This window comes from Abramis brama, assembly GCF_963993115.1.
Source record: "Abramis brama genome assembly, chromosome: 15".
NCBI lineage: Eukaryota > Metazoa > Chordata > Actinopteri > Cypriniformes > Leuciscidae > Abramis > Abramis brama.
In genome coordinates, this window is record NC_139977.1 from 23,867,157 (window position 1) to 23,939,245 (window position 72,089).

At 36.5% G+C, this 72,089-nt stretch overlaps 3 protein-coding genes across 7 annotated transcripts in view; 2 read left to right on the plus strand and 1 right to left on the minus strand.

Moving 5' to 3' along the window:
• Nucleotides 1-3,260, plus strand: part of unc5da (unc-5 netrin receptor Da) — a 235,298-nt gene extending 232,038 nt beyond the window's left edge. For all 5 annotated transcript variants that reach the window (XM_084137696.1, XM_084137701.1, XM_084137697.1 and 2 more), the window contains exon 17: nt 393-3,260. In XM_084137696.1, coding sequence (XP_083993822.1) covers nt 393-633 — 241 coding nt within the window. In that variant the 3' untranslated portion in view covers nt 634-3,260. The remainder of the gene's footprint in view (nt 1-392) is intronic.
• Nucleotides 3,261-24,406: 21,146 nt separating this feature from the next.
• tnfrsfa (tumor necrosis factor receptor superfamily, member a) lies at nt 24,407-48,932 on the plus strand. Its single transcript, XM_084136953.1, has 10 exons — nt 24,407-24,691; nt 40,206-40,359; nt 41,379-41,507; nt 43,384-43,495; nt 43,800-43,930; nt 44,068-44,157; nt 45,238-45,275; nt 45,534-45,833; nt 46,010-46,046; nt 48,501-48,932. Exons 1-10 carry the CDS (start codon nt 24,665-24,667, stop codon nt 48,788-48,790), a joined length of 1,308 nt encoding a protein of 435 aa, XP_083993079.1. The 5' UTR covers nt 24,407-24,664; the 3' UTR covers nt 48,791-48,932.
• Nucleotides 48,933-58,651: 9,719 nt separating this feature from the next.
• LOC311097984 (pyroglutamylated RF-amide peptide receptor) lies at nt 58,652-69,190 on the minus strand (the record flags this gene model as incomplete). The annotated part of the gene is made up of 6 exons (XM_084137989.1): nt 58,652-60,164; nt 60,948-61,045; nt 61,740-61,972; nt 62,843-62,904; nt 64,995-65,153; nt 68,860-69,190. The coding sequence occupies 6 exons, from the start codon at nt 69,188-69,190 to the stop codon at nt 59,680-59,682; spliced, it is 1,368 nt and encodes a 455-aa protein (XP_083994115.1). The 3' UTR covers nt 58,652-59,679.
• Between the last annotated feature and the right edge of the window lie 2,899 nt (nt 69,191-72,089).

A 72,089-nucleotide genomic window follows, 5' to 3' on the forward strand; every position in this document is an offset into this window, starting at 1 on the left:
TAATAAATGCTGTAAAAATATTGCCTATAATTGGTTCATGAGACCTACATAAACTAATGTTAATAAATTGAACCTTATATTAATGTGTTACCAGTATTTTCTGATTTGAGATTCATATTCACTTTTTTGGTTTTTATGAACCAGTTATGAACTTAAAATGATATAAAATATCAATGAAAGTATATGTTTTGCAAATACAATTTCATTAGCATTTTACTTCTCCTCACCATGCACTTAAATAGTCTTAAAAAATTAAGAGTTATCATTTCATATTTGTTCCTGCTTTCTCTTAGAGGGACCTTGTTAAGTCATTGAAATTGTATTTTTGTACTTTTCAGTGTTCAGATTGTGCTGTTAATCCAAGTTTGTCCTGAATTTCTTTCCCCATACAGAAACCTGGGTTATTTTGCGTGCCAGACGAGCCCGTCCGCTGTCATTCTGAGTTTGTGGGAAGCTCAGCACCAGGAGCGGGGGGATCTGGACTCTTTGGCTAGCGCTTTGGAGGAAATCGGCAAAGTTCAATCTAAACACTCCACCAGCGTTGACACTCTGGACCGCATCAGCAAAACCATCCCCTCTGGCGACACTACCATAAACTGCAGCAGTGAGGAGCTAGACGCGAACCACACCTAAAAACACTTTCCTTGGAAATGAAGACTAAAACTGTCCTTATCGGAGATAAGAGGGTTCAACAAAGGGAGAGAGGAGGCAGCACTTGAGTTTGCCCCAGCCCTGCAAAAAAGTTGCTCCTCCCTCTCCTTGACTAATAAAAACAGGGTGTTAAAGATGGGTTGTGACCAAATAAACAAGCTTCAGTGATTCACAGAAACTCTCTCACACACACACACACATGCACACACTATTCCTATCAAGTACCCTTAAATGCATCAGAACAAACTGTCTTACACACTGAACCTGTCTGATGAAAATTTGCAGCTAAGGATTGTGGGTATGCTTTCATGATCATTTGTTTCCGTAATGGCGAACTGAGAAAGTTCGACAGCACTAAATGTTGATTTGCGACCACAAGACTGGGCTGCCTCGATGCTTCAGAGTGTTGAAGAATGTGTCGTCGTTTTTGTGGGACACTTTTGTTTCGCGTCTTTTCACAATGGTTGTCTGCATTTCTGAGTAACTTTCTGATTGCAAATAGATTAAAAAAAAAAAAAAATTACTATTGAATACTATTAAAGCCTGTTGGATAGCAACCAGTGTAAACTGAGAGATGTACTCAAAGATAACCAAATCAAAATGTTGTTATACACCATTTACTTTTGCAGCTTATCAAAATATATAATTATTATTATTGTTATTTTTTTGTCTAAAGGAAGAAATATAAAAGAAGAAAGCAGAAAATGACTAATGCTTAATGAGAAAGTGTGATTTGAGGTTTGGAATATGATAATAAATTTAAAGGGACAGTTCACCTAAAAAAAAAAAAATTCTTTCAAATGAAAAAGAAGTCATAAAAGTAGTGTATGTAACCTGTGCACTGTATCCTAAATTCTTCTAAAGCCATATGATAGCTTTACATGAGAAACAGACTGAAATCACCAGTCCCCATTCTCTTTTATTATGTTAAAAAAAGCGACAAGTGTATTATTCAACATTTTTGTCATTTTTGGGTGAACTATCCCTTTAAATGTGTCCAAGCTGACTGCTGATTGGTCTGAATATCAGCTGTTTCTCAAAATGACGAATGATGGACAGCTCTGTGTAAATTCATCAGATAATCCAGTAAAAATCCATCAAAGATATTTTGACAGGAACCTCTGATGGTTTGATCTGAATGTAGAGAACACGTACTCGTATCAACCGAGTGATTTCCATATGTGATTTTTTTCCCCCTGTTGTTTTATCTTTCCTCATACATCTAGTACCAGATTGTGACCTCATATTGGCCCGATGGAGTCAATGATGACAATTGAAAAAGCATTTTTAACACATCTCGCCTGCTGGAAACCTGTGCTGACAGGTGCAGATGCATACATGAATAATGATGCATATAATCAAGCTCACATGGGAACATAAAGCGTACAGTATATCTCATCCCAGGTATCGCACATCACTTCATCTGAGCGAAAGATGAGCTGATAATGCTAGATTATCATAAAACTGTGAATATGTGATGAAATCGTCTGTTGCATCAGACTATAAAAAGAGATTGTGCTTTTTGATATGTGAAATTGTTAAAACCTTATATGTGCTGTGTCTGAGGTACATTAGGGAGGGAATGAGAAAAAAAATAAGGAAGGGAGACGGGAAGGAAAGAAGAGATTTAAAATAAGTAAAGAGAGAGGAACTGAGAAATGAAAAAGACTGGAAGAGGAAAGACCAAGAGAGAAAAGTGAGGAGATAGAAAGTAGAAGGGGTAGAAGAGAAAATGGGAAAAGTAACAAGAGGAAATGGGGAAAGGGAAGATGATCAAGAAGAGGGAAAGGAAAGAGAAGAGCAAACATGAAGGAAAAGAAGGGGAAATGGGAAGAGGAAGGAAAAAGGGGGAACAAGAGGAAATAGGGAAATGAAAGAGAAGAGCAAATGGGAAGGGAAAAAAGGAAATGGGAAAGGAAAATGAAGAAAAAATGGAAATGAAAAAAGAGGGACAAGATAAAAGGGAAGAGGGGGGAAAGGAAGAAGTTTAAAAAGAAGGGTAAATGGGATCGAAAAAAAAGAGAAACAGGAGGAAATGGGAGAGGGGAAAGGGAAGAAGATGAACAGGAAATGGAAAGAGAAGAGCAAATGAGAATGAAAAGGAAAAAAAGGGACCAGAGGAAATGGAAAATGGGAAGAGAGGCGAAATGGTAAAAAGGGAAAAGAGGAACTGGATGAAATGGGGAAGAGAGGCGAAATGGGAAAGGGAAGAAGATGAATAAGAAGAGTGAAAGAGAAAGGCGTAAATGAGAAGGGGAAGGGAGAAGAAAGGAAGGGAAGGAAAAGGAAATGCTATGATGGCAGTTTTAATGACATAGGTTTATGTCCCTGTCTGAACGTATACATTAAAAGTACAGTAACAGAAAAGACCCTGTTATAAATGTTGCTTGTCGAGCAGAGAGCACACAGGCATATGGGATGTAGCGCGTGAGAGAGAGAGAAACAAAAACGTTCTGATAGATTTATTTTATTGGGATACAGTTCTATTCGTGATGGTATATGTTGGCTTCTGAAAGATTATCAGTCTGTTCTTCTTCTTCTTTTTTTCGAAAGAGAAAGGGTGCTAGTGCCAGTGTCATTTGAATAAATATTTATTTATTTATTGGCAATGGGAAAAATGTCTTCAATAGCCTACTCCTCTGTAAATGCATTTGCACTGATCTGCATGGGAGCAGCGCAGAATCACAAGAAAAAGTATTATTTTTAATGTTGAGATAAAATCAGTGAATGAAACATCCGAATGCGTACCATATGGTATCTAAAAGGGGCATGGCAAATATGGAGGATGTAAGAATATGCAGTATTCATGAAACAGGCGATGTTGAACTGTAAGCTGGATGAATCCTTTAAAAAAAAAGAAAAAAAAAGGTGATATTAGTAGTAAGAAAATTGTTCCTTGTGGTAAACTATCCCTGAATCCGATTAAAAACGTAAATTCTGTAATTTTTTATTTTTATAAATAGCGTGTGAAAATGTCATGTGACAAAGATGAAGTTGCATGATTTTATTGTTACATAATGTGTTTTGTTTTTCAAACCATTATAAATGATGGACTGTATGGCAGTACTGCGGTGTGCAGAACGCTATACTCCATTCATGGCCTGTGTGATGTGTGGCGATGCAGTAACAGATTATCAGCAGCAGAGGGCGGCAGATAACTTGATATTTCCTCGATTTCTCTACTGCCGTTTACAGCCGGTTCTCAACCCTTTTTAATCCAAGGCCCTCCATTGTCCACAACAATATTCGAAGGCCACGTGAATTTTCCAGCTGTTCGTGATTTACTGGAATTAAACAATTAAAGATAAGGATATATATATATTTTTAAATAATATAAATGTATACAAGATAAAATATTCTAGAAAAATGTATAGACCATGTGGGTGTTTGCAAACATCGATGACGTGTTTTGAGGGCGGAGCCTACCTGGTGGCAGAAAATGACAGCTCTGCAGAAGCACCCCATGGAAGCCACGTAATAAAAACAATAAAAAGATAGTTTTCAAGTTCAAAATATAAAAAGTCAGTTCTGATTCAAAAAATGATTTATTTGTTTATGTAAACAGCATTTATTTTACACAGCATTTTACACTTTAAATGCTCTCACTTTAGATCAGTGTTGTGAAGCAGGCATTGCTTGACACAATGATGTTTACATTAAGGAAGGATGCCATTCCAGATGTTACAGGCCTCAGCCAGTGCCGACATCTCCAGCCTGGGCCTCTGACACTCACCAAAAGTACGCACTTCCCTGGAGCTTCACACTCCCACTCAAAGTCTTAACCTAAACAATCCAGGTCTCCGGATAACACAGGGTTTGTGTGTGTGTGTGTGTGTGTGGCAATGACTGCTTTACACAAGCATCTCAGTCACCAGTCCCTGATAATTCCAAAACTGTTGCCAGTCCCCTAGAGTCTCCTCCACACTTCAGTTTCAACTGTGTTATTGGACAAACTGATGGTTCCTGTGAAGTTTATGGCCTCCCAGTAGAGGGAACCGCATATGTCCTGATGAAAAACTTCCCTTTTCCTTTGTGCTTCGAGGGGCCCGAATCAGATATGGATCTAGTCACAAGACGTGACGGGGGAATAATTTACTCAAGGCCTCAGGCGCTTTCAGGAGGTTCTAGTTCGCTAAACCGCAAACATATCCACCGCACGGCACAAGTCAGTAATTACAAAACTAGCAGCTCGCTTTTAAAGAGCCGGTTCTATCCCTTTAAGCCAGGCCCGAGGTTGGACGTACTAGAGTTTAAAGGCTTCTTTGAGGTGTCCTCATTGGTTTTTGTTCATTAAATGAAGGTTTTACTGTATTCACGGTGTTGTGTGAGTGGGACGCTTTGTCCCCTACTGTTCACAGGGGCAAATGAGCCTGTGACTCAAATGAACACAGCATGTCCGCCAGATGTCAAACTCTACAGGGCAACCTCCACCCTGCTTTTTCTCACCGACTAACTGCTGGGACAACTGTTCTCACTCAAATGGATAAAAGATGACTGTCTCTTTTCCTTTTTTCTTTTCTCTTCTCTCTCTTACTCACTCTCTCAGGGCCGGATGAAAGGCCTCCCAAACACCCACTCCATTTGCATGCCATTCAGTCCAGAACACACAGGGAGCCTGTGTGCCGGAGAGAAGAAGGAGAGAGAGGGAAAAAAAAGAGATAGATGAAGAAAGAGAGGGAGGGAGCAATGCACAGAGCAGGAAAGGTCACAGCTAACTGTATAACTACAGCAATTTCAAGCAAGAGAGATAACTAGATAACGCTCAAGTACGCGGCTTTGTGCAGTGAAAGAAAGCGAGAGACAAAAAGAGGAGCAGGGGAAAGTGGAGTCATGTGAAGCTCATGAGGGCAGACCTTTCGAAAAAGGTCTGAATTGTTGTTCACTGCCTTGTTTTGCCGTTTACTTCCTTTGTAGCCTGGATACAGGCGCGCACTCGCTCTTAATCTCCGTTTTATCACTTTTGTTTTCATGGGGAAGCGATCAGGGATCAGTTGTTTGTTAGATGCACTCAAGGAAAGTAGAAAATATTGACGGAAAAAACATGTAAAAATGCTGCAGTAGCCTAAACAATGTTTATTGGTGACCCTAATTAAAAATGTATTATAGATTTAATAGGACAATGTATGTGGTTTTACTGCAAAATACTGTTAAAAAAGCATAGTTTATATTATATTATATTATATTATATTAATATATGTTTAAAAAACACCTTATAATTTATTAATTTTCCCAAAAGTCCCTTATAGGGTGCATCACATTTGATTTTTGTTATAATTTATGCACAATGGTGTTTTGTTGCATATAAATTTAGGGTAACACTTTAGTTTAGGGTCCAATTCTCATGCATATTACTATAGGATACTGTTTATTAGTACTTATAAAGCACATATTAAAGGCGTATTCTGCATGACCGCATTCTACATCCCTTAATACTACCTAATTCCTTCTAAATATTAATAAGCAGTGATTATTGAGGCAAAAGTCATATGGTTAATGGTTAGTTAATAGTGAAAATTTAACCCTAATCTAAAGTGTGACTAAATTTGGTAGGATTTTCTATTGTTTTATGGTTTTGCAATCCTACAATAAATATATTGTAAAATACAGAGTGCAGCTGCAATGCAGGAAATGTTTACTGTAATTTTCGTGATATCTAGATCCCCCTACCCCCTCCCTCCCCTCTCCCCTCTCCCCTCTCCCCTCTCCCCTCTCCCCTCCATCTCTTCATGGCTGGCTTTTCCATTTCAGCCCTGCTGTGCACTCTTCCATGAGTTCATAGCTGAAGATGTGGAATATTGTCTGCAGCAGACTTCATGCTGAAATATAACCCGGAGGAATGTCTTTATGAATCCTATACTCCATCATGATCAAATGTTATGAAAATGTGTGAACTCGGAACAATGAAATAATGGAACCTAAAATTGACAACCGATAGCTTTGCTTAAACTGAATGTGACAGTCTAAGCAGGCATAGGGTTGTTTTTCTCTCTTTTGGGATTAATCTTACTTACAAAAAAGGACCATGATGTTGCCTTGGTTTTTAATGCAATGATATTTGTTCACGTACTTTGGAGTAACATGCAAGCAGTGATGTCCAAAAGCCTGAAACCACTATAGTTGTAGTTCTTATATGTCTTTATTCAAATGTAAACAATTCTTCCTCCAAAGTATATTTATTCAATCTACTGTATAATGTTTTTTTATATAACGGGATATATAATATTTTATTATATAATAAATGTATATATATATATATATATATATATATATATATATATCAAAAATATTAGAAAATGAATATGATTTATTTAAAAATACTTTTCTGATAATGTTGAATAATATAAAAACATAAATAATAAAATTATGCTGAAAAATTCTAATAAAAATATATACACATAATTATATGTTTATATGAAATGATATACAGTATCTAATGTAAAATTATATTTATATATATATATATGATCATAACTTTTTACTTTATACATTAAAAAATTATGTTATGTTGCTGTACGCATTAATACATATCTGTATTACATTCATTATTGAGACTCTAATGAGAATCAACATTGTGCATAATGAGAAACAAACAAAAATAAATAAATAAAGTAAAAAATCTAGAAAATATTCTCGGTCATGCAATTTTGGGTTAATATGTGACCTGGACATGTTTTTGTTAGATTCATAATTGTGATATAGATACAGTATAGCCATATTAATATACAGTAGAATGTGTAGTCACAACAACAGCATTAAATTTGCATGCAGTCAGATTTGAGTCAGAACTAACCATTTTGTATTCCCATTTTTGCTTTGACTAAGATGTATTGACTATACATCTATGAGGGGGATGTGCCACATTTACTGTAATGGGCATCAGTACTTCTGAGGGTGAAGCTTCAGGCACAGAGGTGGGACACATACTGTCTTATACGGACAGTAACTATAGCAACCATAGAGTCGGCATGAACACTACTAGTAATTTCATCACCTGTGTTGATGAGTGAGTCTTACAAGGGACCTTGTTTGTTTGAGTGCATTTGTGTGTTTCTGGAGGTGACAGATGCATACTCTTTGTGTTTGACCACAGCACACACACACACACACACACACACATTCCCTCCAGCCGACGTCAAGTCGCATGCTTTGAATTACTGTACATTTACGCCTGGTAAGAAGCCAAGGGCCAACTGCCTTAGACCGGATCAGACAACAGTCTGGATCAACTGTCTCTCTCCGTCTCATTTTCCTTTCTTCTATGTATCTGTCAGAGCTTTTTTTCATCTTTATTTGCTCACTGTCTCCTTCTGTCCTTCCCTCATTTATTACTTTCCTTTTCCCCTCTTTCTTCAACTCGTCAGGCCTGTTCACTCTTTACATTGGCATTTAGTCCCCAGTCTGTTTTTCTTTATTCTTTTCTGTGCCGCTCTTTCATTTTTCCTCCCTTTATTTTCTCTGTGTCTATTTCACTGAGTCATCTGTGTCAAACTGTGCTGATATCTTTTTCCAGAATCGTTGCCTCTGTGGAATGTGAGCATGTGAAATCGGCTTCTTTTAGGATAGTTAAACTAACTTTGATATGTCATAATTTACTCACCCTCATGTTGTTCCAAACCTGTGACTTTCTTTGTCACAAATATGATATTGCACTACTGGCCCCTTTTTTCAAGGCAATTACAATGAATGGGAACTGGAGCTTTCAAGCCCAAATCAGATACATACAGTATACATATATATTAGAAAAGTGTTTCATAATAAATTATATTATTTAATTATTTTATAATAATAATAATTATATATATATATATATATATATATATATATATATATATATATATATACACTGCATGCTGTCCAAACATTTTGGATCAGTAAGATTTTTAATGTTTTTAAAAAAAAGTCTCTTCTGCTCACCAATGCTGCATTTATGTGATTAAAAATACAAAAACAAAACAAAAAACAGTAATATTGTTAAATATTATGACAATTTAAATGAACTGTTTTCTATTTTAATATATTTTAAAATGTAATTTATTCCTATGATCAAAGCTGAATTTTCAGCATCATTACTCCAGTCTTCAGTGTCACATGATCCTTCAGAAATCATTCTAAATGTGGATTTGATGCTCAAAAAAACTTTAATTATTATTATTATCAATGTTGATAACAGTTGTGTACAGTTGTGTTTTTCAGGATTCTTTATATCTGAATAGAAAGTTCACAAGAACAGCATTTATTTGAAATATAATCTTTTATAACATTATAAATGTCTTTACTGTAACTTTTGATCAATTTAATTCATCCTTGATGAATAAAAATATTGATTTATTTTATTTACCCCCCCCCCAAATTGTTACTGACCCCAAACTTTTGGACTGTGTTTAATGTTAGTTATTTTAAACTTTCTATTCATCAAAGAATCCTGAAATATAAATGTAAATAACTGTTTTCAACATTGATAATAATGAGAAATGTTTCTTGAGCATCAAATCATCATATTAGAATGATTTCTGGAGGATCATATGACACTGAAGACTGGAGTAATGATGCTGAAAATTCAGCTTCGATCACAGGAATAAATTACACTTTACTATATATTCACATAGAAAACAGCTGTTTTAAATTGTAATAATATTTCACAATATTACTGTTGTTTTGTATTTTTAATCAAATAAATGCAGCCTTGGTGAGCAGAAGAGACTTTTTCTTTTCTTTTTTTTTAACCTTAAAAATCTTACCAATCCAAAATTTCATATCAAAATTAACAAAGCACAAAGCATATTGCGAATTTTTTTTTTTTTGGACTAACATTCATGATGCAACCTGAAAAGTGACGCACTGTCTCTGTTCAACTTTTTCTGCATAAATAAATAAATAAATGTGTAATTTAGCCTATATTGTCCTAAGTTGGTGAATAAAAATGAAAATGTGAACAAAAACAATTAAAGCATATTAAATGGCTTATTATCATTAAAAAAAAAATAAATGACAATAATAATATATTATGACGGAATTGTATGACCCTGTCCTTTAAAATGACGGACCATGCGGTGTATGTAGGCCTAGGCTATATGATTTAGGCTATACATATACACTCACCCAAATGATTATTAGGAACACCATACTGATACTGTGTTTGACCCCCTTTCGCCTTTTAGAACTGCCTTAATTCTACGTGGCATTGATTCAACAAGGTGCTGAAAGCATTCTTTAGAAATGTTGGCCCATATTGATAGGATAGCATCTTGCAGTTGATGGAGATTTGTGGGATGCACATCCAGGGCACGAAGCTCCCGTTCCACCACATCCCAAAGATGCTCTATTGGGTTGAGATCTGGTGACTGTGGGGGCCATTTTAGTACAGTGAACTCATTGTCATGTTCAAGAAACCAATTTGAAATGATTCGAGCTTTGTGACATGGTGCATTATCCTGCTGGAAGTAGCCATCAGAGGATGGGTATGGTGGTCATAAAGGGATGGACATGGTCAGAAACAATGCTCAGGTAGGCCGTGGCATTTAAACGATGCCCAATTGGCACTAAGGGGCCTAAAGTGTGCCAAGAAAATATCCCCCACACCATTACACCACCAGCCTGCACAGTGGTAACAAGGTATGATGGATCCATGTTCTCATTCTGTTTACGCCAAATTCTGACTCTACCATCTGAATGTCTCAACAGAAATCGAGACTCATCAGACCAGGCAACATTTTTCCAGTCTTCAACTGTCCAATTTTGGTGAGCTTGTGCAAATTGTAGCCTCTTTTTCCTATTTGTAGTGGAGATGAGTGGTACCCGGTGGGGTCTTCTGCTGTTGTAGCCCATCCGCCTCAAGGTTGTGCGTGTTGTGGCTTCACAAATGCTTTGCTGCATACCTCGGTTGTAACGAGTGGTTATTTCAGTCAAAGTTGCTCTTCTATCAGCTTGAATCAGTCGGCCCATTCTCCTCTGACCTCTAGCATCAACAAGGCATTTTCGCCCACAGGACTGCCGCATACTGGATGTTTTTCCCTTTTCACACCATTCTTTGTAAACCCTAGAAATGGTTGTGCGTGAAAATCCCAGTAACTGAGCAGATTGTGAAATACTCAGACCGGCCCGTCTGGCACCAACAACCATGCCACGCTCAAAATTGCTTAAATCACCTTTCTTTCCCATTCTGACATTCAGTTTGGAGTTCAGGAGATTGTCTTGACCAGGACCACACCCCTAAATGCATTGAAGCAACTGCCATGTGATTGGTTGATTAGATAATTGCATTAATGAGAAATTGAACAGGTGTTCCTAATAATCCTTTAGGTGAGTGTATAATTCTCATTTCTGGGTAAACTATCCCTTTAAGTGTCTGTCTTTCTTTGTGATAGAGAAAGAGTGGTAAATCTTTAATCGCTGTGTGTAATCAGTGTCAGGTGACTGATCAGACCACATTCTAGCTACTGTATATTTGTGAGTTGATAGTGCGTCTCCACCCATAGCCTACATGTATTCATGCCCAAATAAACAGCCAAACCGGTGATGTCACACACACAAACATCCTCTCTCCTGCTGTTTACTCCTCTTGTTTGAGGCCCTCCACCCCAATTCTTGACATCATTCTGTTTTCTCTTTTCCTGTTACTCACCGTAAACCCACCCACCTGTTCTTCTGTCTTACTAACCAACACTATACAGCAGCATGTTTTTGCCATATAAATTCTATGGTTCAAGAAAATGGACTATTCTCCATCATTGTATTTATCAAAGCTTTGAGTTACCGTGTAAATATCATTATAAAGGAATATGATCATCAGTTAGTACCATGGCATATCAACATACCATGTTTTTTGTCCTTTTACCATGGCAACTTTGCCAAAAAAAATTTGCAGCAAGATTTGTCTTTCTATTTAGTCTACAGTAAGAAAAATAATAGTAATATTGTGAAATATTATTAATTGTATCCTCCCTTTATTTTTTTATATATTTTAAAATGTAAATTAAAATCATTCCTGTGATGGCGAAACATTATTAGCATTATTACAGTACTTCAGTCTTCAGTGTCACATGGTCCTTCAGAAATTATTTTATTAATATACTGATTTGGTGCTCATCAAACATTTATTATTATTATCAATGTTGTGCTGCATAATATTTTGGTGGAAACTGTGCTTACATTTATCCATGATTATTTGATGAATAGAAAGTAAAAAACAACAACAACAGCATTTTAATTTAAAATCCTTTGTAACATTATAAATATCTTTACTGTTGACTGTTGATCAATTGTGTCCTTGCAAATTAAATATATTAATAATAATAATAAATAAAAAAAACACTGCCCCCAAACTTTTGAACATTAATGCATGCATTGTTAATTAATATGGATGCTTCTGAAGTAACTCTGATACCATTGTGCAAAGGCCTATGATACCATACCATATCTGATACTATATCTGTACCACACTGCTTCAGTTTTTTAAGCGTATCTCTCATTCACCTCTCATCTTCCACGCTTCTCCTTTCCTATCATTTTCACCCACCCACATAAGCAACCCAAGTGTTGTGTGTGTGTGTGTGTGTGTGTGTGTGTGTGTGTGTGTGTGTGTGTGTGTGTGTGTGTGTGTGTGTGTGTGTGTGTGTGTGTGTGTGTGTGTGTGTGTGTGTGTGTGACTGGGCATAGTGACCCATGTCTCATTAAAGACCTGGTCTCAGTCTTGAGCCCTCGGGGAGGGCAGACATTCAATAGCACACAAACACAAAAGGGAGAGAGAACAGAGGGAGGGAGAGTGCACAGGGGTCAAGGCCAATGAGGAGGGCTTCAGCAGTGTTTATCAATCTGTTCACTGATTCAGACACACCACTGTTGCTTAAACACAATGTAAACACACCACCTGCTTCAGTCTTGCACAATGCATAATGGGCCAATACTCTTTATGGTAATTCATTTAGAAAGGACAACTTCAAAATAGTTTACTGACTTTTAGAAATCAGTGTGTGTGTGTGTGTGTGTGTGCGCTCTACGTTGTGATTACTGAAAGATTATTGGAGCTGAAATACTATTTCAGTTTTTCTACTTCAAAATTTCATGTTTAATTCAATGTGTTACTTGCAATTGTTTGTTCTGACTGAAATTATTTCTACATCATATTATGTATAAATCACATCCTATGTTGTGAATAGTGAGCATACTTTCTGAGGTAACATCAGTCCATTATGTAGCTTTTCTGAGGCTTTAGAAAACATTTAATCATGTCTACTAAATTAAAACTCTGACAAGCCATCCTTTATAGGCCGGGGTCTTGCTGAAAGCTAAATCACAGGCTGATTTTCGACATCTGGAACTGCTAAAGATTCCTCGCATATCTGAAGAAATATTACTCAGTCTTTTGCTGAAAGAATAGCTATTCTCAACACTAGCAACTGTATTAAATTGGATGCTTAAGCCACACCCGGTAATGTATGGACATCATTGCATTAACAAAATAATAAGCTTTCAGCACAAGCACTTTTCTTCAAATGCGGGCATTTTTGGCCCTGTAACCTTTAATAACAAAACCCATTTTCAAACTTTATTTACTAAATTTGTATTAATTAAATTGCCCATTAACAATATATTATACTGTAGGATGCAGCACAAAAGAGTTTTCTCGTAATTTTCATCACATCTTAAATCACCATTGATTCTCTGGTTGAAATGACAAAAAAATGTCTCCTTGGTCTATCTACAACTATAACTAGCATTCTACAGTATGTATCCCAAATACACACTATTAAAACATTGCATAATTTCATGCACAAAATAACCTGTTTACATATTTAACTTGATATTTACGGTTTTCTTTAGACGTCACTTGTACATATATATTGAAAAGGTTATTTATTTGACTTTAGATTTTTGAGTATTATTTGTTTGTAGATCTTTGTTAGCTAGTTATGGCAATAAAATCAATGCAGTTTTAAGTCTGACTTAACTGTCCAAATCCTTTCCGGATCCATAGTATTTAGATAATGACTGCAAGAATTAAATACTTGGAAAAAGAAAAACTAAATTGAGGACGACATCCAGAATACTTGAAGGCAAGCAGAATATTCAAACTAAAGTTAACACTTTATTTCGATGGTCCGCTTTAGACATTCTAGCTATACTGTATAAGTAAGTTTGCAACTCCTTGTTAGCTATTAGAGTATTAGTAGATTGTCTGCTTAATATCTGCTAACTCTTTATTTTTATGGTCCCCCAACAGACATTGTCTACTAATACTCTAATGAGAGTTAAATGTAGTGTAGTTACATGACATGAAGTTGCAAAGTGACTTATAGTAGAGTGTCTAAAGTGGACCATCGAACCAAACTGAATAATGGATCCTTTTCATATTCCTTGGCTCTGTATACAGACAAAGTAGGAATTGTAGACAGCGAGCGATTGATATACTCTGCTCTTTTGCTGGAGACTGTAGAGAGAGAGAGAGAGTGGAAGTGCATTTGTATTTGTAAAGACAAAACACAAAGACACGGATCATAAAAGAAAGAGACAGGGAGAAAGTGATACGGGGAGCAGACTAGTGCTGGGGTCAGGAGAGCATTATCCTCCAGTGATCTGAATAGACAACGTGACACAGGAAAAATACACGCCCTTATCACCGGCAGCCATACTAAATTACCGGATTTGCTCTTAGATAATACTTACCTTGTGAATATACATGGACCTGGCTTCTCAGGTCTTCTTTGCTTAGAATTGTGGTACTAGACCAAAAAGGAGTGTCGAGGAATCACATTCAGATGGTTTAACTATCCCTGGGAAAGCCCTTGAATTCTTTGTTTGTGTTTTGCGATTGTTTTCCAGGGCTGTGGAGTTAGCATGACCTATTTTGAACCGTTTCAGGGGTTGCAAATTCCACTTCTGCAACCACAGAGCTCCGGAAAAATGAAAGGAACATTCTGTCTGCCGAGATCATTTTCACGGTGAAAGTTTCAAGTGAACTATTCTGCGAATAACAGAATCAAATTCAGACTTTTTACTTGTTTCTGGAAAGTTCATTTACTTTTAAGAGCACATAAACGGACACTGAGAGCTTGTATAATGCAGATGACTCAATGAAATCCTCAGGGAGCCGTTGAGGTTTATTTTTAGGCCTGTGGCCGCGTCCGGCTTGTTTCTCAGTGAATTGTCGGTGTTGATGATTGTAAGAAGGGGGTAAATGAGGGGATGTGTGGACGTGAAGACTTGCTGGAACATTCTGTAGCAAAATGGAGAGGTGTTTCAGAGATATTCGACATGATGAATACATTGAGCACGTGACCGTGTGTCTATATGGTTCTAAACTGAACCGTGGAGTGTCAGTCACGCTTGTAGACAAACATGGTCACATGTTACATCTGTCACATGGTTCCATTTTGCAACAGGAACTCATCCGACTGCGAGTTCACAGACGCGACACTATAAACATATCAGCAGCTTTCACAGCAGCAAGTTCAAGTCTGTGTCTCTTTCTGTTTTAAACACTTGAGAAACAATGAGAAGGCGTCACTAGAACAGCCTGTGACGCTCAGGAAGTTTTCCTTCCCTTTATTTTCACTCCTTTTTCCTCTTCGGCTCTAACTTCGGGTTCAGAGCCCCCGTTTCCCCCTCCTTGTGTCATTTCCCATCTGTTCTGAGAGAAAACGCAGCCGTGTAGTTTATCAACAGGTCATATGACCTCATCTGATTAAAATGAACAGGATCATACAAATTAGAGACCTAATAATAGTAGGCTGTATGTGTTGTGGTTGGTAGCTGGCAAAATGTAGGAAATGATAAGTGAGTTTTGTGCTTTCATGCTGTTTCATTTCCACTCACGGTGGCGTATTATGGATCTGTTGTTCCTCACACAATACGCTTTTGGTTGTGGATGTCTGGACACACACATGATTATGCAATAAACTTTGACTATGTGGTTTGACTGTGTGGGTGTATCCGGTCTAGTAAAAGTAAAGGTGTGCCCAGGTGTTCGTGGGTTGTTCATTAGTCAGGTTTGTTATTGTCAGGCAAGTTTAATATGAAGTCATTTCCGGCTTTTGAGAATATCCCATGAACCCGCACACATATATGTGAAAGCAAACACAGGAAGGAATGTGAAAAGACAAACACTCATAATCTTCTTTGAGCGTTGAAGAGGCAAACAATGACCGCGGCCTTCATACTGTCAGGTTTTACATTAACATGATGACTATTTATTTGTCCATTTTAAAAATCTATTATTTTATTGTTATATTTGACTACATGTGAAAACATGAATTAAATAAAAAAGTTTCACATTTCTTTTTATTTGTAAATTTTTGTCAAACAATTTACCAATTTTTTATTTATTTCAAATTTCAAACAGTTATATTAATATATCTATTCATTTGTCAATTTGTTATTTTTTTGTTTGAATTATTACATTGATAATTTATTTCTTCAATTTATTTTTCAAATTATTTTTAGTAAATACTCATGAACGTATATTTGTCCAAATTAAATGTTATCATTTAAATATTAAATTAAAATTGCTATAATAATGTAGTTGCAATTTTATTATTCTGCTGTATTTATTTATTTATTTATTTTTATTTTGAATATGTTATTTTTGTTGTTGTTATGGAACAGTGACACATAGGGGCTGTTTACACCTGGCCACTTCATGCGTTTTCTCATCCGATCGTAAAAAGACCAGGTGTAAATGCCCTCCGAAACGCATTCGAGACGGATTTGAATTCGATCGCTCAAACCACTTCAGGAGGAGGTCTGGGCCGCATTCCAGACGAAACTGGACAAGTGTAAATGCATCTGGTTGTTGAAACCACATATGTAAATTGTACTCCTCCCAAAAATGCTATAAATAAACGTGTGAGAGCGTGTTATAGGCTATATGTAGCCTAATGTTATAGCCAGATATGACGACGCTACTGGAACACGTATCACCGCAGATGATTCATTAAGCCAACGTTGCAAACTATCGCAAATCAAAGTGAAAGTAAGTCGCAGACGTCATCATTAAAAGTAAAGAAACGAAATGATCTTACCAGGGCTGTTGCCGCTCTCTCTAACTGCGGTCTCTGATTTTGAAATTTTAGCTGATGATCAATAAAATGCATCTCATATCTGTTGCTTTCGGTGACGTGCACTCCATTAAATCTGCATATAGCGCGGGAATTGAAGATCGGATTTAAATCCGTTTCGCAAAAACACATTTAGCCTATGTGACCAGGTGTAAATGGAATCGTTTTGATAAATCAGATAGCTATCCGATCTGAGAAAACGCATGAAGTGGCCAGGTTTAAACAGCCCCATAGACAGAAACATGGAGATAGAGATTCCCATGGAATCAGATTCAAGAACTCTCAAGTGTTGCAAACATTTGGGACCACCAATAGAGCTTTTTTTTTGTTTTGTTTTTGTTCTGCAGACACACTTATGAGGAAATTTGTGTGTATTCTCATTCTAAAACATAGTGAACAGTTTTTTTTAATAAGTAGTTTCTGTTACTATTTTTATCCCAAGTCTGTTTCTAGAAATCTGTATTATGTCCTACCGATGTTGCAAGACTTTCAGGTTGTTTTGCCAAAATCCCTGTTCAAACATGTTGAGGATCCACTCTATGAAGTGGCATGAAACTGATTATGCCAAATAGATTAAATGAACACTCCCAGGCAAAAAAAAGAAAAAGAGCCCAAAATGGCTAAGCATTAAGCTTTTAATTGTCTTAACCACAAATTATTGGTCAAGAAATTAGCCACATTTAAGAAAATGCAATACTTAAAAAGCCATTGCTGTCTCAGAAAACCATCAAAGACAGAAAGTTTTTGGCAGAATATGGAAAGTTAGTGTGTGGAGTGATGAATAACAATGAAACATGAGTTGTATGGTGAACCTCCAGAGCTGTGTCTTCGAAAATCTGGTGAGAAATATAATAATAAATGCAAGAGGAAGAGTGTCCTTGTGAGAGGAGCCTTTTTAGCTGTTGGTATTGGTGAGCTACTTCACTGTGAAAAGTCATTTAATGCTTTGGAGTAAAGGAGAATATTGGGATAAAGGGATAGTTCACCCAAAAATGAAAATTCTGTCATCATTTACTCATATTGTTTCAAACCTGCATGAGTTTATTTATTCTTTTGAACATAAAAGAAGATATTTTAAAGAATGTTGGTAACCAGACCCATTGACTTCCATAGTATTTTTTTTCCCTACTATGGAAGGCAATGGCTATACCGTCAACTGTTTGGTTATCAGCATTCTTTAAAATATCTGCTTTTGTGTTCAACTGAAGAAAGAATCTCATAGGTTTGGAATAACGTGAGGGTGAGTAAATGATGACAGTGTTCATTTTTTGGGGTGAACGATCCCTTTAAATTCCAACAAACTGGGAGACATTTTTCAACTACTCATGAACTGTTAGAGGCCATTAACATTGAGTGGAACGACACTCACTCTTCTTCCTGTAAAAAGCTGTCTGCAAGTTGGGGAAGGCTATTCTATGCTAAGTTACTTTATCTACAGTATTTGTGCAATTCTTGCTAATTTCCTGACCAGTGATTTGTCATTAAAATGGTGAAGACCATTAAAAAACTATTAAATATTTGGCCATTTTTGTCTTGGCCCATTTTTTGCCAAGGTAGGTATAACAATAAATCCACATCAAATAAATTCATATTCAATTCAAATTCATATTCAGTTATTTCATTATCATCCAGCTCATATTGCCATTATTTTTTCAGAAGTCGTCACTATAAACATATTGAATGGAAAAAATCTAAAGAATGTGAAAATTCTTTAAAGAAAATTAACTTTTTATGTGTTCCACAAAACAATAAACAGCATGTGTGTGTCCATATGTGTTGTGACATAAATAGACAAAAATCTTCTCAAAGAGTCTGTACTAAATCAAAACTGTGTCCATGCATTTGTCAGTGCCATGTGCTGAACATCCTGTTCACTTGTTCTCAAAAATGTATACACCGATATGATTAATAGAACACAAAAACATGATTCTGCTTCACATTTACCCGAGCATGAGGCCACACAGATCATTGCTCTGAATTATGGGACACATCCTGCATCCCAGACGAGAGTATCCTGGTGTCAACCGCCACCATCCTGTATTTTGTCAAACATAATCTGCTCGTTCCTCTGACTGCATACTTCTGCTCCCTCTTTACCAAAAAAAAACTAAAAACTAAAACCCTTTAGCATGTTTGTGCAACATCTTCCAGCATTCCAAACAGTGTCCTTGGACTCACCCAAAACCCTTCCCCTTAAAAATAATTAAATAGAGAGGAGGAGGCATGGAAAGAATTTCTTCTTAATTTAGTGATGGCAAAAATATGTGATAATTAGGCCTGTCCAGCGGTAAATCCACCATCAGGCATGAGTTCACTGTCTGGCCCTTCCATGTACACTTTGAGCTCCAAAAACAGTAGGAATAATGACTCTTTGCTTTGTTTGTTTATGCATGTGGGAGTGAAAGAGAGTTTTTGAGAGGAATAGCGCAGACTTGGTTAATTAAGCTAGTGTGAAAAGTAACAGTCAGATGCCTGAAAGCAACACTGCCATGCAAAGTTGACCTTAATTCATTGGAGTGTGTGAGAGTGGCATTCTCTGCGGCCGGCCACAGGCATTACTCATAGCGATGTGCTGAGGGAGCCCTTCCCACAATGTGAACAATAATGCATCTGCTGTGTTTTCCAATAAATTTCAACTCAAAACAGCAGAAGGCATTCCCAACTTGTCATCACAGGCTCACCACAGCGCTCGTATATGCCTTTTTTTTTCCCCGCGCAAGAATTTATTTGTCGGATATAAAGAATTTGCTATGGTGCCTGCCACTATAAATTGATTTATTATTGTGTTTAATATAGATTTTAAATTCGTAAAAAACAATGGTTTCCGGGTCATTCCTACAGTTTGGTGGATTGTGTGGATTGAGCAGGTTTGTTGAAAACAGTTTTGAAGTTCAATTATTTTTTAGTCTTGTCAGAGGGAGAAAATGTCTGTCTATCATAAAAACACTCTGGTCAAGCTCAGGCTGGTGTAACCTAATAATCCTGACCAAATATTTCAAATTTCAAATTCACATTCAATGGCAGTTGTCCACACTGTTACATTTACAATGCATTAAGTAACAGGGTGGACCATAACAGGGTGGATGTTTTAATCTAATAAAGCCCATTACTCGCTAGATGTAAATTTGAGTTTAGTTTTTCATGGACTCTTAGGGGCCGTTTACACGACACCATTTTCAACTAAAAATGGCCTTTCATTTACATGAAAATGGTAATTTGGGGGCCTGAAAACAAGCTTTTGAAAACGGGTTTCAAAGTGCAAGTTTTTTTAAACGATACTGTTATCGCCTCCATGTAAACTGCAAAATCGTGCATTTGTGAAAACTGTGATGTCATACACATGCGTATTACATGTTCAGTCTATAGGCGTGTAGTGTTTCTTTACAAAGGGACATCGCCAACTACTGGCCTGGCATGAATAATACAGCATTTTTAGTCGTTTAGCGGATCCGTGTGATCGTTTTGACAATGTTGTCGTCTGTACATGAAAAACTTACTACATCGTTGTCATGTAAACGTACCCTAAGTTGGTTATCATTGATTCCTGTTTTTTTTCCTTTCTGTTTCCTTGGTTTTCATGGTTTGCAAAGTACTTATGTATTTATTTTATTTTATTCTTAGGTACTAGTCATTTTGAATTTGTATTGGGGAAGATCTATGCATAAAAAACCATGTGGCATGAAAGTTAATTGTTAAAAAAAAAAAGTTAAAGTTAAAGATTAATATTTGATGTAAAATATGCATTGTTTCATGGAAACATAAAATCTACCAAACTGAATGACCCTTCCACCAAAGCAGCTGCACAGATGTGTGGATTATTGTATGACACTGAGAAGATTATTGGAGCTTTTAGACATCTATTCACATATTTTAAAATCTCTCTCTCTCTCTCTCTCTCTCTCTCTCTCTCTCTCTCTCTCTCTCTCTCTCTCTCTCTCTCTCTCTCTCTCTCTCTCTTTCTTTAGACTAGACTAAGCTCTCAGCATTGCATGCATACCAGGTTGTCAATGTGTCTTCTGACACCTTTTCTACTGATGTTTAGAAAGACTACTGAGGTAAGGCAGCATGCATGAATATATCCATATGTCTTAAAAAGATAGCGTGTTTCCTTGTGATTTTGCTTTTGTATTTACAGTTTTTCTCAATTGCTAAAACACAATTTCTGAAACCTTGCTCCTTTTTCTGAAAACATTAAACACAAAGCCTCATCTTCAAGCACTATTCACAAAACCTCTGACTCCTCTTGTAAAATGAAACTTTCGCCTCAAAACAGTTTTACCTGTGTTCAAAATCAAACACTGCTCTCAAATCTTAAACAAAGTGATCAAAATGATATACACTATCAAGCAGTCAGTAAACAATACACCAAAAAATAGAAAACACATTGTTCAAAACATATAGTTCTCGAAAGATATCTATGGACTGCTATTCTGTTTGTAGACTTACCCGTGACACCTTATACTGTACCATCAAAAAGTTACAGTTTTTCTCGATTTTTTACACACATTTTCTGAAAGCATGCCTCATATTCTCAGAACTCTACACACAAATCAAAAAACACACACACAATGGGCAAAACCTCTCAATTCTCCTGCAAAATGAAACTTTACATTCAAAACAATGTTATTTCTTCTCAAAATGGTATTTTGTTTTCAAATGACACACACAAACCATCATATGAATAGACATTTATAAGAACCAGTTGAACACTGATGTGCTCAATGTAAAACACTATGATGAATGGAAAACACTTCTTCTCCATTCATCATAATGACTTAGGCCTTTTTTTTGTTCAGTGTTACACTTTCTACAGACAGTACATACATAAGTGTGTTGTAAAATATTTGAGAATATTGTTTTAATACTCAGAACACACAAATACACGGTAACAAATATATTTTATTTTTCCAACAATGTACACAGTGTACATCCCAACCAACACAAAGTTGTACATACAGTGGTCTACATACAAAACAACAGAAGAATTGACTGTATACACAGTTACAGTAAAAAAAAAAAAAAAAATCCAATGTTGGCATCCACTGCTCCATTGAAGAGCTCACCTGTTGCCCTTTTATGCTAAAGCTCTGATTGCTTGTAAGACTGTGTGACGGGTGTTTGCCCATGCGAAGAGTCAGTGTGCAGATTTGAATGGCAGTGTGTTCCTTGTGAAAACAAGAGATTTTCTGCATGAAAATTGTGCCAAAAGCAGAGAATTGTGTGTAGTGTTTTGAAAAAAGTGTGTTTTAGAACTGCAATTTGAGTGTAAAGCAGGAATTGTGCTTGTAGTTTAGCAGAATTGGTTCAGGGGGTTGGTGAATGAGTTACACGTTGTGGTCATTGTGTCTCAAGTACCAGTATTTGTGTGTAAACAATTGAGAAAAACTGTAATTTGTGACATACTGTATGACTGCACTTGATAAAAGGACATAAAAAGCATAAAAAAACAAAAAACATATAGTTCTCAGGGAGAAGTACATTTTTAATCTCAAAACAAATTTCATATTTTTCCGTCATTGTCTTTTGATGAACGAAAACATGTTTTATCATAGTAGCTCATAACTGATCAGAAATTACTTCTCTGCTTTGCTCTTTGCAATTTTGTGTTCTGTTCTTCCTCCTCCCTATTTTTACAGTACTGTACCTGCATCTCACAAACTTGTCCTTTGTCTCTGTGATACTGTAATTATTGTTCTTTGGTGATATGAACCTGCAACCAGTCAAAATCTATTGAGCAGTCAGTACTGTTAACAAATGGAAAGCACAATGTTCAGGGCCATACAATTTGTTCATTGTACAGTATACAGCCTACAATGCACTGTACTACAGTATACAATACTAAAAGGGACAAAAATCAAAGGAGTAAACATGTGATCAGTGTGCTTCTTCTTGTCTTTGGGCATCATTTGAAACAGGTTAAATCAATTTTGAGTGATTGTGTTCAATCAATGACGTGTGTTCTCTATTTGTATTTGATTGTTGCCTCTTGTGTTTACCGGTATGGTTGACGTGCATTAGAGTGCAGAATGTGTTTTGAGAATGAGAATGTGTTTAGAGTTTTGCTGAAAAGTCTAAGTGAGATCTGCAAATTGTGTTTTACCATGTGAAATGGTTTAAGGTATTGACAACAGACTGCACAATTAGCTAAATGAGTTCAGGCAACTGAGAACTTTGTTCAGCCAATGGGTTTTAGTGTTTTAGCAATTGAGAAAAACTGTAAATAAATAAGTAATGTGTATGGATCTGTTTTTCTCTGTCTAATTTTAGATTTTATGAAAAATCTGGGCCATTACGAAAGCCATAGAGTTCAAAAGTCATGAACTATGAACATATAAAAATCGAACCTATATACGGCATTAAAAAGTGCCCTTTAAAGCTGATCATATATGATAATTATGGATCAGCTTATACATAATTATGTTTCATGCAGTTTATATATAAACTGCATGAAACATAATTATGTATACTGTGCTATGAATGTCTATGACAAACTTGAGCATGTACTGTAAATTATGTGTGAATCCAAATCAGAAGAACACAATCAGTTTCCCTGTTCTGCCAAGTAGTACTCAAATCCCAAACCTGATTTGCCTTGCAAATCTACAGTATGTGATTATGCATATAGTGAGTTTGGGTTGGTTTCTAACAACAGGATTAAAATGAACTGGGAAAAGTGTCAAATGGTTACCTTTTAACCACCTGTTTAGCCCTCGGGAGTAAGATTGCAACATCAAATTTATTGAAGTTTACGTCATCGCTTTAATCATAAAAGCACTGCTGTCAACATCTTAAAACACATCAGACAGGTTTTTTGCATAGCAATCTTAATGGAAAGTTATTGTTTATGAGTGTAAAGGGTTCCATTTAGCCTATGAGATAACAACTAATAATTTATAAAATACTTTTCTGAGCCTAAAAGCATTATACAGTATGTCTTTGGTAGTGAGCTCACAAACCACACACACTGAGTCTGACATAAATAAGAAAGAGACCACATCACTTTTGTTCTACTATGACAACACTGAGCATTCCGATAGTAATCCATTTAAGACCATGTGTTTTGTAACCATTGTAATGAAGGCTATTTATCATTTTTTGTATGCACACCTTCAGAGGCACAAATGAAGCGGAGCAGATCATTCGGTCACAAGGGGCCTGATTTCACAATACTTATATGCATTGCATCAGACGCTTGGCATGAAGGATTACCTTGTGCCTTCTGTGCTGAAAGCAGAATTCCCCTTGTATCACCCTCTTAAATTCTTTTTGAAGGGAAATTGTTAATTTATCACTGTTTAGGTGTGTTCAGGTACAGGGGGGCGGCAATAATGACATATTGTTTGCCTGTACAGCATCAAACTTGGGTCTTTTTACTTTATGTTTGTGAGAGGAGGGAAAGCTAAATAAGATTACGTTGATTAAATTGACCTAATTTGTATAATTGTCAGAGTAAGGTTTTATAAAGTCGTTAGAAATTTGTCTAAAAAAGGAACAACTTTTTACACTGAATTATAAAGTTGTTATCCCAGTTGTTATCCACTAAAAGTATCATCAATTGAAATGTAACATTAAATTAAGATTGTAGGCTATTGGCGACTCATAAGAACGTCCCAGTAGCCTAGTAGTACAGTAAATCACGGCTCTTTCATTAGCCGAGACTCCATCTCTCTGATTGGTCGATGAGACGGATGTAACATGACGTCACGCTGATCGCTCTCTAACTTTTTCATAGATCAGAGAGAAAGCGTCACATTACACCAACCTCGTTTCCATGAGAAAGCAAGGCAGCCGAGAGCCGAAAATGATTCGGTTTTGACAGGCCGTCACACTTTGGATGTACTTTGATTTGCGTTGTCACTTCTTTTTTAATAGTTGGTCTGAAAGTATTGTATTCGGAGCGTGAAAGGGGTCAACAAGTAACAGTATTTGGAAAACTCGGAGAAACACGCCATCCTCATCGGATGGACAAATCCACGATGATAGCCATGGTAAGAAATCTGACGGGTTTTGTTGGTTGTAGATTTGTTAAGCAATGTGTAATTCGCAGTTTATTGGATTATTTTATTGTTGGCTCACTATTATTCTATTCTTGTGGTAAACATGGATGTGAATGTAAATTCCTGGTGTTATCGGGTTATAACGCTTTGAATGTGGTGTCGGTGGTTATGCGTTATCGGACTTTTCGGTACGTATCAAGTGCATGTATTCTAAACTGGCTCTTAGTTTTCTTTAACATTTCAGTCGGGTCTTTTTTTTTTTTTTACTGTTTTAATTTGATGTGAAATGCTTGTTTGATCACAAATATGAAAGTTGGGTAGTGATAATGATGAACATTGTCATACTGAACTGGCCATGTTGGGCACTGATATTTTATTGTGGTTTTAAGTTCAGAAAACTTATGTCTCAGATTTGTAAATATTACCGGAGTGGTATGTTTTATATTGGATTTTAATTTTAGAATACACACTTTTGATACACACTTGTTGAGTAACTTACAAGTCATGTGCAGTTTTGAAAATCATTGTCTCAACCTACCTAGGCAACATTTTTGGGCATTCAATGTAACTAAGATGTCAAAAAGTGCTGTCTAGGAATGTTAATGTCATATGTGTGTGTTTTAGTTCTTTTTTTCATTTCTGCTTTTTGACACAATAACTAAATTATAATTAGGCTAAAACAATACACATATACATTTTTATGATTGTTATAATTAGTAATAATAATATAATTAAAAAAAAAATTACTAGTAATAATACTTCTACAGTAGTAGTATTTTTTATTTATATAGATATATTTGTAATAGGCTATGGCTAATTTATGTTCAGCTACATTTTTGGGTTACGTTTAGCTTATTAAGATGCACTTTCATCACTTAAGAATCAATGGCTATTGTTATTGAATAATTTACTTTTTTTGTGAATACTGTTTTTGGGTGCTGTTTTTTAAAGACCCACCAAATAGAGGCATTTATTGGTTAAGAAGTTGTGAAAAAATTCAGCTAGACTGTTTGTCGGTCTATAGCTTTAAAAGCAGTCCAGTCTTCTCTTCTCTTATGAACCTTGCCTTGTGAGAGTTTTCTAAGAGTAGTGCCAGTGTTAAGTTTATTCCACATTGAAAGAGCCATTCACTGCCCTTCTGTTGGTTTTTCCAGCTCTGCTCTGCCAAAAGTGGCACTATAAAAACGCTTCACTTACTGAATGCCTTGACTCACCTTTAAAACCTTCTCTCGAGTCCAGAGCCACGCTCGGCTCATACTGTGTATCTTTAACTTAAAACTACACCGCTCCTTAGAGCAGCGACCCTCGAGATAATTGACAGCATATTGAAATAACACATGATGGTTGTTGCATTGAACTTGCGTGTATTTTTGTGTAGATTCATGTAATAAGTAGGCATTCAGCTAGTAGTTAATTAGATAATGAATTCATCAAAGCCAAGGGAGTGATGATCATCTCAACTAGTAATCTTACAGTGATTGTTGCCTTAACAGCCTCCCTTTCCCATGAGCCCCAGGTGAACTCGCCCTACTTTTAAGCCCGCATTTGTTTATTGAAATGACAGGGCAGAGGTTGTTTGCAACAGGGTTGTTTATGCATGCTGTAAACTATGCTAAGTTATGAGTCTGCTCTGGTTGGCTGGTTACTAGATGAAGATAGCTCATCCTTGCCAGTCTGCATAGCTCACACATTCCTGGGCCAGTGAGAGCGGATGGGGAGGGGGGGAGGGGGGGAGGGGTGGGGGGAGGTGTGGTGGACGGAGGCGTACAGCTCCTACTGTAAACTTCCTGTCAACACAGATGCCAGTGACAGGATTCAGATCTTTGTATACTCTTTCCACCCACAATCGCAAACATTTAGCATACAATCGGGAGCAGGGGTCCCTTCTCCATTAGTCTTTTCATACTCTTCGTTTTTTATTCACAGATTCTTTTTCACATTGTGCACAGATTGCTCTCTACCTCTTGACTCTTTTTTTTTTTTTTTCTTTTTTTTTTTTACCCTCTCAAACTCCTTCGATGTTATCGGAGTGTGCTCTCTAGGGTGTGGGCATGGACAGGAAGTGTGCACGGTATCTCTCCGAGCGGCTCTGAAATCCAAACAGGACATGTGCTACATACCCCGGGATCCACAAGAAAGACTTCCAGAGCACAGTCCACATCCCGCTGCTCATTAGGAGCCTTTTTAAAGCCACTTCAGGCCGTCAGATGTTTACGGAATCCACATTAACGTGGAGACAGGAAGAGAGAAGATTGCGTGATGCAATTAAATGCAACGCTCATTATCAGAGTAATCAGAATGATGTGGATGCATGGGAGATTGTGTGTTAGAAATCGTGCCATATCTGTTTCTTAGTCTATACTGTAGACTTCCCACAATAAACAAGGTCCTGAAGTGTTTATACTGAGATGAGAAGCACATTTATCCTGTTCTCAAGCTTTTCAGCTAATTTTTTAAGGATGTCGGTAGTTGATTGAGATGAATAGTTGACATGAAATGTATTTAAATGAAATTTACTTATTTGGCTTATATGTATTGAGAGACTATGTAGCATTTGCACTTAAAAACACTTACTTAAAACAGCATGTGACCTTTTAAAATAAAAAAAATAAAAAGTGACCTAAATGGTGGTTACATGGCCTAAGATATATTCATTAATTTACATGTTCATGCACATTCATGTTAAAGGGATAGTTCACCCAATAATGACAATTTTGGGTGAAGTATGCCTTTAATAAAATCCATTCAATTAGGGAATTCATATGTTTTTCATGAATCATAAGTTCACGAGAGCAACATTTTCAGCTTAGTCTTCTTTGTGACATTATATTGATATGTCGTGTGGCTTTAAAAAGTTCAAGAAGTGGGAGACAAGTTGAAAGATCTGCTGTTGAAATGAAAGCATCTTAATAGCATGTGGGTTTGTGGTCAGGCTTTTTTTTTCCTTTGCCATTTAGCTCTTCCCAGGAAAGGTGAAGCATCTGTCAGAGATTCATTTATGTCTAAGGTAGCCACACCTTACAGGTCACTGCACCCAGATTCAGTGACTGAACGAGAGATGTGTTACATATATTACAATGCGCCTGCTATTCAGCTACCCTTCTATTCAACCCCCATTGACTCCAGTTAAAACGCTAATAGTGTGCATTTCTCTGTGTGTTTGTTCCTGTGTGTGTGTGTGTGAGTTCGCACGTACCCCCTATCCAGTGTCTTCAAACAATAATTACCCATTGGTTTGACTTAAAATTTAACAGTCATTGGCGATTCTCCTCCTTGAAAACAACACCCTCTCGCTCTCGCTTTTATTCTTATGTCTTCTCCTCGCATGAATCCACAGGTGTATCGCAGATTGGGTAACCTGCCACTGTGTCAAACACGCTTAAATTAGGGTGTGTGCTTGAATGTAGGAAATTAGATGAGGGTGTTATGTCTCATTTAAGCCGATGGATAATAGTGTCAGTTTGTAGCTTGGTCACGCCTTGCAGATGTTTTCCATCTGTATTTTGCTTACTTGCAATTCCTGTAAAACCTTATCTTGGTTTTGATGTCATGGGGCAAAGAGCGTTTTTTTTTTTTTAAGTTTCTATAAATAGAAAAAGCATAATGACTTTTTAAATGTAAGTAGAGCTTGCAAGGTAGCACTATATTGAAATTTCTCAAATATTCTGGTTAGAGGCTTGTTAAAACTCCAGCCCTAGATAATAAACTTCTGCAGTGATTCTTCTCATTTTTGACAGTTTTAGGCTGAGCTTTTTTTTCTTTTCTTTTTTGTCATATTTTTATTTTCTTTTATCGTATTTTTACTTTACTTTTAAAAATATATATATTTAACTTTAACTTTTTTTATTTAATTTTTTTATTTTAAATATCTTTACCTTATTTTTGTCTTTAATAAATCAAAAACTGTTTTTTCTAATCATGTGTAATTGAACACCTTTACAGCTCTAGAATTAGGCTAGGCTACTTTAGTTTGACATTTGCAGATGCCTGAATTAATGTTCACCTCGAATAGGTCAAAGAATGCATTCAGCATAAAAAACAGCGAACCTCCTGCTTGTGTGAGTGATGGGAAAGGCATTCGGCACAAAGCCTCCGTCTGATGTGAGATCACTGAACTGAGGCTGGCTAATGAGTGGGGCAACTCAGCGTGGCACTGGCCTAATGTCATGGGAATATGTTTTTCAGGCTTAAAATGCCATCTTGCACAATTCATGTACCACTTGGCTCTGATAATCTTGTCTCCCATGAGTTCAAACAGGTTGTTTTCGCAGGGTTGTTTGTGTTAATGCCGACTATAATGACGCATATTTTCTTTTGATAACTATACAGTAGTTTAAAGATTAACCAGTTAAGAAGAGCAAAGGTGATTGCAACCATAATAAGGCTTTTTAAAAACTTGTTCGACCTGTTTTTGATAATCAATGGGGCTGTCGTACAAAGAGAAGAGACACTGAGTCATCCAGGCTTTAAAGCTTTTCATTGGACGGGACTTTGATCTGTGACGCATAGTCAAGCTATTTACCTCCTGATGTTTCCATGGAAAAGGCTGCAAACAAATGCAAATATTTAATGGTAATTAAATTTGGCAAGGGGGGCTAAAGGTTATTTTACTCTGGCTGTTGTTAAGTTTCAACATTTCTGACTCAGTCTGTTGCTTTTTATCTTGTTTGTCCCACCTAATTAAGTTCTGCTACTTGTCAAAAAAGAAAACGCGTCCCAGTTTAGGTAAATTTAATACACCTTTATTAAATAAGTTCAGATGTTCTGCATGTGGGCCAAAACCAGTAATGCAAGACATGAAGCATGCTATCTAGGGTGTTCAAAGACATGAAAGTTTGTTTGGGAAGAAAATAATTAATTTAAACTGTCAATCAGCCATTTTAAGTTGAATGAACTTATTTTTAGTTTTTTTTCTTGTAGACTTCAAATTCCCCAAAACATATCTCCTTATCACACAACATGTTACACCTCGTGTAGGCCTACATACTGTAGTGCAGAACCGCAGATGTGGTTTTACACAGGAAGTGCACTGTAAATCACACTTTTTTTTCTTCATATTGACATCGTTCTGTCTCTCTCACCTTCTTTTCCTCTTTCTAAAGGAAAGAAATTAGGACAGTCTTGTCTGGTCACTATTCACTGAGCTTTTTTTTTTAACAGAAGACCAAAAAGCCACAGGAAATCTGAAATGTGGAAGGCTGTGCTGTCGTGGCTTTCTCGGGCTATTAATATCCTCCCACGCACACTGAGGACAGCAGGCCGCCCGCCTGAAATCTCGGGCTGAGGGCTCGGTTGATCCCCCCCATCATCTCCACGGGACTGAGAATAGCACTCGTTGGGCTGGAGGTTTCAGAATCTGCATGTCGAAAACGGTCGATATGTGGTTTTGGGATTGTGATATAAATGGCAAAATTTGACGTTAACAGGTTTTAGGTGAAAATATTGCGTTATTTAAAGGATCAGATGGTTGGTAAATCATTGTGCAGCTTGTTGTCCCCAAAACTTCGTAGAGTTTGCTCCTATCAAAGACGGTGTGCGTGTTTTTCTGTCGCTCAGCATGGAGCTGAACTCCAAATGAAGCCTCCACATTGTCTGACTGTTTCCTGTGTTCCCCGAGAGGAGCCATTTACAGATTTTCACACGCTCATACCCAAGATACTAGTGTGTGTGTATATGTGTGTGTGTATGCCTGCACATGATCTGTGGTTTAGGTTGAGTTCACGAGTTTTAGTATTTGTGTGACTGTCGTATTGCATCAAAAGGGCAGCAGATCTCACTGGTGTGCATTGTTTTGAAATCACTTTTGCATATGTTGCAGAGCTATTTGTGATCTCCTTCCCGTAAATCTATTACAAAGGTGAAAACTTGAGGCAGTGAATCATCTGAGTTACTTTCATTTTTCCACCTTTAAAAGAGCAGTGTTCTGGTTGTTAGTTGTACTGTACATATATATTAAATGAAAATGTCAGTATTTGAAATCAGCACAAGTCAGTTCATAACTTTATTTATTACTCACTAGCCTATAGCAAAATGAGTAATATGCGTAAATAGTATTGTAGTATATGGAAAAAAATAAAGAAACATTTAGCTTTTATTTAGCAAGGATGCATTCAATTAATCTAAAGTGATAGTATAAAGACCTTTTTAATGTTACAAAAGATTTGACATAAATTGTGTTCATAAAAATCATAAAAATGTGTCATGGTTTGAACAAAAATATTATACAGCAGATCTGTTTTCAACATTTATTGTAATAAGAAATCTTTTTTGATTTCTGAAGGATCGTGACATTGAAGACTGGAGTAATGGCTGCTGAAAATTCAGCTTTGCCATCACAGAACACACACACACACACACACACACACACACACACACACACACACACACACACACACACACACACACACACGTACACACACGTCTGGTTCACTATCTTTGTGGGGACTCTCCATAGATTTAATGGTTTTTATACTGTACAAACTGTATATTCTATCTCCTTACACTAACCCTACCCCTAAACCTACCCATCACAGAAAACTTTCTGCATTTTTACATTTCCCAAAAAACTCATTCTGTATGATTTATAAGCTTGTTTACCCATGGGGACCTCAATTTAGGTCCCCACTGTGACACGAGACCCCATGAGTCTGTGTGCATTCAGGTTGAAGTCCCCACCGGGATAGAAAAACACACACACACACACACACACACACACACACACACACACACACACACACACACACACACACACACACACACACACACACACACACACACACACACACACACACACACACACACACACACACATATGTCTGGTGCACTATCTTTGTGAGGACTCTCCATAGACGTAATGGTTTTTATACTGTACAAACTGTATATTCTATCCCCTTACACTGCCCCTATCCCTAAACCTACCCATCACAGGAGACATTCTGCATTTTTACATTTTCAAAAAAACTAATTCTGTATGATTTATAAGCTTTTGTACCCATGGGGACCTCAATTTAGGTCCCCACGGTGACACGAGTCCCCATGAGTCTGTGTGCATTCAGGTTTAAGTCCCCACCGGTGTAGAAAAACATGTCCACACACACACACACACACACACACGTTCACAAGGCTGGTATAATTTTTTTTGTTGTTGTTTATTATTATTTTTGAGTCATCGTGCTTATGCAGGTTGTGAGTTTAAATCAAGTTTGCAACATTTCCCAATTTCATTTCCTCTCATTCTGTGCTATGAATTAAAAAAATATATATATATATTGTTTTCCCTATCAATTTTTTTTCTTCTCTTTCGTTGAGTCTGTATCCTTGTGCAGCATGTTTATCATGTGCATCCTGTCAGTATAATGCGTAAAACACTGGAATCAGTGCGGGTAATGTAAGGCACATGATTCTCCATAAGGTTCCTGTTCCAGTCCGCTGGAAATAATGAAGAACGGTGTGTCTTCCCTTAACCGATAGCTCTGATAGAAATCATCTGTATATGGGGAAAAACTCCTGTCAATCCGCCAGTCCCAGTCATCATAATGAAACGCACTGTACAGCATGTAGTGCGGATGTAGCCGTAATTGAACACGTACACACACGCGGCAAACGTGAATGACTGACTGCCTTATCGTACTGTAATTCTAAACAATAAAACCTGTGAGACCCCATTGTCAACTAGCCAAGATTGTGCCAGAAGTGTGTGTGTGTGTGTAAGAGATAGACGTACAGCTGCCCGTCCACATATGGAAACGGGCACTTTTAAACAATGTAGGTTTCATGTTCTCGCCTAATAGTTTAGAGCTGGCAGTGAGTATTGTAAACTCGATTGTTTAAGTGTAGCAAAGGAAGCCAGCACACTTAGCACTTTCATTCAGGCCAAAGGTTTATTTGAACTGTTGTGTGCTGTGGTTGTTTGTTGTATGCTTCACTGGCATTAACCAGTTCATTCATGAGCTCTTGTGTGACCACCAGTCTCGGTTACGTTTACTTTGGTGGTCAGCCAGTTAAACAAAACTCATTAATTCTTTTTCTGCCGTTCATTCAATAATCATAAATAGCTTTTAGAATAGCTTTTGGGTAGCCACCATGTTTTAGGGTCAACCCTCTCTTGTTTTTCTTTTAATTATGGGTAGGACTTCTGGTTTGTCTCTTATTCCAGCTCAATCACTTGCAACACAACAATGCAACAATTTATTGTGGATAGAGATATGTTTTGTGTTTAGTTCACCAAAACTATTTTGCATTTTAGCTTCCATGATTAATAATATAATTAATCAATAATTGTACAATAATACAATAATTTATTTAATAAGATAGACTACTATATAATATAATATAATATAATATAATATAATATAATATAATATAATATATATATATATATATATATATATGTAGTCAGGACAGAGTGCAAGCATATTTCTGTATTTAGCAGAATCATGAATATTTCTATTCAGTGGCTAGTTGCGTAAACTGCTTAGACTAGTCTTACAAATTAGTCATCTATTTTTTTTTCTCCAAGACTGGTCATAACTTTTTAAAGTCAGTTACATAAAAAGGTAGATGGGTCTTAACTTTGGTGGCTATGTTATGCTACTGGCTGGTGTCACCAAGTTCAAGCCCATTCAAGTTCATTCCTGATGTAATACCAAATTTAGCATTTTAGTGAACATTTACAGTACTTTTTGCTAACTGATTATCATTATCATTTGCATTTGAAATAATCATTTAAAAAAAAAAACTCACAATTTTAAAGAGATAGTTTACCCAAAAATGAAAATTGTCATCATTTACTCACCCTTAAGTTGTTCCAAACCTGTATGAATTTCTTTCTTCTGCTGAACAACACAGAAGAAGATATTTTGAAGAATATGGGTAACCAAACAGTTGATTGGCCCCATTGACTTCCATACTATGAAAAGAAAACACAATGGGACCCATCAACTGTTTGGTTACCGACATTCTTCAAAAGATCTTTTTTTGTGTTCAGCAGAAGTAAGAAATTCTTACAGGTTAAGAACAATTTCAGGATGAGTAAATGATGACAGAATTTACATTTTTATGTCCCTTTAACTCTATTTTGGCTTTGTTTAATGTAATGTGAAAGTATCATATCGTGTATCAAACTGAATCGTCTATTGTTACGCCCCCTACTTGAAAATGCTGGCATCTTCCTTGGGATATTGCTTTTTTTGTCAAACTGCAAGTTGTTTTTTCATCATCTTCACAAGTCATTCCATCCATTTTCAACAATTATTCACTCAGACAGAAGGAAAAGGGCGTCCCCTCGGGTCCAAACACACCACACTGGTGAGCTGCCAGTGCAAAGTGATTGTGGGTTTGGAGGACTCTCATCCAGGAGGTTAAGGTTACCACGCTGGTCTACGTCCTGACCACCTATTACAGGCCAAACCCTACCACAGGCTGTCTGGATGCTGTGAATGTGTGTGCGTGTGAGTGTTTCCTTGTCATTTTTTTTGAGGATGTTCTGTGAGATAACTGCAGTGCACAAGTCTGATTTTAGCCTGCGCAGGCCTTGAAGTCTGAACCAGATTTCACTGCTGTTTCCTCCAGTATAAATGAATTGCCTGGGAAAGCAGGAAGCCGGTTTGCGTCGAGTTTGACGCTTTTGTCACAGTTCACCAGCGGTTTATCGGGATAGTCTTGAAGCACTGATAATGGAGACAATAGTTCACTTCTAGCAGCGCTAGATAATAAAAGCCAGACCACCGTTCCACAAAAGCATTTTTCAGATGAGATTAGTTTTCTAAACAATGTTAGAGTTATTATTATTATTAGCACTAGATCTGTCTTTTCATGTAATTATTCTACTAAATTGTTATTGTCTTTTGTCTTGATGTGGCCGCTAATGTACTCTGGATGTTTGCATCACAAAAGCCAGTGAAATATCTTTATTTTTTTTATCATGTACATGCATTAGTAATGTTTTGCCATGCATACCATCATTTTCCAATTTCTGTCTTGGAGTTTCCTGAAAACCCGAAGTATTATTTTTTTTATTGTAAATAAAATAAAGTATAAAATATATTTTATAAAAAATGTATACATTAAAATTCATAAAACATTAACATTTGTAAAAATAATCACAGGTCAGCAAAAAAAAAAAAATCCAATTGTCGATTCGTGTTTGAAAATAAGATTGTTTTGAGGTATAAGTAACCAGGAAGTCACTGTGTTGTTTGCTAAAAGCTTTAAAAGTTGTGGCTGTAATTGCAGACGTATCCAAAAAGTAAAAAAAAAACTCATCTTGCAAGTCATATCATGACGTCTAAAATCTGATGTTCTTTGTTTGTTAATAGTTTCTCTATGAGCTGTCAGCAATATAGCTGACAAGTTAGTTCTAGTGCCACTCTGGAATCCAGTGATTCACCAGATTTGGAATGTGCAGACACAGGAAGTGATGTCACTTCCCCCTCAATCTGCCTCTCCGTGCCTCTCCGAAGAAGAAAAAAAAAGACCACCTGTCCCAGGATCAGACTTGTCGCCATGGAGACATGGAGTTTCCATAGCATTCGCACACACAAACGCAGTCAGGAAAAAGTTTGACTGCTTTTTAACGAGCGCTGGCATGGATGTCTGTCAGACAGTCTCCGCTGTCATTGGTGGGTTCATGTCATTGGCAAATCAGTGAACTTTGACCCAGATGGGTTTGCATGTGCCCAGGGGGCCAGAACAGGTGTTGGACATTAATGCAGCTACTAATTTTTCAGACTGCAGCAACTGATACGTGTGCTTCACTCCTAGCTTTCATCCCGTCTGGGAAAATTCAGTCTTTGCGGTGTGTGTGTGTGTTTGGGTGTGAGAGAGCGAGTACTGTAACTCATTAGTGTGACTTTTAATGTTCCACTCGTCTGAATGGTTTCAGTGTATCCATTCGGAGTCAGGAATCTCTCTCCTTTCACTCGCCGTTCCTCTCCGCCGTGCCTTCCCAAACTCCCATGCGCCTGCCCTATGTTTTTGCGCCATTTCTGGACCTCTCACACTCCGTCTATTGTATCTGTCCTCCTTCTCCCTTTCTTTTCAAATTCCTCCAGCACTCCATAGCCATCGCTCTCTGACCCCACCTCCCGACGGCTGCGTCTAAATGGTGCGATTGTGCGTGTGTGTGCATGTGAACGTCTGTGGAAAGTCTGACGTGAGCGCGGAGAGAGTGTGGCTCAACAGCGCTGCTCAATCCAGGAAACTCCCTTAGAACAACAAGGCATGGCTGACATCCAGAGAGCTCAACTAGAGCCAAAGTTTGTGTCAGACTTCCCCCCTTTACACACACACTCTCGCTCAAGAAACTCTCACAAATGCCTTCGGTTCGCCCGCACTCATTTCATTGTCTCGAGAGGTTTTACTATCTGTGCGGACACTCGATGGCATTTCGGTTCCCCTCAAGGCTGATAGACTCGGTCCGTCTTCCAACAAGAGGACCATTGTACACTCCTCTGAGTTCCAAACATTGCGTCTGCGAATATGCGAGTTTTTGAGTTGATTTACTGTGGTGTGATATTTCGGCTATTAAAGATGGGTTAGCGTTCAAATCTGCGGTTTGACTATGCAATAGTTGTCTAGAACCTCATTTTTGTGGTTGCACTATAGCCCGTATTGCCATATTGTCTAATACCCCCGGTCCTCTGCGGCGTCTTAGCGCAGCTGTTCGATTCTATTTGATACTAGTTTACAAGTAGCATTAGTGAGTGTGCTGTAAACCTCTGTGGTATGTCTTCTCTGATTGCTCTTCTGTTTTGGCAACTCTGTTGCTATTCTACAACTATTAGTACATAATATTACACTGTCAACATCTGAAGTTTTGCTGTTGCAGATTGTTGCCAGCAGTGTAGTTTCACTTGTTGACTAAAATTAAAGAGCACATGGAATCAAAGGCTACAGAAAAGCATATTACTTTTACTATTTTTGTAATTGCAGTTTTTTGCAGGCATGGAACACTCTAACAAAAATATGGAGTATGTAATCAGAGCACACTGCTTTGAAGGGGATTCTGTGCCCCACAATGCAATGCACTCTACTTGATGCACTACCAGAGTTTTTGGAAATAAATTAATACTATTCAGCAAAAAATGGAATAAATTAATCAAAACAAGTGACAGGAAAGACAATGTTATGAAATATTTCTATTTCAAATAAGCTCTTGAACTGTCCATTCATCAAATAATCCTGAAAAAAATAAAAAATAAAAAATTAAGCAGCACAACTGTTGTCTAAACTGATAATAATAAGAAATCTTTCTTGAGCACCAAATCAGCATATTAAATTGATTTCTGAAGGATCATGTTACACCTGAAGACTTCCTGGAAAGTAAACTTTTCAGGAATAAATGACATCTTATTGGCCTGGTTTCACAGAAAGGGCTTAGATTAAGCCAGGATTACACCTAGTTAAATTAGAACATTTAAGTAACTTTTATAAATGTGCCTTGAGACAAAACAATGGCACGGACACATTTTAAGATTGATTTCAGTTAAGACAGCTCAAACTTGAATTTTAGTATGGGAATAGGCTTAAACCTTGTCTGTGAAACTGGACAATAATATATTAGAAAACAGTTACTTTAACTTGCAATAATATTTCAATCGCAATATAATGGTTTTCAAAGTATTGTTCATCAAATAATTGCATCCTTGGTGAGTGTTAGAGACTTCTCTCCAATTTTTGCACAGTAGTGAATTCCATTTTCATTATGATGTCATAATGCTGCATTTTTAAAACCTATTTTTACTCATTATTCACTTTGACTTAAATTAATGTTTTTGTCAAAACGGTTTTAAAAATTGGAAAAAATGTAAAATTCTCAATGTAACTTAAACGTGCAGCATCAACATTTGAGACAACGATGCAGCATGCTACTATTATAATTGCATAATTTACTATTGTGTTTCATATTTCATTTAGAATTTTTCACATAAAGTAGGCTATACAGTATTCAGTCAGTGTATTATTCCTTTGCACACAACGTAAGCCCCCCCCCCCCCCCCCCAAAAAAAACAAGATCATTCAGAAATCTGCATGATTATGAAGGGACAACAGTGCTCATTATATTGGTAAACAACGGTTAGTCAATCATAACAGAGATCATTTATATATTCAAATATTTAAATTTTTTTGATTTCATGGGCATTTGTTTACTTTTTGTGTAAATGTCCAATCAGCATCCTGTAGCAAAACCACTTTCTTATAAGATTACACCCCTCTTGATTTTGTTCATCAAGCTTTTATTTCACAGGTTTATTTAGCACTTTTACATGACATGTAATGTTATATATTGCACTACTGAGAAAAGCACCACAACCCTACGCTCTAGATGGAGCTGTGAGGTTTCAGTTAAGTGTTCGAGATAAGAGGTGTGTGTGTGTGTGTAAGAGCACATCCATATGGTGAATGAGTGTCTAACAGACATGTTCAAAGAAAACCAGTGTGTGTGGGAGTTCGAGAAGAGTAAAGGCAAGTTTTGTACTCTATATGTGTGTGTGTTTAAGTGGAAAAAGGAGTTTGATAAGGTGGTTGCTCTGCATTCTCTCTCTCAGTTAAATGAGATAAAAGAAGAGATATTTGGGGTCGTTGTGAGCAGACAGAGATGTGTGTGTGTGTGTGAGTGAGAGGGAGTCAACAGCAGCTCTGTATGGACTGTGCATGTGGAGCAGGGGTCTTCTACTTCAGACGAGCACTTTACTCGGTCCCTGAGGCACCCCTTCTTTCTTCTCCCTCTTTTCAGCATGTCACAATGAGAGAGCCTCATTTACGGCTAAACAACACACTTTAGAGCCACCACTTCAAATGACCCACATTCTCCCAGACACACAACACCACCGCCATACACCTCACCGGCAACTCGACACCATCGGCTCCATCTAACGGCCTACATTTCCCATTATCCTCTGAGACAAAAAGACAGAGATATTGAACTGACTGGCCAAATACTAGCACTGGGAACATGTTTATAGTGCCACATCAATGTTAAAAAGAAACTCATTTAAGCATTTCCCCCTCTTAAGTCCATTCATAACGTTAGTCAAGGTTTCTTGCACCAAAATATTCATAATTTAGACTTAACATTTTCCACAGATTCAGATCCAATTCAACAGGCTGTTTTTGCTACTGTACCTTTAAGAGTTTAATATTACCATTCAGTTTTGCTACAGGGGAGCATATTCTAAAAAATGTTTATTAAAATGTCTGTTGTAAATGTGCATCTTTAACTTTACATTGTCATATTATGAACAGTAAGCTTGTGGGTTAGGGTTAGGTCAAAAAAAGAAAGAAAAAATGTAGTAGCATGTTGAACCAAAAGTGATTCAATTTGATTCAATAACAACAACTGATGAATTCAGAGAGTGATTCAATTGAGATCAGATTGATTCAAAGCAGTAGCTTTTATGTTTGAGTTTGAGTTTTTTTTTTTTTTTTTTAAGGTTTATTAAACGAATGAATCATAAGAGTCATTTCCAAATAATGGATGAATTACTGTTAATTTATTTGAGTGTCTTTGATGTCAACCTTTGATCCAAATTTTATTGGATAAGTTGACATGCCTGTTTATTTTGCTCTCCTAAATATGCATGATATGATATGCATTTAGCATTGTTTTTCATTACTGTCCGTGATCTTATCAGAACTTGCAAACGACTCACCGGGTTGAGAGAGTTTTTTAGACGTTTTCTGGCATTTCTTTGGATCCCACAGCACATTTAGTGTTCTGTGTATGTGTGTTTTGTCAGGGTCGGTTGTTTTGTTCTGGTCCAGGAAAAGACTCTCTCCTGCTCTGTTAATTTGCTTTGCTCTGCAGATGTTCACATCAGATGGTTTGAATTAAATGCTAGATTGCTCACACAAGGTCAGCTATGAGAACTCAGTCAGAATACCTCTCTGTTTGCCTCTGGAGCTGAGAAAGAGTTCTAAATGTGTGAGAGATAGCATGACACTCCAGTCCTGTGAAAATACAAAACTGGTATTTCTCCAGAAGAAACCTCTTATCTGCAGCCCTTCCCAGGCTTTTTTGTCTCGTGTGCCCCATCAGGAAGGCTTAAATACCAATTCACCAACACCAACGGCAACAACAATTGATTTATAAATTAAATTCAGATGAGATATTTCACAAGTCATTTATTTGTTATATAATGTTAATGAGAGGATGGGTAAAGACATCTGTTGCTGTCTGAAGTTTTTACGACTGCAAATTTATTTTAATTTATTTACTTGTAATTAATTTATTCGTTTATTTATTTTTAATTCTGAATTTATTTTGTATTTTTTAGGAATTGAAAGCATCAGTGCGTTTCCAAAAATCATTCAATATGAAAAAGATATGAATCGCAATTAATTTAATCCATTCACTACTCTAATACTTTCAGTCTAATATTATCATATATATTATTAAGTAAAACCAAAATCTTTACAAGTACCCACCAGGGTACATGAATTGCAAGTCATCATGAATGCATATTGAAAAATCTCATGTCTTTTTTTTTTTTTTTTTCTCCTTTAGGTCCCTATTATCTTTGCTTTGACTTTTTTGGGTCATGGGGCAGCAGAGCTGGGGTTTGCAGGAGACCTCCAGAACCGCACAGCCAGACAGATGAGCTGCATGGAGAACCAGGAGTACCCGCACAACAGCTTCTGCTGCAAGAACTGTGAAGCTGGTAAGTAGCAGACAAGATCCTGTCGAACCGTGAGAACTTCCCTTGTAAAGGCAAGTATTGTAAACACATATGAGTCAACTCGCTCAAAGCAACGTTTTTAAAGTACTTTACAGCATATGCTTTTTTTCAAGATGTTTAAAATGGCTTTCAAGGCTTTGTCGATGAGGTGCTGACAAACATCCGTCAGTGATGCTATTAAGAGTGTTATTCTCTGATGAAGATTTGAACAGGAACAGCATTGTTATTTTAGAGCTTAAAACTCAGAATTCACATTTGTGAGACTCTGGTTTCTCATAGAGCTGTCTCGCGAGAGATATTGTAAGGTTAGTGCTAAAATGAGGTGTTTGTAGGCCTGGACTTAGTGTTTAAATATCCAGAATGACAGGTCATGAAGCACACTTAAACAAATTAAACACAAAATATAGTATTGGGAATAACAGTTAGAACGTGGTTCATTTTTGTAATGATTTATTAATGTGAATTTTTGTGTAGTATGATAATCACAGAATGGGTTCTCATTTACCATGGTTAAAATCATGTAAAACAATAAATAAATAAATAAAATAATTTAATGCATAAAACAAACTATGTTCATGAACAAATACAATTATCATATTTAAAAAAAAGAAAAAGATTCTGAAATATTTCTACCATAAAGTTACTTATTGTCAGGTAGATTTTTCATATGAGAAATGTGGATAAATATTGTAATACTAGATGATTGGTTTCAGCATATATACCAAGAAAAACATTTTTGAACGAATGAGACATGTCATTTTAAGTTATGCATTATATTAAATTACATTTTAATGTGACAAAAAGGTAGCATGTATTTTACATTGTGCTCAAAATTGCACAAAACATCTTTTGCTTAAATGTTGCATTCTCTGGCTTTAATAATAAAACTATTTTAAATGGATTCGGATCTGAATACGCACTGGTTCCCATTCTACTTTTTTTTCTCAAACTGATATATGTTGATATTTAATGTCTGTCATTAAATGTTTTCTGTAACACAGGCACTTATGTGAAAGAGAAGTGTAGCAGGGACCAGGAGAAGGGCATTTGCTCCCCGTGTGAGAAGGGCACGTATGCCGAGCACCCCACAGGCATGGAGCAGTGTCTGCAGTGTAGCCAGTGCCACAGAGGTAACGTTCTCCAATCTACACTTTCCTCTCCAAACCAGCCATTTTGTAAAAGACCAGGTCAGATCTTCCTCTTAGGTTTGTTTAAAGAAAGTGTTTGAGTCCGCTCTGTGACTGGCACTTTGAGATACAGAAATCTCAACCTTCTGCTATTGTAATTGATTGTTCAGTTTTCCAGTAGACAGCCATATGTAGTCTGCACTGACTCTCCAGAGAAGCAGAGCTCTCAGGAATGTAACATTTATACATCTCGAGTGAATAATGGAACACACATGGTCCTCGGCATGCTGGGAAGGCAATAACACAACCCATCGCCGGTGACTACTGGACAAACAATTAACTTCTGGAACTGCCGTCGGAATACAGATATTACAAAAAAACTAAACGAAATGATATAACGAAACTGGCGTCAGAATTCTTCGCTTTTGGAAATTTCGACTCGCCTTTGTACAAGATGGAAAAATGTGCGGCATACTGTGAGCTGCAAGCGAGACGGAACATCTAAAGCACGTTGAATCCATCGCAGAACGCTCCGCTGTGACAGCCCATTCTTCTGCAAAGCTATTTAGTCTGTCTCTGGTTCCTCTGAAGTCAAAGCCATCCGTTAAACTGCTGTTTATTTTGATTGGACAGCCACGTTCACCGTTTATTAAACCATTTGATTTACCTAAACACTCTTTCCCACAAGACCCTACTGCTTGTTCAGATTCAAACTCTGTTGTAAACACTACATATTCATATAAACAAAATCTCGCTCGCCTGTTTAGACAATAAGCCTCCCATAGGATTTGCATGAGGAAGGGGACATAAGCAAGGCCCCATGAATAGAGTTGAGTCTAGTGTTTCCTGTGCTGGACACCTCACTCCTGGGAATCTGATCTCCTAATGTTACACGTCCTGGGTGTGGCCGCACTCCTGTGTTCTTTCAATAGCCATTTGTGTGTGTATGAATGACTGAACTATCCTCTAGTCTAGTGCATGCACCCGTTTGTGTCTGTTGTCCGGGATTGTGTGTATGCGTTTGTTTTAGGATGATGCAGGGTGTGCCTGTATCATGTGCCGTCTTGTTCGGAATCTATTTTGCTCAATTAATCACTCCCAGGTCAGTCCTTCTGCCTGCTGAGTCACAAGGGTGTGTTGATTTAAGACTTTCCATGCATATATTAATTGTAAAAAATGTTAAGTGAATTGAATCTGAAACTGGATCTGTATTGATCCAATATTGATCCAATGATTAATTTCACCCTTCAGAGACATTTTTTGTTGTTCTCTGAGGCTCAGGTTAGTTCTAACAATTTTACATTGAATACATTTTTTATCGAAATCTGGATCGAAATCTGTATTTATGCAAATCTCTCAATTATCTTTTAGAGGTGCATTTCAACTGTCTTCTGAAGCAGATATTAGTTTTAGCATGTATACATTTGATCTAAATTTGGATCAAATATGGATCAGGATCTGGATTTATTCGTCATGTAATTAAATAATTGATTTTACTCTTCGAAGGTGCATTTCTGAGACAGGTGCTAGTTCAGTACAATTATACGTAAGAATTTAGCTTCAGATAATTCTCTTCATATGTGGATTGAATCTGGATTGATCCAATCATTCAGTTCCCCCTTCAGACGTCTGTTAAGACTTTTCTATTTCAGATATAAGTTGTAACAGATTGACACTGAATCATTCTCTCTGAATGTGAATTGAATCTGGATTGATCCAACATTAATTCAGGTCACCATTCAGAGGCATATTTGTTCCATGCATTTGAACTGTTTGCCATGATATAACTGTCAATGATATAACATTGATCCAATTCTGGTTACCCTTTTTCTTCATCCTTCCCTCCCTTACCTATTTGTTTCTCTCCAACGCTTTACAGATCAGATCGTGGTTGCAGATTGCACCAGCACAAGCAACACCAAGTGTGAATGCAAAACTGGTTTCTTCTGCCTGCCAGACGAGCCGTGTGAAGTGTGCAAGAAATGCACCAGGTGAGTTCCTCTCTTCCTTTGGAATGTGCTCTTCCCATTTGTCCTCTGTTCTGGTGCACAACCCCCTGATGAAAGCAGACAGATCAGACACTCCCAGCCTCTATTCTCTTAACCTTTCAGCCCCTGCATTAGATCACCACATCCAATGAGTCAGATCCCTTTCCCACTGATTCACTCTCTCCACCTTTAACCCCTGAGGCTTTCATTGTTCTATTCATAATGACAGTCATTTTACGACTCCTATTTTAAGCCCAAAGCTTCACACCTTTTCTAAAAGGCATAATTTTTGACCGTGGTTTTGCAGGTGCAAAGCTGATGAGGAAGAAGTGAGCAGTTGCACTGCGACATCCAATACAAAATGCAGGAAGCGCACCTCTTATCCGACTGAAGGTCCAACAGACAAGCCGTCGGCATCAAATAACACTAATACTATAGGTAAGGTCAGCACATGCGTACAGACATGTTCCAAAATTAACTTGAGAAAATAAGTGATTTTAACCTTGATATTAGTTACACTGCATCATGTAGTCATGAACAGAAGGAAAAATTTAATTTAATCTGTTATTTTTTAGCGGTTGTCATACCAATTGTGGTTCTTCTGATGATCATATTGATCCTGCTTGGAATATTTTTATGGAAGAAACGTCGACGTCATCAAAGTGGTACGTTTGGTGACCTTTTTCAGTCCTTGTATTGAATAACCAGTGTTGGGTGTAATGCATTATTAAGTGATTCATAATAGTGTTAATAGTGTTATTACTGTAATTTAATTACTTTTCCATTGAAAAAAGTAAAAGGGATTACCCTTCATTTTTCTGTAATAGTTACTTTTGATGTAATTGCATTAAATACTGTATTGATAACAATAGTTGATTTAAGTTCAAGAATAATTTATGCAATTATTTAATTAAAGCTATGATTTATTTGAAAGAATTAAAAGAGCAGTTTCATGTTTATAATTGTATTGTTTAACTGGTCGAGGTTGATATGGGATTTAGAAGGTAATTAGCATTAAGTTATGCAATACTTTTTAGAGAGAGTAATTAGTACAGTAATGTAATTACACTATTGAAGATGTAATTACTAGCTAGTTTTTTTATTTACTTTTTTTTTTTAGAGTAACCTACCCAACGCTGAGAATGACATAGCAGTGAGAGTTTTTATATCTGTATGAGAAGTTTCAATATTGTTGTCAATATCGGCCCCAGAACAAAGGGCCAGACAACATTACAGTGACATTACTTATGACATAAGTGCCTAAATAAAGTACAAAGGAGGAAGATAAATCATGTAAAGAGGGGGATAGATATCAGCATAAAAATCATAGTATAACAGATGTGTTAAATCTTTAAATCTTGCTATCATGTAAATGTTGGACCCCAAATATGAATGAGACTTTGCTTCATTAAACCATATTTTTTCAAGGTTTAAGACCTTATATTATTAGACCTTATATCCGTTAATATAATTTTCTTGGCCACAACCATGCCCAGCATTAATGCCAGCTGCAAATAGGGCAAAGAGGAAACTGTGTCCAAATAGCCAAAGATGGCCAATTCCATTTTAGGAGGGAGAATCTGATCATATGCCACCGAATACCAAGAAAAAATATCTTCTGAATAAGAAGTTTCAAGCTATGTAAATAGTACATTTTACAACATTCATAGTATTACGAATAGATCTGCAAAGTGGAAAATCAAATGTACTTTTTATGGACATATTTGCTGTCAACTTTATTTCAGACACTGCTGGTGATTTGAAAGAAGTGAAGATTCCCATTGTAAGTATGTTTTATTTTATTTAAAAAAAATGTTTTAATGCATTATTTCAAATAATTCGATTAATTAGTTTTGGTTAATATTATTCTGATGCTTTAAAAAAACTTTAAATGTGAAAAATTATATTTTACAGAAACATTAAATACATCTTTATCTAAATAATGTTAAAAAAAAAATATATATATATATATATCTTTTTTTTTTTTTTTTTTGGTTACTTTAATCCATAGTTTTAATCAGTTGTTGTTGCCTTCACTCAGGACGAGTGCCGAAGATCAGAAGAGGAACAAGAGAACAGCCGCAATGCTGGGTTAGAGAGGGAGGAGGAGCAACGCCCAGAGTCCCGCCCCTTGTTAACGCAAGAAACACAGGAAACGGGTAGCAAGAGCATACCTGTGGAGGATGAAGACCGGGGATTGGGCGACAGCTTGCCGAACACAACCAGCTCCTCCCAAACCAGTCTGTCTGCTCTACCTCCTGCAGTCTACATGGAGGATTCGCCTCGATCGAGTCCCCCGGCCCCGAGGCAGACGGAAGGAGATCCAGAGTCATGGGCGAAGGTTAGCAACAATGGGATCTTTTCAGATCAATCACACAGATTTTACACAGCTAAATACCATGAAACAACAAGATAGTGCCTTCAAATGTGTGAAAAGATCCTTGTTTGCAAAGACTGCTGAATGGTCCTGTTAACTAAATTCACAACATTGCCAAACCTTATGTTTTTCTTTTGTAGGATGATGGTGCTCCCAGAAAACTTGTTCCTGTACTTGGTAAGATATTACTCCCTCAGTTACAGTATTTGGAGAATTAAATGACCTTGACCATCAGTACAATATAACAGTTCTCGGTTTATATTGAGTATATGTGACTTTATTGGTTTTTGTTTGTGAGTTAAGACCGCACAATAGAAATATATTTTGCCGATTTATTAAAAAAAATATATATATATATTCTGTTATTCTGAAGAATGCAAATGTTCAAGAACCATTAATGGAACTGAAAGAAAAATAAGATGCACAATAAGTAAGATACACTTCCAAATAAGATAAGATTCACTTCCATTCAAAAGTTTTGGGTTAGTACGATTTTTTTAAAGGTTTATTTTTTAAAGAAGTCTTTTATGCTCAAAAAGGCTGCATTTTTCCCCAAAAATATAGTAAAAAACAGTACTATTGTGAAATATTACAATTTAAAATACCTATTTTCCATTTGAATACATTTTAAAATGTACTTATTCCTGTGATGACAAAGCTGAGTTTTCAGAAGCCATTACTCCAGTGTTTTCTTATTATTGTCATTGTTGAAAACAGTATTTATTCAAAATATAAATATTTTGTAACGTTATAAATGTATTTACTGTGACTTTTTTGCCCCAAAACTTTTGAATGGTAGTTTTAATAAAAAATAAATCTAAAACTATTCCTGTTCAAGTATTTAATTATTCCTAACCACAATTATAAGTACACAACCAGGGCCGGCGCGTGCACTTCTGCCGCTCTAGGCGAAAAACATTTGTGCCGCCCCTAGGTCTGGTCCGAATACCATTTTTTGAGCTTCGAAGCTTCGGTAGTAATGAACATCGAATATTCAAAGCTTCGAGAGGGTGCTGAACATATACTTCTCTCTAATAAAGGCAGGAATCTCTATGTGTCTGTATGTCCGTTTGCATTTTGATTATTTCGAGAACCGTTCATCCAATCGACTTCACAAGGGAGTGCAGTGTCGCATTTGGTACAATATAGATGGACACGCGAGACGCGACACATTCAGAATTAATAAACCTTTAGTAAACTACGAACAACGCGAGCGGGAAGCGGCGCACCTCACGCGGGCAGGGCTTATTAACGCACGCTGCACTAGTGATATAAAACGCACACACACAGGTCTGTTAAATTAAGCAATACTTTAAGGTATTTTTCTGACTAACAAATTACTGACACAGTAAAAGGTAGATTTAAATTAAGAAAAACAAAATTTAAATAAAGAAAAACAAAATTTAAATAAAGAAAAAACAAAATTTAAAATTTCAGTAAAGAAAAAACAAAATTTAAATAAAGAAAAACAAAATTTAAATAAAGAAAAAACAAAATTTAAAATTTCAGTAAAGAAAAAACGAAATTTAAATAAAGAAAAAACATTTAAATAAAGAAAAAACCAAATGTAAAATTTAAATAAAGAAAAAACGAAATTTAAATAAAGAAACGAAATTTAAATAAAGAAAAACGAAATTTAAATAAAGAAAAAACGAAATTTAAATAAAGAAAAAACATTTAAATAAAGAAAAAACCAAATGTAAAATTTAAATAAAGAAAAAATGAAATTTAAATAAAGTAAAACGAAATTTAAATAAAGAAAAACGAAATTTAAATAAAGAAAAAACGAAATTTAAATAAAGAAAAAACCAAATGTAAAATTTAAATAAAGAAAAAACATTTAAATAAAGAAAAAACCAAATGTAAAATTTAAATAAAGAAAAAACATTTAAATAAAGAAAAAAACAAATGTAAAATTTAAATAAAGAAAAAACGAAATTTAAATAAAGTAAAACGAAATTTAAATAAAGAAAAACGAAATTTAAATCAAGAAAAACGAAATTTAAATCAAGAAAAACGAGATTAATTTAGATTGATAATAACGGGTAAAAAGGCTAATACATTTTGTTTCTATTGTTATATTTTCCACAATGTCAAAGCAACGCAGCTTAACCCAAAACACAAGCTCAGGCATGCACTTCTCTCCACACAAACTCCGCTGTTCTGCGCTCTAGCCAGAGAACACTCCCGTTGCAGGAACACTTTAGTAGGCCAAGAGGAAGCAAATATATACATATACTATATGCGTAGGTGGATGTGATCGGGGAATTTGGCTGTTAAAAGTGTAACATTTAAAGCCACTTAAATTAACGAAATGACTCAAATAAAGATTCGTTCATTTTGATGAACGAGATCGAACAAGAGAGACAGTAAAATGATCCGAAGAGCAGGGGGCGGGGCGGCGCAGCAAATCATATAGCCTATTTTGTGAATTGTTCATTCCCGATTGGCACACATTTTGCCGCCCTTACAAAAGTGCCGCTCTAGGCAATTGCCTAGTTCGCCTATATGGACGCGCCGGCCCTGTACACAACATACACTATTTATCATTATAATTGGTTCATTTCAAGTTCATATTCCAGAAATTGGCCATTAGACAAGTTCTGAAGTCTCGATGCTTTGATTTAATAGGTGAGGAGGAGTCTCTGAGCAAGAGTTTCGACCTGTTTGACACCCTGGACGTGCGGTACCACAACAAGTTCTTCCGGAGCATCGGCGTGAGCGACAACGCCATCAAGGTGGCCGAAACACAGCACACCATGGACAAAGTCTACGACCTACTGCGGGTGTGGATGCAGAAAGAGGGCCTGCGGGCAAACATTAACACGTTACTACAAGCTCTTCTGGACCTGGACCAGCGGTATTCAGCAGAGTACATCGCCTCCAAGGCTGTTGAACGAGGCTACTACAAATATGAATGATGCCTTTTCAAGACTACAAGACAGTTGTCGAGTAAAAGAACAAAAAAAATTGAGAGGTGTAGATTCCTTTTGAATTCTCTCCAATGGGCCTGTTGGTCTCATTACATGAACTTGATGTCCCGTTACAGAGACATTGGTGAATCGCCTCTCTGTAGCGCCCACGGTGGGTTTAGAAGCCAACACTGGACCCTTTTTTTAAGGATTTACACTGGCTAGCAGTAGAGGGCGCTGTGTTCGCTCTCAACCGTGCATTCTAGTGTCACTTGATGCACTGGCCTCAGGCTTTCAAACTACAGGTTGGTCCAAAGCCTGCGTATAGATGTCATTAAACCTTTGGTTACGCCAAACGTTCAAACTAAAACAAGTGTATGTAGAAGATTATTCACAAGCTTCACACTACATGTAGTCGTATTTCTGAATCACTTACAAATGAACAAATATGCCTTAAGATGAGCTGTGGGTTTTGAATTTCAGATGTACCGTTATGTCAGCAGTTTAGGGTTACATTTGAAGTTTAGAACATTCATTTTACTTTGGTTGTTACAGACTATCTCGCATGCTAGGCTGCCCTCGAATTATACCAGTGTGTGAAAGGTGATTTCTGTTTTTGTTTTCCCCCTCCCCCCCTCCAATGACCTTTCTCCGTCTGTTTGGTGCAAGGCTGAGATTGTCTTTCACCTTCTCGACCTTTGTTATATTTAAATAAGTGATGTATTTATTTGTATTGTGTAATTACGTATTATTTATACCTGTTACCAATATTCAACTACAGTAAGTGTTCCTGAAGCATTTTTGTGCCATGACTGAGATGTTCACAAGACAAATCCTTTCACAAGCGGATTTAGTGCCATATCCCCGTAGTTTTTTCTATAGCTAAGACATTTCTACGTTTACCCTGAGCATGTCGCTTACTATAGACTCATAATCGTTAATTGAATCAGAAAAGGCATGAAAGAGTACCACGGTCAGTATCACTTGGGCGCTTGTAACTGCTTCCGCAGGTTGCATTAATGTCAAGGATAAGGAGGCATTTCAAACTCGCTGTTCTTTTTATATATATATATATATATATATATATATGTATATATATATATGCAGTAGTGCACAGGTACGTGTTTTTAAAATAGCTAAAAGATGAAGGAAATTTATGCTCATCCAGAAACTACTTTAGCATTTTATCTAGTATGTACATATTTGTCAAGAATTCTATTAAACAAAACTAATAGATATATATTTATGGAAGCCCTAAGAGCGCAGCATAATGAAGTACAGCCTCAAAACCAAACTGAAGGAACAAACTGAAATTAAAACGAACAAACGGAATAGATGTTATCTAAATAAACAGGGCTTCTAAATTCATTTACGCAGCAGTAAATGAACTGTGACGTCTGACTCGGCTGTATAGCTATGTAGATGTATCGGTGTGTGAAATAGGATGGGTATATTTTCAGAACACAGATCTCAGATCAGCATCACCTTTGAACATATTTGTTTGTTAGTATGGAAAGCTGAAATCCGGACAGGACAGGACAAAATGGCTCCCCATCCCATTGAGCTTCCCCGTTTAATTCTGAAATTGTAGAGCTGTCGTACAGTGCAGGCACTGCCATCTATTGACGTAGAGTTGAATAGCAAGACAAAAAACCTGCATCAATTTCAAGGGACCTTTTTTCACATCTTAACAGTTTTTTTTTTCTTTTTTTTCCACATCTTTTCTTTTTGCACTGAATTTAACATTGAGTGTCTCTTCAGATGTAGGTGCAGGAGTTCGAGCAGTTCGGTGCCATCGTTTTCTGAGGTTTTTATACATGTTTTTAGTTTTATATTAAAGCCACATTGTTTCTGCCTTGACGCCTCTAACACAGACGCATGCCTCAGTGCTCGCTCATTCTACGCTTTATTTTCCACAATATCTCTCTATGAGTAGAAGTTTTGTATCTCCTTTTTTCCCCTTAGACAATTGTTTGCTCGTTTATGAATGTCAAATGTTTGCTGTTGCAAAGTTATTTGTAGAATGTTTTGTTTTAAAATAATAATAAATAAAAAAAAAATACCAAAAAGTTTCCATGTCAAGTTCATCCATCAGAAGTCCAAGAAAGAAAAATTGAATTTTTGTTGATTCATTTAAGATGTGGTGTTTTACATTTTTGGAGTTTTTTTATTTAATTTTTTTTATTTAAGACTTAAGTTTTGTTTTGTTTTTTTGTATAGCGTTCTGATGCCTTAAATATTAATTATAGTTGAAAATTTGTATTATTTATTTATTAATTTATTTATTTGACAGGGACAGTGTACATTAACATTGCTGCAAATGCACCAGAATTAGCCAAAAGGCAATTTTTCATCCGTTGTCCCTGGACAGATCTTACAATTGTCTACCTAAAAAAACACAATAAGAAGATTACAGTGAACAATACAAATATAAAAAGCAGTAAAACAGATATAACTCTTCAAATCCTGTTGATAAATACAGTAGCCTATACAAGTTTACTATAATACAGACATTATGTTAAAAAAAAAAGAATTAATATTATACACATTGACACACAGAGACACAAGTGGCAGCATTATTATTGTATTATGTATTATATACATATACATTTAAATTGCTGGTTAGAATTATTTACTCCCTTGGTAAATATGATCAAAGATGGCTGAAAAAAATAAATCTGCATTGCTTATCCTTAAAAAAAAAAAAAAAATGCAAAAATCGAACCTTTCATTCAAGTAAAAGAATTGAAAGTGGGGGGAAAATCACGTTATGAAATAAATGTTTTTCTCCAAAACACATTGGGAACAATTATTTGCCCCCTTTTATTAATACTTTTTGCAACCTCCTTTTTCCAAGATAACAGCTCTGAGTCTTCTTCTATAATGCCTGATGAGTTTGGAGAACACCTGACAAGAGATCAGAGACCATTCCTCCATTCAGAATCTCTCCAGATCCTTCAGATTCCCAGATCCATGGTGGCGCTTCTTCTCTTCAGTTCAGCCCACTCATTTTATATAGGGTTCAGGTCAGGGACTGGGATGGCCATTGCAGATGCTTGGTTTTGTGCTCAGTGACCCATTTTTGTTTTGATTTTGATGTTTGTTTTTGGATCAATGTCCTGTTGGAAGATCCAAACATGGCCCGTTATAAGATTTCTAGCACAGGCTGTCAGGTTTTGATTTTTTATCTGTTGGTATTTGATCGAATCCATGATAACATGTATCTGAACGAGATGTCCAGGACCTCTGGCAGAAAATTAGGCTCACAGCATTAAAGATACAGCAGAGTATTTCACTTTACAGGGATGTACTTTTCATCCCTGTGTGCACCAAACCAATATTAAGTGTTTGCCAAAAAGCTATTTTTTTTTTTCTCCCATCTAAATCATTCTAAATTGTAAAAATTCAGAATATTTTCTGCAAGGGATCATATATAAAGTTTATACAGTATAAAAATTATTATGTTTATAAAAGTGTGTGTGTCTGCCTTTTATAAATAGTAGTGCCTTACAATATTTTTATTACACTATTTTACTCTATTTTTATAGTGGTGCTTTCAAATCTTCTTGGTCATGTCAAACATATTCCAATAAATGAAACTGTCCTACAGCAACACAATTGTATGACTTATGACCACCGGAGCCAGTGGTGCACGACCTGTCAGACGGTCCTCAAACAGTACGGCTTAGGTAAAACGGCTTAGGTTTTACTCAAGAACAGGTAAGGGCTCTACTTTATCCTTAGCAAATATTCACAGCTGCAAAGACACCCTTTCTTACTATTGAAATTGCCACGAAGTAGGACACAGGCCCCACAGACATAGTGTTGCTTTCGTCAACGAAAATTATGACGAAATATTGTCGTCAACGAACCGTTATCACCTGACGAAAACGAGACGAGACTAGACGTAAATGCATGGTCATGTGACGATGACTAAAATACACGTATAATGCAATATCGTTGACGAATAAAAACGAGACTAAATGTGGTTTAAAAAATAAAAACTATGCTAAAATGTCTCTTCATTTTCGTTGACCAAAACGAGACGAGACGAAATGTTATAACGTCACGACGAATGAGAGAGTTGTGCGTGAACACATAGCTTTGTCGGCTTTAAATTCTGGATTGCGATCTGGTCACCCGATTATCAGCGAATTTAACAATATATTACTCCATTAGTTATTCTATTATGTCTCATTGATATATTTGCCGGTTCTTTGTGACAGCTGTTATGTGCGTTATTGGCAGCGTCTCTGGTTACATGAACACGTCACCGCATCAGCGCCAGAACATGGAGATTTTATTTTAGAGAATAATCGCACAACCTATTCGATATCCTATAATGAAATAAACTAATCGAATATCCAAAAATCGTGACTCATCCCTGCATGGAATCTCGTTTCTTTTCCCAAATCTTCACTCACGTCACGTCTCGCCCATTTTCTAAATGTAGCCTAGTATAAACGTTTCTTGGTTCGCTTTTAATTAGGCCTATTAGGCTATATTCGTATTCTTTACTGTGGTAAAGTAGAAAAACGCTGTAGGACAGATAGCCTACATTTGTACTTGCATGTCAAATTCTTTTTAACACAGTTTGTGCTTATTATACTAGACAAAGGGCGCGTCAAGTTTAGTTGTAAAGCGCGTTTCACACGCGCGGGTGATTTTTATGGAGCTATTCTTGTGCCAATAAAAATGAACGTAGCTTTTCAAGAAACTAATGAAAATATAAATTGAAACTAAATAAATTATCTCTAAAACTGAAAAAGAATAAATCGCAGGCAAATTTTTTTACTTCGTTTTTAATACACTGCATGTTTTGCTAACTGTTTCTCATATTTCAATCGCTGATCTGAACTTACAAATGCGCTTCCAGAGTTTTCATTTACGCTTCTGAAGTTTTCGTTTACGCTCCCAGAGTTTTCGTTCGCCGTTCTGACACATTTCTCTCGTGGGGGCGGGGCTAGTAGCAGTGTGTTCTCATTGGTTACTGAGCTTTTGATTGATAGCTTCGTGACCTGGAAGTGAAGACGTCAGTGTTTATGTGTAGATGTGAGCGTCTGTAATCGCAGCTTTCTATTTCATTTTAGTGATAAGTTATGTTTGTTTTTTAATTGTATCTGTATTTACCTGCTGCTGCTACTTAGTTGGCAGAAGCTGTTTAGGAGCACAAGAGATCTATTCAGTCTATTCAGGTGTAATTGCACATTAAAGTACTGTATATAATACTTAAAATATTGTAGTGTCCAATGTTTTCGGAGAATATTTGTTTATTGCTGATGATTATTTTGCATGTTAGGCTCTGATTAGGTTCAGCTGTTACAATTTAAAGAGAATATTAGCAAACCTGTGTGATATATTCAGCCGTCAAGAAAGTCAAACTTCAACCAGGTAATCAAGATTGGCAGCCATGGCCATCACACTACTCACTGTTAGCATGATGTACGTTTACACCATCAAAAATAATGATCACTTAAATAAGAGTAATTTAAACAAAATGAAAATTACAGTCGTGGCCTGCTGTCAGATACAGACCTCAAAGGGCATTTCATTACATATGTCACACAAAGAATGTTCTTGTTGCCATTTTTTTTAAATTGATAATTGTATTTAGTTATTTCATTTAATTAACACTATCTGCTAACATTTAAAATTGTAAATATATTTTAAAAATCATCAACCGTTTCAATCGTGACTTATACAACCAGTTAAATGAATGTAATTGAAAATATGAATTCAAATAAATGTACATTCTTTATTGTCACTAAAGCATATACACAAGTATCGAAGTGAAGGTCTTGGATGCAATTATGTTGTGTATTTAAATCTTTAAATCTATGCATTACAACCCCCCCAATATTTATACCATGATCACATGAAAAATATGCAGACCCAAACTTCAACCCCCCAATGTTCAAACCAAATCTACACCCTTGCAAGCAGTACAAGGATAGTCCACCCAAAACATGAGCATTCTCTCATCATTTACTCTCCTTCATGCCATCCCAGATGTATATGACTTTCTTCTTGACATAAACATAGACAAAGATTTTTAAGGAAATAATCCATCTCTGTGAGTCCATAATACAAGTGGATTGTAACCCATGTACGTAAGATTTTTAATAGTTAAAACAGTTTACATTATTATTATTTTATCTAGCCTTTTGTTTGACTTCAGAAGGCATTGATTCATCCACTGAGGTCGCATGGATTACCGTCACGCTCACTGTGTGTGGTTTTTAAAGCGTCTTTAGGACTCGCAGAGATGGATTACTTTCCTTACAATCTTAATTCGTGTTTATCAGTAGAAAGAAAGTAAAATGCATCTGGGACAGCATGAGGGTCAGTAAAATAAGAGAGAATTGTATTTTTGGGTGAACTTTCCCCTCAACATTCATATGCTGGTATTATGTTGGTATGCTAATCCAAGATCAGCACAGATTAATAAAAATAAAGTGAAACCTCTTGTGTACTTGTGAACTGTGTTTGTTTTAATCTAGAGGAAATTGAAATATTTGCTAGTTTATATTAAAATAAATCAGGTGTCTGAAGATCAAGATCCCAGTCATTCAAAGGTGATGTGTCTGAACAGAGTAAGATTATTGTCTGATAGGGACAGTGGATCTCTGGTACTATCACTCCATCCTCTGTGTCAGCATCAGAATTTTGTTTATGGAAATGTTGCTCCACTCCCTGGAAAATGAGAGAGGAAATGTATTATAATCTAACAATACAAACTGCTTTGAACTCCCCATACAGTAACACGTTGCAGACTTAAAATATTTATTATATTTATATTTAAGGGATTTTACAGTACTAAATATTTACCTCGGAGTCAAGTAGCATTTATCATCTGTAATACTGTTGTGTAACCAGTAGATGGCTGTATTGCCCTATATATAAACATATGGATGTGTATTCCCTAGTTGCTGGATGTTTTCAGTCATAATTACTTGCATGTATTAAGTTTTTAATTTGGACATATATTTATTATTAAAGACTATTAAAGATTTAAGATTTGTCAAAGAAATGTTCATTTGAAGTGCACTTTTTTCATTATTATTAGTCAAATATGGACACAGGAAAATCATTTTGTTACTCATACTAGATACAATAGCTTTATCAGTCATCTTTATCACACAAAAGTAATCAGAATAAATATTGCAACCAGGGCGATACTTCAAAATAATTGAGTGTTTACATATTACGAACAGAGACGTGGTCTGTGGTCAAGTCGTGTCTCTCCTCTTTCAAAAACTCTGCATCGAAAATTAATCAGCAATTGAGAAATTCAGGTTTAAATAGCTTTATTGGCATGGTAAAAAAGGCTTTACATTGCCAAAGTTGAATCAGGCAGTGATTGACAGCGCTCTCGTCCTATGGCACCGGTCATTGACTGATACAGTACAGATAGGCTACTGTACAGTACTCTAGCTCAATGTTGTTTGGGGTGGCTGTGGGGAAATATGATCTAATCGAAGCAAATATGATCTAATCGAAGACTGTAACCGAATGTAGATAAACAAGTCATGTAATGATTGAGCTAACAGTTAAATCAAGACAACACAGCTCAGCTGTATAATGTTATGGACTCTCACTGAGCTCTAAAATGCCTCTCCACCTGAAAAAAGCCAGTACTGTAGGCTATTATAAATAGTATTAGTATAGTATTAAAAACAAAACAAAAATCAGACTTACCACGAGTAGGCTAACGTTATCCAGTATCCTCCTGATATAGCGACGATGACTAATGATAAATATCATTCGTCTGTACTATTCCTTCTATAAGAGATCATCTCAACAATATAGTGTAGCAGCAAACAAATACAGATATAAACTTAATATCACTAAAATGAAATAGAAAGCTGCGATTACAGACGCTCACATCCACACATAAACACTGACGTCTTCACTTCCAGGTCACGAAGCTATCAATCAAAAGCTCAGTAACCAATGAGAACACACTGCTACTAGCCCCGCCCCCACGAGAGAAATGTGTCAGAACGGCGAACGAAAACTCTGGGAGCGTAAACGAAAACTTCAGAAGCGTAAATTAAAACTCTGGAAGCGCATTTGTAAGTTCAGATCAGCGATTGAAATATGAGAAATAGTTAGCAAAACATGCAGTGTATTAAAAACGAAGTCAAAAAATTTGCCTGCGATTTATTCTTTTTCAGTTTTAGAGATAATTTATTTAGTTTCAATTTATATTTTCATTAGTTTCTTTAAAAGCTACGTTCATTTTTATTGGCACAAGAATAGCTCCATAGATTTTTAGTTTCACTTTCTCTGGCAGCGCAATCTCAAACATAGCCTAAATATCTCGCCCTTGTGGAGGATAAAATTCGCTCTTCAAACCAATTTACATCAAGTAGAAAACACGAAGATATCATAAAGAGATCGATGGAGATCGATATCTTCGTGTTTTCCTGCTCGTGTCCCACATCCCTCTCAAAGCGCAGAGTGTATATCACGCGTCTTTGTGTGGAAATATAAAACGAGTTTTTTTTTTTTTTTTTTAAATAACCCCCATTGTTGGTCCATTACCGCGGTGGTAAAAAAAAAAACCTGCCACCGTCACAGCCCTAAATATAGGCCTACTAAATAGCCTATAATAAGATAGCCTTGTTTGAAATTCTATATTGACTGGGTTAAATAGAATCGCATTACTAAAAAGAGACTAAAATACGATTTTCATTGACTAAAACTAGACTAAAATGTCATCAGTTTTCGTCGACTAAAACTAGACTAAAATGTCATCAGTTTTCGTTGACTAAAACTTGACTAGACTAAAAAGAGTATGAATGTGACTAAAACTAATAAAAACTAAAATGACAGCCAGACACAAAGACTAGACTAAAACTAAAATTAAAACAGGCTGCCAAAAACAACACTACACAGACACTCTCTTATCTAAGAATGCTGACCACAGGCAGGATTCAGGGTGGCACCTGACAGAGCAGGAAAGAGCTAAGCACAGCAAGCAGAGATAAAAAAAAAAAAAAAGTAGTATTCCATTTTTTAAACATAATTTAACATTGTTTTGTAGGATGTCTTCAGACAAAATACACAACCTATGTTAAAAAATAACATACTAAATAAATAAATAGCACCTTACACAATAACAGCAACATCAGATTTCAGTGAGTGCATAAAAAAATCCCTAATTTCTAGATGATTTAGTAATAGCTGCCATTTTATTTGTATTTTAAATAATTTTATTATTATTATTATTATTATTATCATTTACTCTGAAATTATCTTACAATATGGAGTTTAGTGCCACGTAATGTCTAATGACGTAATATTTAGTCTTTTTTTTTTTTTTTGAACATGAACATCAGTCAGAAATTAAGTGTTAACAATGACGTGTTTTAGTTTTTTTTTTTTTTACCCCTTATCCCAGCTTAAAAAAATAAAATAACAGAATAGACAACGCATTCTCATCCCCAAATCGTCACTTTCAGATATTCTTCAATATCCGACGCACAAAGCACCATTTAGCGTCCATATGAGACGCTTCGGTTATGGGTAGGTTTAGGCGTCATGTAACTGACGCTTTCGAAAGTTCGTCAATATCTGACGCACAAAGCACCCTTAGCGTCAATATGAGACGCTTCGGTTATGGGTAGGTTTAGGTCTGTGGTAGGGTTATGCGTCTCATATGGACGCTAAAGGGTGCTTTGTGCGTCAGATATTGAAGAAATTTTGAAAGCGTCAGTATATGACGACTTGGGATGAGAACGGGCTGGAATAGAACAGATAAAAGGGAAAATAAATAATTATACATGATGTTTAGACTTTACAGGACTAGTAGGTTACAACACAGAGGTATAAGACATATTTGGAAAGTTTATTTTTTATTTTTTTATAATACATTTTCAGTTAGGGAGAGAAAGGGACCCCACATTTTCATAAACAAATCATGACGTCCTGAGGCTCTAAATATCACACGTGCATAGCAATATTTGACATAAGGTCCATCCATTCATCATATGAGGAAGGTGTGTCTGACTTCCATTGTCTAAGAATGACTCTGCATCCAGAAACCATAGCTAAACGGCACCATAGCATCTGTTGTCTAGATATACGCATATGAATGTAATATAATCAAAATCACTAAATCATCTAGGCTACTTTTATGAATATCACAAAAGAAAAAAATACAAATACTTTTAAAATATGATCTTTTGAAAAAATAATGAATAAAATCATTTAAATAATGTTGATGCTATGATGAGCTGTGGTATCAGGGTGCCAAACATGTGTGTTCTGGCAAGCAAGTGGTATCTATCTCCAAGTTGTCCCCTAGCTAACTCTAACTGCATGTTATAAATCCACATGGTTAGTTATTATGGAGAGTGTGTTATCCACACTCAGCTGCGCACCTCCAACCAGCTCTTCAGGCTCCTGCTGTCTCTAATACATTTACATTTAATACATTTAATAACCTCCAGGAGACTTTGGGCCATCCATGGAGACAGAAACCACATTCCCTGAGGCAAGAGCCTGCACACACTCCTAGATACCAGACAAGACATTATTCTACAAATAATCCAGTAAAGCAAGAATATAATTACCAAAGTCTAGGAAAGGTGCACAAATAAATGATCTTCTCAGAGTGAACCAAAACTAATGACATACTGTAGCTTGGTCTTCAGAAGCTCAAAAACTGGAAGCACTTCAAAAACATCTCAATTTGTTTCATTGGTGACTCGCTCCCATCTCAGATATTAATTGAGCTCCAAATGCAAAAACATCCTTCAAAGGTCTGAAAACTGGGACCTGCAGGTTGTTGAATCCACATCATTAGCTGTGGGAGAAATTTCGAGAGCAAAAATACTATAATTGTGAATTTGAGATGGTTTAAAACTCTTGAAGTCATCAAGTCAGCGAGTTCACTTTCTCAGTATCACTGTGAGAGGCTGGTCAAAACTAGACGTGCTGTCTGTGTGTGGAGGGTCAATAACGCTAAGTATCATGGTACTGGAGGTCTTTTTGGATCTGATGGCACTAAGAAGATTCATGGGGGGAAACATGTTAGACATAGGCCTCTCTGGTTCAGCTTCCCATGCTGGTTTACTCCATGACCTGATCTCTCTTTGTCTAGATGTCGTCTCCAGGCCTCGTCTGGGTTCGACTGACTCCACTGTTGATATGCCCACTCGTTTGTGACGCCTCCAGGACCAACAGGAACACTTGCTACAGCAGCAACCTCTTCCGCCGAAGCTCCATCCTCGGGTGAGCAGAGCCAGCAGGTCCCTCTTGAAGGTGGTGTTGAGGGCGGCATAAACCAACGGGTTACACACCGAGTTGCTGAATCCCAGGATCTGAACCACACTGACCAGGAGGAACTCAGAGTCAAGATCAAGCTCCAGCTGACCTGTGTTTCGAGAACAGACATGCAAGGTAAGTTATAAAACTGTAAGCCAATTTCCCCACAAATCAAGAAAACTTAATTTCATAAAATATTTCAGGATTAACTTTTAGGGGCATGGACACATCACATTGTTTGCGTTTAAAATACGCGACGCGGGGTAATGGTATGAAAAAAATGCAAGGTCTTGGGACTTTGTTAGAATTCTGTCAAGAGCGAGACAGCAAAATATGAGCGTGACAGACAAAAAAAAAACATATGGAAAAATATGTTCAGTATGAACAGCCCCTAAATTGTTAGTTGTAATCGTCACAATCGCGAGTGTGATATAACAGTTCAAAAATATAACTAATTTTTGGCACAATATTGGCAGTTAAGGCCCAATGACGCCAAAAGCAATCACACCAATGCACGATAAAGTTCTGTTTATTATAAGCGCACAAGATAACAATCTTTGTATAGAGTCACTAGTAGCTACTAAACCAATCTCACAATATTTGCCATAGTGCTAAGTGTGAGACAATGGATAAAAAAAAAAAAATATATATATATAGAAAAATTGCATGCCGATGGTTCACAGGAATGATCTGTTGACCCTCTGATGTTTTGAGGAGGAGGAGAATCTGAAGTGAGAATGTTTTCTATATGACAGGAAAGACAACAGCTGCTGACAGGCAAAAGTGTAAAATTATTATTATTATTGTTTTGCATTACCCGTGAGAGGCAGAAAAAAACAGGGAGATTGACAACAGTAAGCAGGAGAGAAGGGCACAAGAAATGTTGTGTTACCATAGTCAAGCAGGAGGGAGACCAGATGGAAAGGTGCCCAGCAGGCAGCAAAGAGCAGCACCACGGTGGCCATCATTCTTATTGCACGCTTCTTCCTCCTGAGAATGAAAGGCATTTCCATTTTTACAGAAATGTCATTAAAAGCGCAATACAGGGGTGTCAATCAAACAGCATTTCATTTGTACCAGTCTACCAAGATCATCTGATCCAAGAGCAACAATCTAGACGCTATACAATACTTGAATATGAAAGCATCTGCTCAATGGACCTCTCAAAAGCAGCATATAATTAAATGGAATATAAATATATATATAAGTGTTTATTGTTGTTTACTGGCAGCCCAGGGTTCTTCAACCTTTTTCAGGCTCCTTGGTGAATAGAAATGGAGCAAGGACCGTATGTAACCCTCGTTCCCTGAGTAGGGAACGGAAACGTTACGTCGTGACGACGAATGGGGTTTCGCTTAGAAAGCCTCTCACCTTCGAGTATTATAAAACGAGCCAATGGCAAAGAAATGGGGGGGGGGGGCTTACAGAAGTGTAGACTTACAGAATACACATATGACCTGCGTCATATGTGCATATGGAGAAACACTGTATAAACACACAGTGGTATAATTTTTAAACAATAGTTGAGTTAAATAAAAAAAGCCCAGCAAGTTGGGTCAAACCTGTAACCCAAAAACAACTCAGTGCTGATTCTGTCCCTTTTTGATCAAGCGCTGTTGCCAAAATGAGCCAAATTGTGTTGTTTTTAACCAAGCATTTTTGGAGTGCTCTCTTGAAGACTAACCTGGTAATCTTGTTGATTTCAGATCCCGGGAGTGTTTGAAACATGACATCGTGTACTTTGTGTTTGCCCCAGAGCTCTCGCATGATCTTCCAGTACAGGATGGCCATGGTCGCCAAGGGGACCAGGAACACCAGCACGGACAGGCAGGTAGTGTAGGCCCTCCTCTGCCGCTGGCTTGGCCAGACTTCCAAACAACAGGTGTAGTGGACATCGAACAGGAAGTCATATTTCACCTGGAAAGAGGAAATTCATTATGTGACCCCTTCATTCTTCTATCATGTTTCTTAGAAAAAGTCTGACAGATAGGAGGAAAGGTTAGAGGCAGCTAATACTGTATATGAATATAAGGGTCTGATTTACTGACTGACAGGCATTTCTAATGGGTAAAGAGAGCTTTTTATCCTTCTCATGAAGTTTATCTGCTGCCTTAAACAGCGTGACATCAATGACCATTTGATTGGGGTGATTCATGCAAGACGTCTTTGAAGAAAAAGAGCTAATAGAGAAAGTGAAAGCAGCACACACAAGGACAATAAACATAAAGCAAAAACACAATAAGGGGAAGGCATTATTATCTCAATGAAAACATATGAACATTGCATTTGAAGCCCTCAATGGTCTCTTCTACTGTAGCACAGCAAGCATCTAATTTGAACCTAATAGTGTTGATGCATCTGTTATTTCTAGCGGCCGCTGCCGTGCATGAGAATTACTGAGTCAAATGGCTAGATTTGTTCTGATCATATTTAAACTATCAGCAGCTTTTTTACTATTTCTTTCATGTTATCTTTTGGTTTAATAATTACAAACCATTTCATAAATTAAATGATAACTAGTACAATTGTTTCTTCCCTCAGATAGATTCAGCTGATACCAAGATGAATACTGATGTTTCTGTCCCAGTTCACTGTGTTCCTGTGTTACTCTGATTGTTAATGACTTGAGTTTTGTCTGTGACATAATGTCCAGCAGCGAAGTGTGAGCAAACTGTAAATGGCCCATTTACTCTACAAACAGTGGTCTATGTAGTGGTGATGATAGGGATTGTTCTGGAAATGACATGTGAATGTAGTATTTTTTTTTTTTTAAGGTTGCATGTTTACCTCCACTTTCTGGACAAACCACATGGGAGCCGCGATTGCCAGGGCAACCAACCACACGGCCACTGTAATATGAAGGAAAAGACATAATATGTGTTGTTTCCGCTTCAAAAAGAAATATAACTTCCGCTTCAATAACTTCAAAAGAAATTGAAAGAAGATATTTTTTGGGTCTAAGTCATTGGGGTCAAAAGTTTGCACTTTCATCATATCTGGACAAAATAGTTGAAACATTCTTCAAAATATCTTTGTGAAAGATTGCCAGGGCAACCAATTACACAGACAGTGTAAAATAAGGCAAAAAGACACATTTTTTGTTATTTTCTAGAATTTTAAATGTCTGGTCTGGAAACCACAAGAGGTCTGCAAACTAAATTTGAAAATATTACTTTTCATTCTGCTTTGTAAAAAACGGGTCAGAAATTGTGAAATTAATTGCGATTCTTTTTTTTTCTATTGACAGCACTAGTTTTTAACAGAAACAAAATCTTGGGGGAAAAATGCAAATATTTTGTAGGACAAATAAATAAAATATATTAAATATTTTTAGTATATTATAGTAAATTATTGTGAATTATTTTACTTTGTTGTCTTTATACATATAAAAATTGGTATATTATTTTTATTACATTATATTATGTGAAACAAAAATAGGTTTTTTTTTTTACTTAAAAATAGTTATACATTATATTTGTATATTTGTATACATGTTTATATGTAAACATGTATACATTAAATATGGGTAATATGGGTGTTTATACATTAAAATGTATATTTTATATCTTTAGCCCTTAAAAGCATACCTCGGGTCTTTAGTGACCCGGGACATAATTTTTTTTAAATTAGACATCAACCTTATTAGTATTCCTAAATTAATTAATTATAAACAATATAACTAGAAAAAAAACAAAAGGTAACAACATATGCTTTATTTTATCCTTCTGTAATTGTTACTCTAATATCAGGAGAGTTTTATAGTATCGCGACAGGTAGAGATCCATCCGTGTTACATATAGATCCGGGTCGCTAAAGACCCAAATATGTAATGATTGGCGAAACATTCATGCATTTAAGGGTTAAGAGGACTAGCCTGGTTCTACCAGACTCTCGTACATTTCATTTGTACAGAGAGTCTGGCCTCTCTCCATTGACAAGCGTTAACTTCCTTGTAGGCGGGTACTCTGTTGAAGTTTAAAACTATTGGATCTGACCAGAGTCACTCTGGATCTGCCATAACCAATCGCTAACTTTTGGTCGTGACGTATGTCAACTCAAACTAGCGCACAATCTCAACGTCATCGTTCTCAGCCACTCCCCCTGTTCGCTGATTGGACCGGTTAAAAATTGATCGGAGAATACCAAAGAATACACCACAATCCCAGACGGAGTTACTGAAGGAAAATGAAATTGAGCGGAAGTACGCAGGAGGGCGGAGCCAGGCTATAAGAGGACCCCATCCATTATACAAAGTTCTCTCATGAAACTCTAGATGGCGCAGGCTTATAGGTCCTTAACTCAACCTGCTTGCAATCACATTGTTATCTATAGGGCACATCTGATTGGTTCCTGCTGTTTCAGTAGCCAATGAGCTTGCGTGCTCAACCTTCAAATACTTGGATAGCATTTGCCTTAACAGTGCAGCGTATCATGTTTTCAGAAACCCTCCATCTTCCCCAGCTCCACCTGTATAGATCTGCTACGGGTAATTCATGTACACTATATTGTACACTATATAGCGTGTAGTGTATATATGGCAGTAGCAAGTAAATAAAAGCCTAAATTCAATCTGTTCATCATCTAAAGCAATCAAGTCTTTTTGGAAAATTTGGACTAAACCGCTCAATTCATATGGATTAGTTTTATGGTCTCTTTATGAACTTTTTGAAGCGTCAAAGTGGTAGTTGTGTAGCTGTATATGGAGGGACAGAATCTCTCAGATTTTATCAAAAAGATCTTCATTTGTGTTCCGAAGATGAACAAAAGCCTTACAGGTTTGAAATGATATGAAGGTGAGTTAGTAATGACAGAATTTTCCATTTTTGGGTGAACTAACTCTTTAAATGTATTAACAAATTTAAAGTCTAGCTGCTGTTGTACAGTAAGTGTTAATAACCACTCAGCAAAATTCTTTAATCTCTCTCTCTCCATAACTCACCCAGCATCTTGATGGCATGACAGAGAAAGTAGCTGTTGCGGACATGAAGAGGATAAAGGATTCCCTGGAAACGCTCTACAGCAATACACGTCATGGTGAGCATGCTGGTCGCAATAGCAGTCACTTGTAGGAATGGTATTAGCTTGCAGAGAAAATCTCCTGTGGATGAAAAAAATAATTAGGGACAGCAAATTAATCAGTAAGACAGAAAAACAGTGAGAGAACAGGCTAATGGATATGACAGGCTAGATGGATGACTGAATAATTCCAGATGTACAGTACACAGCGGATAGGGTTAACTGTTGATAATTAACAATATATGGAATAGGATACTGAGACTTTCAGAGCATGGCTAACTTACAGAAGGAAATGTGTGGGCAGTAAATGTATGGTCTTTATGGACAATGATGAGGACAGAAGGCTAGAGCACAGGACCACATGTGCATTCTTTTCTGACACAATGCTCCTCATAATTACTATATCACAGATTGGGTTTGCGTTGCCATGGATTTGAGGAGCAGTCTTCTCTCAGAAGTCACGAGGAGCTTTCTATAACCCTTATTTTCCAGCTCACTGATCCTCAAAAATTCCAAGTGAAATCTAGAATAATATATCTGCTGCATGCTGGACATGACTGTCCTTCATTATGCCATGCCATTACATGAAAGGTCAATGACTCTTGCGAAAGACAGAATCTAAAACACAACATGACGCATGCTAATGGCATATGTAGTGCAAACTGCAAACTATGCCTGATTTGTAGCGTAAAGCAAATGGCAGGCATAGCTTGTTGTCTTACTGATAAATTAGGTTATATTTACTTAATATTTGTTTTGGTTTATGTCAAGTGTTCAAATTTTGGCTGGTTATCATGGTCCAGTTAGGCCCTGCTTGTATAGGCTCTGCAAAAAGCCTCTTTTTTTCCATTGACGGCCAATCAAAAGTAGTCATTTATTATGATGAAATAAAATGTCCAGAACTGGACAAACCAAAAAACTTGTTTGTTTTAATGCATCAAATATTTGATTTTATAAATAAAAAAATAAAGATGTACACTGTAAAAAATTTCTAACCCTCCCAAATCAAAAATTTCAAGTGACCGATAACATCTACATTTTTCAATTGGCCCAAGTGAAATTCTTGTTGCAATAGTCTGTTAACATTGGCTCAATGAGAAATAATACGTCAGACTAATTAAAAAATTTAGATGTTATCGATCACTTGAAATTTTTGACTTGGGGATGTAATTTTTTTTTTACAGTGTATATACAGTGCTGGTCAGAATTATTTGCCCCCTTAATAAATCAAAGATGGCTGTAAAAAAATAAATCTGAATTGTTTATCCTTTTGATATTTTTTTTTTTTTAAAAAAAGCAAAAATCTAACCTTTTATTGAAGTAAAAGAATTGAAAGTGGGGGGAAAATCACATTATGAAATAAATGTTTTCTCCAAAACACATTGGGAACAATGATTTGCCCCCTTTTATTAAATACTTTTTGCAACCTACTTTTTCCAAGATAACAGCTCTGAGTCTTCTCCTATAATGCCTGATGAGTTTGGAGAACACCTGACAAGAGATCAGAGTCCATTCCTCCAAACAGAATCTCTCCAGATCCTTCAGATTCCCAGATCCATGTTGGCGCTTCTTCTCTTCAGTTCAGCCCACTCATTTTCTATCGGGTTCAGGTCAGGGACTGGGATGGCCATTGCAGATGCTTGGTTTTGTGCTCAGTGACCCATTTTCATTTTGGGGTGAACTAATCCTTTAACTTGGAAAAAGGAGGTTGCAAAAAGTATTTAATAAAAGTGGGCAAATAATTTTTCCCAACGTGTTTTGGAGAAAAACATTTATATCATAATGTGATTTTCCCCCCACATTCAATTATTTTACTTCAATAAAAGGTTAGATTTTTGCATTTTTTAAATAAAATATAAAAAAGGATTAACAATGCAGATTTATTTTTTACAGCCATCTTTGATCATATTTACCAAGGGGGCAAATAATTTTGACCAGCACTGTATATGCATTATATACCATTCGGATCAGTAAGTTTTTATTTTATTTTTAAAGAAAGATTATACTTTTATTCAGAAAGGGCACATTAAAGTGATCAAAACTGACAGTAAAGACTTTTACATTGCTATAAAGAATAAATGCTGTTCTTTTGAGCTTTCTATTAATCAAATAATCCTGCTGAATCAGTGTTTTCAACTGATAATATTAAGAAATGTTTCTTGAGCATCAAATCAGCATATTAGAATGATTTCTGAAGGATCACGTGACACTGAAGACTAAAGTAATGATGCTGAAAAAATACAGCTTATCCATTACAAAAATAAATTACATTTTTAAAATATATTAAAATAGCTGTTGTTTTAAATTGTAATAATATTTCAGTATTCATTTATCTTTATATTTTCACTAACAATATTACAGTTTTTACTGTCAAAGAAATCAAATAAATGCAGCCTTGGTGAGCATAAGATACGTTTTTCAAAAACACGAAAAAATAATTGAACATTGTTTCTACAGCAACACAAGCACATTAACATTTGTTATTTACACAAACATTGTATTTATGGAAATATGGTCAGCTGCAAGGATTCCAAGAACTTCGGGTAAAGGGCTCATTTATAATTCAACTGCATGTTCCACCGATCTTGATTAATCAATGGTGACCTTCCATCTCATCAATGGATACTTGGAGCTCTATAATGTGAGTGGACTTGGTGTTGAAAAACCATACCACACAAATACAGATGAATGCAGTTACGAGCACACAACATGCAGATGTTTAAGCACAACAATGCCTTTCCGGTCTTAGTGAGGCTGTTTCTGGTCACGACGACTCATTTATGGATGATAACTCCATTGTAGACATATATAGTGTAGACTATAGTCTACTTTTAGGATAGCCGTGAATGTTAATCAGCCATCAGCAAAATTTTAAGCTGAAGAAGGCTAAAATCTTATGTACAGGTCCATTGAATTGTCTGACAGCATAATAATTCCAGAAATTATACATTACATTATGTAAATTAACTATTTTTCTATGTTTTTTTTTTTAGCTGTGATGATACTGCATGTTTGTGTATCCACCCTCATGTCATTTCAAACCTCTTTTTCAACAGTTTTTGTCCAGGCAATTAAAGTCAATGGGGTCCAAAACAACATTGGACCGTTTTGACATGCATTGTATGGTCGAAAAAACACGGAGGCATTTTTCACAGAAGACATACAGGTTTGGCAGGACATGAGAGTCAGTAAATGATGACAGGATTTTTATTTTGCAGTGAATTATTATTAACATCAGAAACCCTTTTCGGAGATGGAAAAGGAATGAATTATGATGATACCTTAAGATACCTAGACATTTTTAAACAGTTTATGTCTCTTTTAAAAACCTCAATGCTCATTTTTGTGCTTCAAGGGTATGTGCAGTTTTGCACCTGATTTATTCACTGGAATGAATTCATGATTCAAGCGCATCTTTTATTCAGTGCCCATGTACTGAAGTGTAGCACAAACCTTTTTGAATTGTGTAGGTTTATGAATGAACAAGTATGTGTAGAAAGCATTGAAAACCTTTACACTTTACTCACCGTACTTTGAGTTTATGTATTAATTGCCATAAATTACTCTATTAGTTTCATCAGTGTCTTTGCTCATGTACTGTGAACTAAGAGTATACACTCTCTATTTCAGTGATTTATATTTACATTTTCAAAGCTTTGAGACTGAAAAAAACATAATGAGGGAAAGATGAGGTGGCCAAATGGATATAAACAGTTATGAAACATCCTAAACACAACAGAAATCACACAAAAAGATTTCTGCCAAGAGTGAACAAAAAATAATTCTACCTGCCAACCAGTTGGTGAAGAAGTGCTGAAACAGTGTGGCAGGAACACACACTATGGATATCAGAAGGTCACTGAGTGCCAGAGAGCAAATGAAAAAGGTGCTGGGAGATTGCAGAGCCTTCCTGCGACATAAGAGAACCAGCACCGCCCCGTTACCCACCACTGCAAACCCAAAGATGAGCATGTAGAGCAGGCCAAAAAACGGAAGCAGGGCACTAGGGAGTCTGGGCACAGCAACCAATGGAGGAATGGAGTATTCCTGGATGAACTGCCAGCGAGAGAGGTTGGAAGCCTTCAGCATGAGGTCCAGAAGATGGGCGGTCAGGTTCATATTGATGGTTTTCAAGGGTGTAATTTGTTTGAAGAATTCCGGTATTGATACTTCCTTTATAGCACCCACTGTGGTCTAGCAACAGTTCTTCTGATCTCTGGAGTCTAATTTTGCGATTTCTCCATAGAGCCTGTGTGATATTGATTTGTTTCTTTTGATAATGATGGCTTACAGGCATTTGTCATGGTTGTTCCTTGATGATGATGAAGGCTTTCATGCCTTTATCTGATTTTGGGACAATCTGTTGTGTTCATTGACAGGCTGCTGCTCTGCTTGACAAAAACCTGTTCAGTCAAAAGTTGTGTGATACCAGCATTATAATGACGCCCCACTGTTGACTCTCAGTATGTCAGAATATCCTTTAGTTGTTCTAGCTCCTTCTTGTCAATGCCTGATATCACACTGTATTATGGCTCATTTTTTGCATGATCCTTTGTCATCTTCACAGTCCAGGTTTCTGTAATTGTAATGCTTTCTCCATAATGGATTGTATTCAATCAATCTTCGCCTTACAATCTTGCAATATGCTGACAAATGAAGAAACATGGCTCTGTTTATATGATTTGAATACTTAACATTAATAATCATAATATTAAGGGAGACCAGAGCTAGTTGTCTCACTTTTTACTCCAGTAAATATTTTGCAGGTTAGTTGTATTTTTTAAAGTAGTCCTAAATGTCTGTATTAATACACACGTTACAGGCTTTAAAACATTCCAAACATATGTGACAACTTGCCCCAACCTGCCATTTATGAAAAATATCCTTGTCCTGACTGAGAACACAGTTGGGTAGAATCTACATCCACAGTAGTTTACCCAAAATACCCAAGCGCTATTAAAATATGATGAAAGGGAAATTGTAGTTTAGATGACAGTACTTTAATTTATTCATTTAAGTGAAAAACAGAGAAACGTATATTTGTGTAGGCCTATTTGAAATGAATGACTTTATAAACTTTATATTTACTGAAATGCCGCCCTTGAGACAACGTCGCCTTGTGGCAACTTGCACCATCGTTCTCTAACCGCATTAATATAGCCTCACTGTCTCTTAAAAGTATACTGTTGTGATTATATTAAATGTAAACAGTAAATTATATTTACGTTACAGAAAAAAAAAAAAAAAAAAATTATTTCTTTGGGTCAGTTTCTTGCTAAATAAACACAAGTAAATAAATATCCAATTATAGGTTAGCCTATCTTTAAAGCCTATCATAATATACTGGACGAGAGATATAGCTTGTAGATATTTACATTTGCTAATTAAAAAGACAATTAAATGTTAATCGGTTAATTTAATTTGGCATTAGAAAGGTGGATATGCTTTTATACAGGAATGTTTTAAAAAATCGATTTCATCTTCACATCTAAACAGGCGACTCGAGATAATGTTATGAACTAGCCTAATAAAGCGACACATTTTCTTCCAGCAGATCATAAAAGTAATGGGAAATGTTTAAATCCACTGTTTAAAGATAGATATTGTATAGAAATAACAAAACACTGCGCGCACTTACTGTGATCTGATTCGGTGGCTCGTTATTCCCTCAAAGTTTCTCCGACGCGATTTTGAACTTCTTCTCCCTTCATTGCCTCACTGAGATGCTTTGAAAACCATCATCTTCTCCTTAACACGCACCAAGCGGGTTTTATAATTTATTTATTTTCTTAACTGGAAACAGTCAGTCATGCGTTCCTCTTCCAAGACAGAGTAACAAACACTGACAGTCCAACATTCAACATCTGTGTGTGTTAGCCAACCAGAGACAGAGCAGTACAGAAGAAACACTCCCCTGAGCTACATGCGATGCTTTAGATCTATCTATCTATCTATCTATCTATCTATCTATCTATCTATCTATCTATCTATCTATCTATCTATCTATCTATCTGTCTGTCTGTCTGTCTGTCTGTCTGTCTGTCTGTCTGTCTGTCATTTTGATCTGAAAAAAAACACAAAAAAACTATGCTGTTTGTATTGACATTTACAGCATAACAACAAATGAATTTATGTTGACTTAAATTATAGGAAACATACCAGAATTCTGTTTTAATAATAAGATTATGTTTAATATGATGTGGCACCCACGATAGGCAACTCTATGATTTTCCTAGGGTATTGTAAGTGTGTTGTTTTCGTTCTCAAGCCTCAAAGCATGATTTCCAACTCTTTTTAACTTGCCGTTGAAGTAGTAGAAGTGATCGTTTTCAGCTTCAATTTGATTAACTTTATCCATATTACTTTGGGTAACTTGTTTTGAACTCTGATATTTTCTCAGGGGTGATGGTTGTAGTGCATTCTGTGACATGAAAGTTAGCTCTGTTGAAGGCTCTTGTTTATATTTCACAGTTGAAGGCTCTTGTGGTCTTGGTGTTGTATTATAAAACATATTTTTTTTCTCCTGGCATCTTTTCAACCCAGAACTGGTGCGGTGAATCAGTCCAAAGCAACCATCTTCATCTGTTTCTTTATATGTGGTTGTTCTCTCTATTGATGTTTTATCTTCTTGTATCAGTATCTCTATTTCTGTTGTACATTCTGTTTCAGGAGGTTCTGTTGTCATTTCTACCTCGTGCTCAGTCACATGTTCATGTTTTCTGGAAGGGGTTGGTGTAACTGGTTCATTTTTTGCAAGATCTGATCTTAAATCATCATATTTTGACTGTCTTTCTTTATATGTGGTGTCTGTTCTCTCCACAGGTGTTTTATTTTCTGGTGTTTGTAACTCAATTTCTGTTGTACATTCTGTTTCGAGAGACTCAGTTGTCATTATGGTCTCTGGTCTGGTCACTGTGAAATCTTCTGCATATTTTGTGGAAGTAGCTGGTGTCACTGGTTCATTTGAACCTTTTGTCTCAGTTGTTTCTGAAATGAAATAATCAGGTTCTGACTGTCT

Excerpts from the sequence above, each read along its gene's own strand:
- tnfrsfa (XM_084136953.1), top strand. The coding sequence starts at position 24,665 with ATGGACAAATCCACGATGATAGCCATG. Across the intron at positions 41,508-43,383 it reads GTGTAGCCAGTGCCACAGAG|ATCAGATCGTGGTTGCAGAT; the intron begins GTAACGTTCTCC and ends AACGCTTTACAG. Across the intron at positions 43,931-44,067 it reads AAATAACACTAATACTATAG|CGGTTGTCATACCAATTGTG; the intron begins GTAAGGTCAGCA and ends GTTATTTTTTAG.